General features: G+C 32.3%; 1 protein-coding gene and 2 long non-coding RNA genes across 13 annotated transcripts in view; 2 read left to right on the forward strand and 1 right to left on the reverse strand.

Annotated features, from left to right (window-relative positions):
• The first annotated feature begins 11,095 nt into the window (after positions 1-11,095).
• Positions 11,096-12,054, forward strand: LOC146993552 (uncharacterized). Its single transcript, XR_015044403.1, has 2 exons — positions 11,096-11,570; positions 11,710-12,054. It is a non-coding gene; the product is annotated as an uncharacterized LOC146993552 (long non-coding RNA).
• Positions 12,055-16,191: 4,137 nt separating this feature from the next.
• On the forward strand, positions 16,192-45,273 carry LOC118182298 (uncharacterized). 4 transcript variants are annotated; one of them, XR_004757045.2, is made up of 3 exons: positions 16,192-16,334; positions 30,493-30,683; positions 44,976-45,273. It is a non-coding gene; the product is annotated as an uncharacterized LOC118182298 (long non-coding RNA). The 4 variants fall into 4 exon arrangements; XR_015044404.1 differs by lacking the exon at positions 16,192-16,334 and adding an exon at positions 16,465-16,482; XR_015044405.1 differs by lacking the exon at positions 16,192-16,334 and adding an exon at positions 16,539-16,555.
• Positions 45,274-58,005: 12,732 nt separating this feature from the next.
• LOC118182299 (galactosylgalactosylxylosylprotein 3-beta-glucuronosyltransferase I-like) overlaps positions 58,006-72,089 on the reverse strand; it is a 68,355-nt gene continuing 54,271 nt past the window's right edge. For all 8 annotated transcript variants that reach the window (XM_035351633.2, XM_035351628.2, XM_035351635.2 and 5 more), the window contains 4 exons: positions 67,968-68,153; positions 65,788-66,069; positions 64,711-65,001; positions 58,006-58,277 (listed from right to left, as the gene is read on the reverse strand). In XM_035351633.2, coding sequence (XP_035207524.1) covers positions 58,188-58,277; positions 64,711-65,001; positions 65,788-66,069; positions 67,968-68,153 — 849 coding nt within the window. In that variant the 3' untranslated portion in view covers positions 58,006-58,187. The remainder of the gene's footprint in view (positions 58,278-64,710; positions 65,002-65,787; positions 66,070-67,967; positions 68,154-72,089) is intronic.

Genomic DNA, 72,089 nt, shown 5'->3' on the forward strand with positions numbered 1-72,089 from the left:
TGAAAATCGTGAATATTTTTTTATTGGCTTCACAAAACTGCATTCTTCTGAGGCTTTATATATTGGGATGCACTGATACGCACCGGAGGAAAAGTTTTCCAAATTATTTTCATATTTGTAATGTAGTATAGTTAGACAGCTGCTGATAATTTATTGAAATATTGGGGAAAACAGCCTTAATTCATCTGCAAAATCTGATACATTTTGGTGCTATGTTTTTGTTTTTTGTCTTTTATGACCAGGGTTTAGTTTCTAAAATGCCGAAGCCCTATGCAAGACCATCAGGAAAGAGGAACAAAAGTAAATAAATAAATAAAATGGCTATGAGAAACTTTAATAATTTAAAAACCTAAGTAGTTATAATAATAATATAAAATAGCCCGGATAAGCTGGACCCAACCAGAATTTTTGGTTATAAATTTCGATAGAAAAACTATAAATAGTTTTGTGGAAATAATCTACGCCTCTCACCTGCACATCCATGTCCATATTATTTGTCTATATCAAATTTGCGGCTCCGGGTGGTAAGAGTGGGATGACAACTATAATGAGTCTTACATCAGGAAGCAGGCAGATGAATTAGACTACAGACAGTACCTTACCAAATATGTAACACGACACAAACATTATAAATAAATAATGGAGTGTGGACTGCCAGAAAAACAAAACGATAGATTACTGTACTGGTTTGCAAGATAGCAGATAGTAGTGAATAAGGTAAATTATTAGTAGTAGTACTAGCAGAGCTACCCGTTCTGAGAATGGATTTTATAGTATTCATCTTTAAAAGTTTTTTTTAAGTATATATATTTCATAAAAGTATTGCTTCTTTTAATCTGGTTACAATAACTCCTTGTAAACTACATTTGTAATATGTTCTTTTGAATCTACGGGCAATGCGATTTTTAAATTGTATCTATTTCTTACTCTACTTAATGTGACAAAAGGTTCAGCTAAGTGTATACCTACACTTTTTTGAATGATTGTCCTTGTGCTTTATGTGTAGTCATAGCAAATGCTGGTATAATTATTTTTTTTTTTTTTTAAGAATACTGTTTATTTTTATATATATTTTTACAATAAAAATTAAAATTTTGTTTCATTTGTTATCGCTCCTCCTTGGATCTGCCAGTGCTAAGGGGCCCCCTAGATCCTCTGCGCACAGCGCCGGAAATGAGCTTAAACCAGCACTGAAATGTACAGAGATGAATTAAAATTTAATAAGCAATTTTTAATATAATTTTATTGCTAAAAATAAAATTTTCGAGACCATATTTCTACTGAAATTATTGTTCAGTTACATAGAAGTGCCGGAGCGTTCTTATTTAGGACTCCGGTGCGCTCCGTCTAGAATTATGATTCATCTCAAAAAACCAAGCTTATACAATTTTAGGTCTGTTTATGACTATATACTGTTGGTTAGTTGGTGGATATTTTGGCACATGACTATAATGGGTCAAAAGCATGATAATCTATTCTCTCCTTTAGAAATGGTATGAAATTATAAAAATCAGCTAACACATGTTGAAAATGCATTATGTAATGAGAAAAATGCAAAACAACATAAAAGCAACAAAATAATGAAACGCCTCGTAGTAAAACCGTGATGTGAAGGGATGCATAAAATTCACAAGATCAAATAAAATATAAAGCCAAGTAAAATCTCTAATTATTAAAGTACGTTAAAACGCTTTACAACCACTTCAGATTAAGGAATAAAACCCAGTCTCCCTTAAAAACTTAAATGGATTAATATCTGGTTAATGTTTTCATTAAAGTTAGAAACATGAAACATGAAACCAGTACCTTTAGTGCGGGCAGTAATCACTTCCCAAATCTATGATTTTCTGCCAAAGTTTTGGTAGTTTTTCGGCATAGAAACTTGTTGGCCAAGAATCCAAAAAACATCACCCTCATTTCAGACGTCCTGTGCCGAATGGAAGATAGCACCAGCAAGATGTAACTGCAGATGTGAAAAAAAGGTAGAAATCCGAAGCAGCAATGTCAGGGCTATATGGGGGGGGAGTGTGACAAAAGATTCCATTCGAGTCCTTACAGAGTCCAGTCAGTGAAAGCAAACACATGTGGTCTTGTATTATCTTGATGGAACATTACCTCTTTGCTCCGGAACTCAATTCAACGTTTGCCCTTAATAGCAGCGTCAACACAGACTAGCATCTCGCTCTTTATCTTTTTCCAGATACATATTGCAGATAATACCCCGGCAATCCCATCAGATACAAAACATTATCTTTTTGTTAGCCAAATTGGCCTTTGCGATGCTGCCGATGGGCTCGTCGGGTGCAGACCAACCCCTCTTTTTGGTTTGTGTTGTTGAAGTCCACTTTTCATGGCAAGTGATGATCCGGTACAGAATTTTATCCTTGCGTTGATATTCGAGCAGATTAGTGCAGGCCCAAACACGTCCGTCCTTATCTGCTTTAATCATCTCATGTATCACCCAGCGATTCAACTTTAACGTCAAGTGTATGAGATGCATACTGCGACCAATGGACATGGCACTAACTCATTAACAAGCTCTCAATTGGTTGCATACTGCACTTCTTCCACATACTCTCGCAGGCGGACCTCGTCAACATCAGTAGGCCGACTCGAATGCTCTGCCTCTTGAATGTCGTAATGCTTGTTTTTGAAATTTCGATACCAAACCTTCACCAGCACCAGATTTAGATTTGACGAGAGCCTAAGCTATTTGAAATATGGGGCCCTTTATGAGGGATATCAGTCAATTTTTTTTATATGGGATATGCTACAATATTTCGGAGGGCCCTAAGCTATGTTCACCTTATACATAAATCCGGCACTGACCTTAACAATGTCAAACATTAGTAGTACATAAAGCTATACGATGTTCGAATCCCGTGAATGGGCTGGCTGCATGGGTGTTTTCGTGGTTTTCCCCATGTGTAACATGTTTACGAGACAGTTTCCCTTAGAAAGTCCTCCACGAAGGCATTCCTCCCCTTAGGCAGATAGCCCTCGAGGCTTTGCCATAGTCACACACACACCTAAAGCTATACACACGATTTGGTGACATTCTGTAGCTGACTTTTTGCAATAAAGCTGGAAGTAAATGATAGTTTAAATCTCGTAGCGTGATAGTTCCATTTCAGACATCTTGTACATAATAATAATGATATTTTTTTTTTTTTACAAATTTCACAATATAGTGTTCTAAAGCAAGTCTCTTCCTTTCAAACGCCAAAAATTGTTTGACAAAATATGATTCAACACGTCAACGCGAACTATTTGCTCAAACGATAATTGCGGTGGCAGGAAATTTTCGTGAGACCCGATTGGTTTTCCAATTAAAAGTCGAGAGAAGTACCTGAAAAAGTGAAATAGTATTTCCTGAAGTCTATCAAAACGTGAGCATTTCTAACAAAATCTGTCATACAGAACATTAACTCCGATTCGGGCAACATTACCTGGCTGCTTCTAGAGCGCCTTAACATGATACAGAGGCCTTCCTCAGTTGACTGCGCTGGCGGGGCGCCAACCCACCGAACAGCCCGCAGGGACTTCTCATGTTCATCGCCATAATCCATCACACTGAGGGCTACGCGGGGAGCCGTCCCCCCCCCTCGGCACAGCACTCAAAATCTACATGAGAGCGCCCTCACAGCAAAGGCAACGGATACGACAGTACCAGTACGGTCCCTGACAAGCCCGCGCCTACCATAGGATGGACCTGTGGTTCTAGTCCTGTGAAGTCTGATTATTTACCCAACAAATCGAAGCTGGCAGGACACAAGTCCAGCCAGTGGTCTGGGAGAACCCCGGGTCTCCTCCCATAAATGGTCGGTTCCGGAAATTCCCACCAGTCGATCCCCTGTGATTGGTTGTTTAGCGTCATTAGCCTATACGAGCAAAGGCTTGGACCAAGGCACAGCATAGTTTCCAGCGGGACCACGAGGAGGCTGACGCTAAGCTGTGGGAGACGCAAGCAGGCAAGCCTAAAGCCATTCCCATAGTCCCCGCCCATTGATCAAACGCCAGGTCTCCTGCCTTCCGCCACTGCCTACGACGATCTCAAGCGCACGGTTCACACCGCCTACAGTGGTTTCCAGCCGGTTTTGGACATTTGTCCTCGGGAGGCCAATCGCCACCCGCCAGTCATATAGGACAGATTAATATTACAACTGGAATATACTGGTTCACTATCCGCTTTTAAGAGATAATTGTGCGTAATTTGGAAGTGACCGTTTGTCAGACAGGTTCAAATGACTTCCTCCTACTCTGATTCCCAATATTTAATTCTAGGCATTATGCTTCTAATTTTATTATTCACTTGCAGGTCCTTGCCATAGACTCAGGATTTTACCCTTGATAATCACTTTAATATTTCTCAAAGTAACAAGCTGATTTAAACAGTCCCACGGCAGATTTTGCTGTGATATCTGCCAGTTCGTTACCCGTTATCTGTATGTGTCCAAGAACCCAGCAGTAAAGGATCTCGTACTCACGGCTTATTAAGTTTTAAGGTAGTCAATAACACTTCTGTCACCATCGGTTTCTGGGTCTAGAGAAACTTTGAAAAGCTTTTTGTGCACTTAACAAATCGGTGTAAGTTGTACAGACATTAGGTTATTTCGAAGCAAGAGACAAGAAAAATGAGCAATGCTCTAGCCGGGACTCAAACCAAGGAATGATAGAAAGGCCAGAGAAATAACTTTATAAACTTTTTTTGGCTTAGATGAATATTTAACAGCGTCATACACCGAATTATTTAAGTTCGTAATACCGATACGTAAGTATCAAAGTAAATATACGAAGTAACTTGAATGTATTGTAATACCGATACATTCAAGTTACTTCAGCTTTAAATAGTCAGCAAGCACATTGCAGCCTTCTTTTCTCTACGTGACGTCGAAACGCAAATGATGCTTCCACATGACCTGCTGTTTTTGAGCCATTAATGTATATTGGAATGTAATTGCAGTGTTCGTTCCTTGTTCATAGAAAAGCTATTTGTAAGCTAACTCGTTCGTGTTTCTGTTATCATAATCGTAAAAGTTTCTATTAGCCGAATTTCTGGACCATCTCACGGTAGGATATCACGTCATTCTGCTCGGGGCACGGTTATTCACATCAAGCACTGAATATTTTTCTATCAAAGGCTCAGCTCTTGCAGGGAACGTAGGAATGCAGAGAGGCCGTGCTGCAAATAATAAGCTATAGCAGTCATCAAGAGTACTCAGACAAGGATGTTTAGGTTGCGACATTATACGAAATTAGTGATGAAGGGTCAATTGTTCACGTTTTAATTTAAACGATGATTCTAAGCAATAAATGTACTGTTTTTATACAGGAGATATTCTAAAGGCTCTAGGGCAAATCCGCAGAGCTCAATGAGGAATCGAATCAAGTTTCAATAATACAGAAGTCTCTACCGAATCATTAACTTCTGAGCCAGTCTAGACATCGCTGGTGGCTCTTGAGGCATCAACCACTAGGAGTTTTGACCTCTAGTTGGCGTTGTGCTCTGAGGCCTTTGGCTAGAAATAGAAGGATAAACGCTTTTGCGCGACTTAGATTAGTATCTAGATTAAGACACTGTATTCTAGCGATGAGGATTGAAAATTATATGCAAAGTATATAAATGCGCTAACACTAGAATAATAAAATGTGTTGAGAGTAATAATATGGGTTGAAGTAAGGTACAAACAAAGACCTAATCACGTTTTATCGGGAGTCCAGTCTAGAGCGGATGAATGGCCTATATATGCGGGACAATGATCCCATCCTCTGCACCCCAAAAGGTGTTCGCCAGGACCTTTGAGAAGGTAAAAGTTCTGAAACGTTTCTTCCTCAGGTACATCATTCGTGGAAGGAAAGTAAGTTTCCGATTGAACAATCACTCCTAGGAATTTCCCTTCGGGCGTAGTTGGAATTAATGACCCTTCAAGTTAAATCTCAGGATGAAGATTTCCCTTTCTGCAAAAGTGCTTGTGACAGCCTTCCGTTTTGAAGACGCAAATCCATTTTTCTTTGACTATATCTGGATCTTATTAATAGTGATCCGTAATTGCCTCTCCACATATCTCATATCTGCCCCTTGGTAACTTGAAGATTGTCAATGTACAATTATCCTGAAACAGTAAGAGGAAGTTCCTTTAAGATACGGTTTATTTTTAGCGTGATTAAGATAACACTCAAAACACACCCATGAGCAAACCTCGTCTTGTTCAAAGTTATACAAAAAAAAAAAAAAAAAAAAAAAAAAAAAAAAAAAAAAAACAGAGCCAATTCTAACTTGAAAACTTCTAGCCTTAAAAAAATTTTGAGTGAAAATTGGAATGTTTTCCACGTCACAGAGCATTTATTTAATTACGGATAAAAGTTAACAGACTAAATAGAGATATAACAGTTGTTTAGCGGTTCCTCGCGCTAGATAAACACAAGGAAATTTTTCATTTTTTTATACAGTCACTTCTTGCCCTCACGGAATCAGAACAAAATCGGAAGTCGATAGCCTCCACCTTCGCATAGTGTCTATCCTTGTCTGTCTCAGGTACGCAGGCGATGATCTGCCTATCAGGTTGTTGGCTGCAGAACTTAGCGTTCTTACACACACACACACACACATTAAAAACGGTGTCACTTTCTGAAGATTTCCTGATGGATTACTAATTATCAGAAACTGCAGTTTATTTTTTATTCTTGTCAGAATTTGCATTTGTCTTAACTTTTATAGAAATAGGACAATTTTCATTTTGTTCATTTGTTTGTGTATTAGAAGCCATATTTAGTGAAATAAAAGATTCAGCCCCGGCAGCAGCCCAGCCCACCACAGAGTCCAACATAGGGATGCAAATTCCTGCGACAGGGTGAACTGACTTTATACGCAATCTGAAGCCCCACAGTAAGCTTTCCAAAAAGCGGAAACACCCGAAACCACTGATACCAAGGACTAGTAACCAACCGACTGACACTACAGGGGACAGCTAAGAGCCTCCTGTTTTAATCTGAAGCAGAGGGCAAAGTAGTGTGTTGGGGACAGTACCCCACCCCTCAACTACCAGGATCCTCCTTTCCAGCTTTATGGGTGACAAGGCACGGCAAACGCGTAAGCGGTTTCATGTTCATGAGAAACTGGAAAGAAAGTAATGTAACAGAATCACACATTCAGTCCCAACAACCGAAAAGGAAACCCACTAAGGTGCAAGAAACGAAAATAGAACAGAAAAGCAGAGACGAAAAAGAAAGGAAGAAAGATCACTAGGGCTCCAGGATCGCGAATCCCATTTCACCAAGAGGGTGATCTTCTGAAGGATTAGGATACTTCGGGATTGCCAGACTCACAACAAGCTCTGAGGGTGCTGTTCAGCTGTTATCATTGTTAAATTTATAAGGTATTTCTCCCGCTTTCCTAGCGTGCCTTCGTGGTGTAGTGGTTCTGCACGCTGGGCTGGTATTCCAGAGGTCCGTGGTTCGATTCTAGGCGGAGACGGTTGCTAATTTTTCATCTCTCCGGCCTCCAGAAAATACCTAATGTCTCTACAAATTGATTAAGACAAAGCACAAGAGGCTATTTCTCCAAAAGATTTAACTTTGTAGAGGACTTTAAAAGGGATTCTGGTGAGACATGGGAAAACACGAAAATTATAAACATCCAAACCAGGTCAAACTACTGGTATTCAGTGGTCCTATCCATCCAGCCATTGGTGGGTGTCAACTGCTGTTCATAGCTCGTTCACTGTGAATTTCTTATTGTATCAAATGATTCCCAGCACAACACAGGATGACTTATATTGTTCAAGCTTCTATCTCCAAGATAAAAAAGGTAAAAACGTTTACTCATTGATGATTTTCTTGCCTAAAATAGGCATATCTCTGCTTTTCTCAAAGAAATGCCTTTAGAGAGTTCTACACGTCATATATGTAGAATCTCAAAATTAAGTTTCACTATAAGGTATTTCTCCCGCCGTCCTTGCTTCCTAGCAAGTCATATATGTAGAATCTCAAAATTAAGTTACACTATAAGGTATTTCTTCCGCCTTCCTAGCGTGCCTTCGTGGTGTAGTGTTTCTTCACGCTGGGCCGGTATTCCAGAGGTCCGCGGTTCGATTCCCGGCGAAGGCGGTTGCTACTTTTTCATTTCTCCAGCCTCCAAAAAAAATCCCAATGTCTGTCTTTACAGTGGTGCCCAAACTAAAAGGGTTGTGGATGATGACTCTCCATACCCAGGATTTGACGATTGTCCGCTAAAAACCCCAGTCGCCCTTTAAAAGGGGGGAGTATATAAGGTATTTCTCCCGCCTTCGTGGTTCTACACGCTGGCCCGGTATTCCAGAGGTCCGCGGTTCGATTCCCGGCTAAGGCGTTTGCTCATTTTTCATCTTGCCTGCTTCCAAACAAAATCCTAATGTCTCTACAACGCCTGCGAAAAGTGTTATCAATCATATGCTCTTTTTTTTGGGGGGGGGGAACTATTGATCTAGAAATTTTCAGTTCTATCTATCATCGTACAGTCTTAATGTAGAGTCATTAGGATATTTTCAAGCAGGAGACGTGAGAAATAAGCACTGCTCTCACTGGGGACTAGAATCTGGACTTTCCAATGCACCGACTGTGCTAACTGTTACACCACAAAGGCATGCTGGAAGGAGGGAGAAAATACAAATGGTTCATTAGGTTGTAAGATTCTGTAAGTAATCAAGAATATGTGATCGATGACTCATACATTCTTGATATTCAAGTAATGAAAAAAAGTCTTAAACTTCAAAATTTGTGCATGGAAACTTGCTTGTGATATGTAGCAAAAATATATGCTCTATTTTGAAAATGTGAAGTTACAGTAGAGAAAAGCTTTTGTTTTAGTAAAAGCAAAATAATTATAAATTTTTACTATGCAACACATATGTCAAAGACAAGCATGATTGATATACACTGATGTGCAAAAATTAAGGACAAGATGGTTTTTTCAATATAACTTTGTACAAAAGCTTTCCAAATCAACACATTTAATACCGTAAGATCCCCAATACGTAAGGACAGGAGTAATGTACACAACACTTACTAAAAGAGAAATCAGAGGGATAAAAAGAAGCTTTATTGAAAAAGTAGCATGGAGCGTAATGCAACTGAAGGCCGAAACATCCCTTTGATGGGTGTCCAGCAAGAAACATCCGGTCTTTAATAGGGGATATGATCTCCCCTGACTGCTAGGCAGGTTTCACAGCGTTTGCCCATGCTGAGAATGAGGGTGTCAATGAGTTGTTGAGGCATTGCTGCCCATTCGTCTTGCAGCGCCAATCAAAGCTCCGGAATCGTTACTGGTGGTAAGATACGAGCTGCCAAGCGTCTGCCTAGAAAATCCCATACATGCTTGATGGGATTGAGATCCGGTGATCGTGCCGGCCAATCCATACGTTCAATATCCTCACTCTCTAAGAGCTGTTTGGCAGCTACTGTGCGATGACATGGTGCATTGTTGTCCATGAAAAGGAACTGCGGTCCCATAGTGCCTCTAAACAGACGCACATATGGAAGAAGAATCTCGTTACAATAACGGGTCCCGTTGACTGAACCTGCATCGAAGATGTGAAGGTCTGTACGACTACCAAGCATGATGCCTCCCCAAACGAGAACACCACCACCTCCATACCTGTCCCCTTCAATGATGTTCGAGGGATGATTGCGGCTTCCCCGCTATCTCCAGATGAGTATGCGATGAGAATCGCTACTCAGACTGAATCTGCTCTCATCTGTAAATAGTACTCGTCCGCATTCATTGTCTTTCCAATTCCAGTGTTCCCGGCACCACAGAGAACACCTTCTCCGATGGGCAGGCATTAGAGGTACACACCGTACAGGGCGTCGTGCAAACAGACCACCACCGTGCAGTCTTCTGGCCATGGTAAAACGTGATATCGGTCGTCCAGTCACCTGTGTTGTGTGTCTAGCGATTTCTCCTGCTTGTTTCTTCTGGCCTGTAAGGCAATATACTGGTCATCTGCGGGTGTGGCTCCTCGTGGACGACCACTACTAAACCCCCGGATAGCTGTTCCTGTAGTTTGAAATTGTCTCCAAAGTCGTGAAACGATGCTGTGAGCAATTCCGAACTCTGCAGCCACACTTGTCACACTGCGGCCTTCCTCCAACTTCCCAATGATTCGACCTCGGGTAAAAGCATCCAGATGTCGTCTAACAGATTGATTATTCGCCATTTCTCGCTGAGGCAGCAACTCGGTGTGATTTTAACTGTTATACGGCGTGCAATCTCTTTGCCAGAAATACTGATCTTACACCGACAACATGCTGTATAATACTCAGACACTCCCCCATTACGTCTACTTGCATATCTGCGCATGTGCTACCATACATCACCTTACTTAATCTCCTGATTGGTCTTTCTGTCCGCTCTACCTCTTCGTTCAGCTGATATGCTAATTTTTCAACTTCATCCTTAATTTTTGCACACCAGTGTACACAAAGCATCCTATGACTCTAAGCCTGCAGAGTATCCTATGATGGTATTGACAGTTCAAGAACACTGGCTACTTATATAAAGGCAAGAACCCCAGATGGCCAGTCATTTCCAATGAAACAGTGCAAAAATTTAGTTTCACATATAAATTAGTAACTGAGCTATAGGAAACTTGCATTAGCCCCTTATTAAATTTATATCTAAGCTATAATAGATACAACTTATTCTTCTTGTTTAGACTCAGAAAATGCTGCTGCTGAATCTACACATGCATGTATAATGAATGGTTAACATTCATACCTATTTTTTTAAAACTATTTGAAGAAAGATTTAATTGCAGTTTGTTCACATACAGCTGGTGTGACATTAAGAAGGGAAAAAAAGTAGCTGTAATCAAACTTTTAGATATTTTTCTTAATATTGTAATTTATTACTGTATACTGCTTAGCTTCTTATTTACAGTAGTATCACAAGATTCAGTAAGCAAAACCATTAAAGAAATCATTTTGAAATATTTCTTGATACATTTTATCACCAATCAATGAGATTAACCCTCCAAAATCAATGAGATTAACCTGAGACTGGTAAAGGTAAACGTATTGAAATATTTAAAAATTGATATTTTGTGATTTATTGGTAAAAGATATTACGTTTTTCTCATTCATATACAATTATTAGTATTTTCTGTTTTTGTAAAAAATATAACAGTTCATTAGAATTGCATAAGTTGTTTATATAGAATAAAATGCAAACTCTTTGTCAAGTTTTTCATAGCTCATCACTGCATGTAATCCACAAACAGGATAGGTCTACAAATTACATTAGTAGCAAATATGTGTTCTATAACCAAACATAGGGAAGATTTTGCAATGTTGATTACAACTAAAACCATATTATTTACAGATGCTGCAATATAAATTTTGCAATCGTATGCATGGAAGACAATTCTTCCACTATCTAGTGGTGAAGCATTTGTTGGATAGGTACGTTTGTGTACTGGACATGGAAAATTGTCATGCTGTTACTGAATAGAAATTATATTTACTTGAACATTTTATATGCCATTTCACTGATAAAGGTACATGGGTCCTTTTTTTCTACAGAAACACTGTAAAAGGTATGTCAGATTTTAATACGTTATAGTTGTTATTTCTCTAAATGAAATATGATTCAGAAAAATACACATTTCCTCTCTGAAAACTGTTGTATTACCTAATAATAAATTTCTATCTTTTTTTTGGATTGATCAATATCAGAAGATGACTCAATGTTGTTCAGATGACCATGAGATCATTGACCATACACTCCGCAATCTTTTGCTTTTGGAATGTGCTTTAGACTATATTTATATGCTCCTATTGCTAATAATATCAAAACTCCAAGACTGCATTATAGCTCCTTTGATGACCATCAGCAGGGAAATTTTACTATGTTTGTGAATAGAATTGTGATACCCGGTCGATATGTGTCCTGTACCAACAGGAACACACAATGACCTTTATGGTATTATGTCAAATTTGATGAACTTTTATTTCATTTCATGTAGTAATAATTTTTTATCTGTAATATGTTACAGAATAAAACATTTTAAAACTTACAAATCATGTAATATCTGTATATTTATTAATTTCATTGTACTATAGCTCACTGTATGACTCCCTCTTGAATTTTTGTAGTAATTTAATTGATTTGATTAAAAAAACTGCACCAAATCACAAGGCAAAAATAAAATCCAAATATTGTAATCTGTTTTAGCAGAGTGAATGTACCAAGAAAACAGATAATTCACCCATTTAAATTTTTCATTCAACTCATTTAAGAAATGAAATACGTTCTTAAGTTTGTGTACGATAATTTTAATATTCAATCCTCATACCTTACCTGATTTCACAAAGTAGTTTCAATCTGAAGTATACATGACTAATCATAATTTATCAACAATTCATATAAAAGAAAATAAAAATAGCAAATTATGTATCATATTAAATACATTTAGTGCAACTTTTTGAGTGAATTTGACATCTCGTGTAATTACTCATCCGTTTCCAATTCATCAGATCTGTTTTACTTTTCGTTTTGGAACCAGACAGCAAATTTCATTTTGTGAAACCACCAAGTCATTTATCTGAACATGATCAACCATTGACTACTTTTTGAAAATAAATAAATAAATAAACTGAAAGCTTTCAGATTTTATATTATGCCCTGAGGTTTTTTTTTTTTTTTTTTTTTAACATTTTGTGTTATCTTTATTTATTAAATATCATGTTCTTCCCACTTAAATCATAAAATTCAATTCAACAGCAATATCACAAATATTTAAAAGAGCATGTCTTTCGAATTCCCAGTACACAGTCTCGCACATTGGAGATAAAAATGTTCCCTCCTCCCATACAGAGTTGCTATTGCTCACTTTGAAATCATTGAGTTTCTTAATCAAAGACTTATAAATGCGTTACAAGATATGAAATAGATAATAAAACAAATTCCAAATTAGGGCTTCCAGATGCCCATATTCTAATGGAGACATACATTATTCAAAATTTGATGGCCCTAAACACAGTTGTTTTATCACAACGTGAGAAACATACATACATTTATGCAGATTCTTCATTATTTAACTTCTTTAAATATAATACTCTAATATTTGGTGGCAACAATTGAAAAAGTGATTCACCATTTATAATGAATCAACGCAAAATGCCAAAACAAAATTAATAGCCTTTCTGGGCAAATTGCCCCTTTGAGCTAAAAAGATTATCTTCAAGAAAGCTGAAAATAAAAAAGCAGGGAAAAAAAAAGATTGGCCCACTTTGAGAACAGCACATGACACTTTAGGAGACATTAATTTTTCCTCCCACAGACCCATCCTTTAAGGAGTTGGGAAAAAAAAAAAAAAAAAAAAGAGGAGGAAAAATATTTAAAATAGAAAGCAGATGTCAAATTAAGCATAGCAATGCATATCATAAAGATGAGGTAAATAAAGGTACAGTGAGGACTATACATGCTCTTAATAGAAAAGAAAATAATTATTGATAAAATATTGTAAGCAAAAGCTACAATATCATTTCATCAGAAGTACAGGCAATTATATAAAGCATCGGTTAGAGTAGACTGAAGGGTACCCCTTGTATTATTGCGAAGATGTTGTTTCATTTATTGCCAAGTTGTTGTTTCATTTATGTTGATTGCTGAGTAGTTGAATGTTCTGTACATCCGTAAATATACTCAGTCAGTAAATAAAGTCAAGGGAGTGAACAATGCCAAGTTTCTGCAATTCTCTGGTGATTTTTTAAGTGAAAATAGGTCAACGTGTTCATGGATAAAGAAAGTCAAGGCAGTGCACAATGCCTAGTTTGTGCAATTCTGTGATGTTTTTTTCCATTAACAAATGTATTTGTTATACCAATGTTTTATTATAACTCTCTTGTTCTGATCATAATTTGTAATTTTTCGTGTCGCATTTATGTAGGTCAATGTGCACAAACGAGGTATACATGTGCCGCCAAAAATCACCAATGGGTACTCGTAAATATACTTTTACCAAAACATCACTGTGCAAGTAGTAATACCTTATTGATTATGCCAAAGCATTCAACTAGTTGATTTATACATGTATAATGGAGAGAAAATTTATGTGAAGAGGTCCTTTGCGAATGATTAGCATACTTGATATAAAATAAAATAATGGCTGATAATAGAACATCACTAATAGCACATTTCCTTAGATAACCACTCCCATAATACAAATCTATTTAAGTAAGAGGTTATTCTCTTTGGAAAGTTCGATTGCATTTTCTACAAAAAAAGCACACACTGTTTTGCATATCATTACATTCGTCCATATCTGTGTTGATAGCAAAAACTGAATCATAATATTAAATGATGAGAAATATGCCCAAGGAAATTGCAATACAGTTTAACTAAATAAATGGTTGTATAATAGAAATATAAAATTGCATGTTTCCACAGGACTTTTATTAAGAAATAAGAGCTAAAAAGTCAATAATAGTGGAGAGCATGCAGTTGTCATGAAAAATTTCATTCATACACAGTTTATGAGCACTGGGTGAGACAGTTTTGAGAAATAATAAGTAAGAAAGTTTTCTCATCATCATATTCAAAGACATTTTTTTTCATATTTTGTACTTGGATCTGTTTGGGAAAGTGACTGATTTTGCCATCAGTAAAAGTTATCCTGCTTAAAACAGTTTATTATTGTGTTTTCTGAAACATGGTTTCAAAATATGTATTTAGAAGATGCAGAAAATACACCAAGGAGGTTAGTCCTTATTAATTCATTTGCACTTTCATCCAAATTTTCCACATTATGAAGAATACAGCTCACCTCACGAAGATCATATTCTTTCATCGCTCTATAAAAATTCCTTAATCGCAAACTGGAATAACAGATATCATGTTTTCTGCAAGGAATAAAATTCCAAATTTTCCTCATTATGAAGAATACAGCTCCCCTCACGAAGATCATATTCTTTCATTGCTCTATAATAATTCTCTGATCACAAACTTGAATAACAGATATCATGTTTTTTGCAAGGAATAAAACTTCGGCATACTTTATGAAGTATGTTTTGTGACATGCAGTTGTGAATCAGATCAAAGGTAAAATTCTTTTCATCTTACAGTTTCTAAATTCATTCATTAAAAATTTCTGTCATCATCTACACCATACGTTATTTTTTCATAATTTCAAATTCATCAAGAAAAAAATCAAATACATTTGCTCACATTAAATGACATAATAATTACAACAAACGATGAGTCAATTTCCCATGTTTCTGCACAAGCGCCGATGGAACATTGACATTTTGATACACTTAAAAACTCGCAAAACATTAGAATAAATTTTTATTTCAGAGGCAGAAACAATTTAAAAAATCATCACATCTGAAATTTAGTGTCATTCACTTCACAAATGATGTTAAATTATGCGAAAGCACAGTCATTTTACGATTAACTAAATTATCAACAGAAAAAATGCGTTCAAAATTCAGTATTAAAATAGTATTTTTATAATTAAACAGTTTCAGTGCTTTCGTAAGAGGAAAAAAAACTCAGTTTTGTATCCCTGATGGTAATAGTTTTAAATCAATATGCACAAAATTTATTCATACCACTAAAAAAATTATATGAAGTGCTAACAGAGATATTAAAAATTGAAATTGTTTTGTTCTTTTATTTATAATACGTTTAGCAGGAAATAAATGTTAATTCAAAGAACACTGCAATGGAAGTTCTCACATGTCCTATCAAACTTTTGTCAGTGATTTTAACTGAATTATCACCAGAAGAAATTTATTAATAAGCGAACACTACAACAACGAATATCTAAGATATTCTTTGACTACAACAACGTTTGCACCCTAACAAGAAATCTTCGATGTTTGTTTACATCGCACGATAAATTGTTAATCTTTGCCATAATTCACCGCGAAACATGATAAAAAGCCAAATATTGTAACCCATCCAGAAGCCAGTGACGTCATGGTAAACTTTTCCGTACACCTTTGGCGTGTGTCTGTACATAATTGTGACGGACTACTTGCGTTTATTATATGGGCAAGGTCCAGTAACGCGTAGCGGCGCCAAGGCTCACATAACTCGTGTAGGTCCCATGCAGCCTGTGAATGTTTGATTTATTTATAGAATAAAATTTATTATTAATTATTTATAGAATAAAATAACCGTTTACATAAATCACTCTTTAAAAAATTCTTCATGTCGTTACATTAGTAAAGTAGGTTGTAATACTAAAAAAGAAAAAGAAATGTTTTTCAATCATAAGGAGAAAATTTACAACTCAACTTAAATTGTTTTTTGTGTTATTGATGTTACATAAGGTTAAAGCGTTAAATGATAGGTATGTATAGTCTTTAATGTAGTTTAATAATATAATATTGAACTCCTCTTCTTCAGAAACCAAAATTTTTGCTTTTGAAAAACAGAAACCTGCGTCATATCCTCCTTGAAATTAGTAGAATATTATTCAAAAGCTCCCTGAAATGAAGGTTCCTTTTTTACCTAATTTTACTTAGTGAAAAGTAGTTTAAAAGTAGCATCTTATGTACTGGAAGCTTGATGGTTTGTCATGCACAAAATAATGTGTCTTTCCTATTATCTACATAATCTAGTGTAATTATAAATTTGTTTGATGTAATGTGGATATTTTTTATTTGTTATTAAAAAGTAAGTTTTTAAGGGAAAATGTCAGCGTAGGTTATCAAGTTTGAAAGTTGAACCAGTGATGATCACTAAAATATTTAGCAGAATATGTTATATGTACATATATCATGTGCCACTCGGCATAGGTTAAAATGCAAGATTAAAGAAACACGTTTGTGATTGTAGTATTTGCAGAAAAAGGGGCGCTAACACGTTTGTGATTGTAGTATTTGCAGAATAAGGGGCGCTTCCAGTTTCTCAATCTGTAAACTTTCTTAAATTGTCAGGATTAGTTGCAAAGAAATAAATGACCCTCCATATTCTATTCTCCAAAATGTTTTTGAGGAAAATTAAGTGTAAACAGTCGTGCTTGAGAAGTATAGCAGTGACAGGTGTACTCAAGAATTACACATGATTTATGATGAAGCAGGCCATTGTTTGGACATAGAATCAGGGTTAATCTTTGGATTATGATAACTTGGCGACTTTTTGGCAAATATTTGGCAACCAACCCTGCTACAGCAACCTGCTAGTTTTGTTTGTTTTCATGAAGTAAAGGCATGTTTTTTTTTACTCAACATTTTTTCCAACGATCTGCTAGCCGAATTACGCTTATACTAGAACTTTTACTACTTACTACATTCGGCCATTCTACCGTCTAAAGAATCCAACCAACACACACCACAAAAACGTTTACAAAACATCCCATGATTCAAAATTTCCCAGAATCATGCACCCGATTATGTCACAATAGGGTTTCCATAGCATTCAACTACTCAGGCTACCATAAATGAAACAACTTCTTGGCGATAAATCAAACAACAATTTCGCCATAATACAGGTGTACCTTAAAGTCTACTCTACCCTAATACCATGTACACAGCATTCTGTTTAAACTTCAAAAAAAATCTACGAATTGCACAATCTAGGCATTGTGCACAAATCAACAAACTAAACTAAAATTAATTACAAACAATTAAAAAAACAACAATAACAACAGAAGTTCATAGTAAAAAAGCAATGAACATAACATTCTATAAAATAAAATGCACATACCATAATACATTCATGAATAAAATTTCACCAGTCACACAATGTCTGTGAACAAAAGTGCCATGATTTTTCTACATCGCACGTCTTTCTGCGATTCAAATTTTCGAAAGTAACGATAAAAACTTCCTCCAAAGTTAACTTACCATACGAAAACCACGATCCAAATCTTAAACTCTGCTGACAGCCACATACTTTACCAGCAACCATTTGACTGCAAACACGCACAAGTCTATCAGAAACACCGGAACTACTCTGATATGCGCCCTCAAGTCGCCAAACATTTTCGGCGAGAAACTTCACGCTGCCATATTACTATCTAAATTTTTTGTCTACATTTCGAACTTTAAACCTAAAATGTCTCCAAAAATGCAGTTTTCGCACATGCAAAAACTACGTTTTGAACACACGATTTAAACTAAAAATCCGAAACAAAAACTTTAGATAGCAAAAACGTAAAATTTCTAACCAAAATTGGTATAAGTTTCTAACCAATATAAATTGACAAGAATCCATGTACACAGCAGTATGTTTTAACTTAAAAAAACATCTACGAATGGCACAATGTAGGCAACGAACGAATCTACGAACTACGCACACCTCGCTTTAATAAATTAACATAAGAACAATACGTTTCAAAGAATGCCATGTACACAGCATCCTGTTTAAACTTAAAAAAACATCTACGAATTGCACAATTTAGGCAAGGAACGAGTCTACGATCTACGCACACCTCGCTTTAATAAAATAACATAACAACAATAAATTTCAAATAATACCATGTACACAGCATTCTGTTTCAAAAACAACAATAATGACAGAAATTCATACTAAAGAACCAATGAACATAACATTCTACAAAATAAGAACAAGAATAAAACAAAATCCACTCACCATGAATTAATGCTTTTCCGAACAGCAAAAATACCAATTTCATACCGCCTTTAACATGCCGCCACGTAATCACTATCGTATTTACATGACAGCTAGACACACTCCAGAAAATTCATACTGTGGTTCACAAATAAATAAAGTCACAAATACCTACTTCTATCATGCACAGCCATTAAAAATAATCTCCCAGACCCTCTTTCCACACCTCCAAATACCCACTGCCCCTCAACAGGATGGCCACGACGATATTTTTTGCCGAACTTCAATTAAACAACTTCCACCATTTTATCTTTCCCCCCTAGTTTCTCAGACACAAAGCATGATGAGAACCAACGAACTCCAGCGAAAGATTTTTCGACGTCAACAGGGTTGCCATACAACACGCAATCGCGCCGAAAACCAGCGCAGAACACATATCGCCACATTTGGTGAAATTAGGGCGTATATCAGAGTTGTACCGAAACACCATTCTTCGTCGAAGTTCTCATATCAGCTCCGCATTTCAGACACGCCAGACTCCATTTTATAAGTCCTGACTCCCATAGAAATTCCAAAAATGCACTCTGATCCGCATAAACACACATGTGAACAAAAGACTCGCTAACAGCTCCAACATCGTACGTTTTAATACTAAATTTACTTTGCACACAACCTAAAATATGTGACTGAAATCCTGCCACCACGTCTCATTGCAACACAGGCTATTTCAAAACACGCATGACACGAACCAACAAGCAATTAAACCACTGCAGCAAAAGAGTTAAGTTTCAACGTCAAAAGCGTTGCCATACTAACAACAACGTCCCCAAAACCATCGCACAGCACACAATCGTGCCAAAAACCAGTGCAGAACACATATTGCCACATTTGGCGATCTTAGGGCGTATATAAGAGTAGAGCCAATTTTTGTCATATATTCTTATTCTTCATAAAAAATTCATATATAATTCTGAAGTTAAAATGAAATAATAATTGGTTAATCCACTAAAAACTACATTTAAACATTAATAAAGCGAGAACTTTCGTAGGTGATATATCTTCTTTGTCATTTGAAATCAGTGTCCATATCTGCCTTTTGATTCTTCACCACATAATTCTGATTTATTTGCTACATAATATCAGTTATACTATATTATCAGCCCATGCAGATTTGTCATGTGGGCAGTTATCACAGTAGGGTTTTTTTTACGGGCTTTCTTACATGCACTTTCATCCACTAGGGCTTTTGTCTACTATAATAACAAAGAATGTTTTCTCCAATATTATGTCTCCGTGACTCGAATGTTAATTCTAAATGTTAGGTGTATATATTTTTTAAGTGTTTCTGTGTTCCATTAATAAATTCTTTTAGAGCTAGCTGGTGTTCTGCATTTATAGAACAACAGTTACAATCATAGGAACGTCATTTTTATTTGCAATCTACATAACTTTTTCAAAACTGTAATCTCATTATATCTACATCACTGCCACTATATTCAGTGATTTAAAGACACACACACAAAAAAAAAGTTCTGCTGAACCTGACTTCTAAATACATTGTATATGATTCCAAATGTAGAAAACATTTTTTCAATTCCTGCTGACAAAGATTTTGCTGTTCTTAACATTTAGATAATATCCAGATCTTTTTCAACCCATGTATCTTTCTCAAGAGCTATTAATCTCTGTTACTCATGTGCAGTCTGGGATTTCACAGCCTCATTTTCAAAATGATTTCTGCATAAAAGTTCTGTAAAAATATAAAATGAGCTCTGCAGAAAGAATGCTAACTACAGTCAAAAGTCGTTAATCCGGACTCGTCGGGACTTCGGCGATTCCGGATTATAGATCATCAGTTTAAATCTCGTAAGATGGCATGCAGAAATTCTCAAATTAAAAATATGAAACAAAGAACAATTGTGGGTTGATCTTTGGATTATGGTAACTTGGCGATTTTTTGGCGAAAATTTGGCGACCAACTCTGCTACAGCAACTCTCTATTTTTTTTTTTTTTCCGCCGCCATTTTGTCTTCACGAAGTAAAGACATGTTTCGGTTGATCTTTACATTATGGTAACTTGGCGTTTTTTTTGGCGACCAACTCTCCTACAGCAATCCTCTATTTTTTTTTCCCGCCGCCATTTTGTCTTCACGAAGTAAAGACATGTTTCTTTTCTTTTTATCTACTGAACACTTCTTCCAACAATCTACTAGCCGAATTACACTTATGCTAGAAATTTTATCTAACAAAACTGCTTAATCATGACAAATATTCACTGCAAAATTGGGAAAAAGTGCACAATACCATAGTCCTTACGCGTTTTTCAAAATAACACATACACATAAACCATGTACACGCCGACTTATTTTTACTTAAAAAAACATCCCAGAATTGCACAAAAATGGCATTGCACACACTCTTCACTATATCCATGTACACTGCTTTTTTCTCATAAATTAGAAAAATTTCACGAAAATACATGACAATTTTCTCAATCTTTAAACCCGGTAAAAAGAACATATATGAAATTACCTGATCGTGAAAAAGTATTTACCCTTTTCAAATATGAACATTTCCACATATAAAATAAATAAAATATCCAAAAACTTTTACCTCTAAATCATTTATTACATTATACACGTCACCAACGAATTCATACCGCAACCATTACAAATACTTATTGTCAGATATTTAAATTATTTCCATGCACGTTTACTTCAACTAAAACGTATACCAAATTCTTACAAACATAAAATTCACAAAATAACTATCATTTAATTAAAATATGATTAAATTCAGAAACACTACTTAAAATATAAATGAGCACATACATTAAATTAATACATACATAAATACCCATTTCGAATTCACTTAAGTTACGGCCATGGGATCCAAAAATTCATGAACACTGTTTCACGCAACACAGAATAAAGCCAAATACAAAATTTCCAGATTTTTTCCCGATTTCCCCCTTTTCCGATTAAAGAACCGTAATTCGTCCATTAATATCACATGACATATCCCATGATCTCTCATTTCCCTCACACAAAATAATCCGTAATCGGAACTGAGTACTGCTCACATTATTACCAAAGTCCCAGGTAGTAACCTTTATCGTCGCCAAACTACCAGTTACCATATTGTAAAGATCAACCAGAAGAACATATATGAAATTACCTGATTGCGAAAATGTTTATACCCTTTCCAAATATGAACATTTCCACATATAAAATAAATAAAATATCCAAAAACTTTTACCTCTAAATCATCTATTATATTATACACGTCACCAACGAATTCATACCGCAAGCATTACAAATACTTAGTATCAAATATTTAAATTATTTCCATGCACGTTTACTTCAACTTAAACGTATACCAAATTCCTACAAACATAAAATTCGCAAAATAACTATCATTTAATTAAAATATCACTAAACCATGTACACGTCGATTTATTTTTACTTAAAAAAACATCCCAGAATTGCACAAAAATGGCATTGCGCACACTCTTCACTATATCCATGTACACTGCTTTTTTCTCATAAATTAGAAAAATTTCATGAAAATGCATAACAATTTTCTGAATCTTTAAACCCGGTAAAAAGAACATATATGAAATTACCTGATCGCGAAAAAGTATATACTCTTTCCAAATATGAACATTTCCCCGTATAAAATAAATAAAATATCCAAAAACTTTTACCTCTACATTATCTATTATATTACAAACGTCACTAATTCATACCGCAAACATTACAAATGGTTACAAATACTTAGTGTCAAATATTTAAATTATTTCTATGCACGTTTACGCAAATTACTTTACTTCCACCTTACATTTAGAACAATGCATAAAAATAATATCCTCAAATAATTAAAAATACTAACTTACCTATTCTTCTTCAGAATCTTGATCACGTGTCCGATAAACTTTTCTTATTTCTGTTTCAGGATCTTTAAAATCATACTTATAGTTCACACCAAGGTACCAGGTAAAATAAATAACTTAATAAAACATCTTTACTTCTATCTTGCACAACCTTAAAGAAACACTTATTACTACACCTTTCAATCCCACTAAATACCCATTTCGAATTCACTTTAGTTAGGGCCATGGGATCCAAAAATTAACGAACACTGTTTCACACAACACAGAATAAAGCCAAATACAAAATTTCCAGATTTTTTCCCGATTTCCCCCCTTTTCCGATTAAAGAACCGTAATTCGTCCATTAATATCACATGACATATCCCATGATCTCTCATTTCCCTCACACAAAATAATGTGTAATCGAAACTGAGTACTGCTCACATTATTACCAAAGTCCCAGGTAGTAACCTTTATCGCCTCCAAAATGTCGCCAAACTACCAGTTACCATATTCTAAAGATCAGCCCATGTTTCTTTTCTTTTTATTTACTGAAAACTTTTTCCAACAATCTACTAGACAAATTACACTTTTACTAGAAATTTTATCTAACAAAACTGCTTAATCATGACAAATATTCACTGCAAAATTGAGAAAAAGTGCACAATCCCAAACTCCTTGTGCGTTTTTCACAATAACACATACACATAAACCATGTACACGTCGACTTATTTTTACTTAAAAAAACATCCCAGAATTGCACAAAAATGGCATTGCGCACACTCTTCACTATATCCATGTACACTGCTTTTTTCTCATAAATTAGAAAAATTTCACGAAAATGCATGACAATTTTCTGAATCTTTAAACCCGGTAAAAAGAACATATATGAAATTACCTTATCGGGAAAAAGTATATACCCTTTCCAAATATGAACATTTCCACGTATAAAATAAATAAAATATCTAAAAACTTTTATCTCTAAATTATCTATTATATTATAAACGTCACCCACGAATTCATACCGCAAACATTACAGATACTTAGTGTCAAATATTTAAATTATTTCCATGCATGTTTACTTCAACTAAAACGTATACCAAATTCCTACAAACATAAAATTCACAAAATAACTATCATTTAATTAAAATATCACTAAACCATGTACACATCGACTTATTTTTACATCCCAGAATTGCACAAAAATGGCATTGCACACACTATTCACTATATCTATGTACACTGCTTTTTTCTCATAAATTAGAAAAATTTCACGAAAATGCATGACAATTTTCTGAATCTTTAAACCCTATAAAAAGAACATATATGAAATTACCTTATCGCGAAAAAGTATATACCCTTTCCAAATAAGAACATTTCCACGTATAAAATAAATAAAATATCCAAAAACTTTTACCTCTAAATTATCTATTATATTATAAACGTCACCAACGAATTCATACCACAAACATTACAAATACTTAGTGTCAAATATTTAAATTATTTCCATGCACGTTTACTTCAACTAAAACGTATACCAAATTCCTACAAACATAAAATTCACAAAATAACTATCATTTAATTAAAATATCACTAAACCATATCACTAACGTCGACTTATTTTTACTTAAAAAAACATCCCAGAATTGCACAAAAATGGCATTGCGCACACTCTTCACTATATCCATGTACACTGCTTTTTTCTCATAAATTAGAAAAATTTCACGAAAATGCATGAAAATACTCAACGTATACTACTCAAACACATTCCAAAATACTACAAACATATAACTCACAAAATCACAATCATTAAATTAAAATATAATTAAATTAAAAAACACTACTTAAAATATAAATAAGCACATACATTAAATTAATAAAAATTAGATTACAACCCTAATTACTTTAAACTAAATCATTGCTAATAACAATTTTCAAATAATACCATTTTAATTTATTTACTCCTTACATTTAGAACAATGCATAAAAATAATATCCTCAAATGATTAAAAATACTAACTTACCTAATCTTCTTCAGAATCTTCATTACGTTGCTGCAGTACTACTGCTAATTTCTAAATCCTAAATCCAGTAGTCAACTGGAAGTCTATTCACCAAGTAATAAGAAATTAATAAAATTTCACCTATACTCAAACTACTTTCAGCAAACCACGTACCCTTCCTTACACTCCTTTTCACAAAATGTCCATTTTCACCATATTTCTTGCACCACCATTTAAACTTGTAATATCCTTCCTTTCACACAATCTCAACTTATTATTATTATTATCAGATAAACACAATTCAACACAATCTCAACTTATTATTATATCAGATTATATTATTATCAGATTAAAAATTTAGAATTCACTTTACATAGTGCCATGCAATCCGAAAATTAATCAACACTGTTTCACACAACACACAATGAAGCTTTTCCAAATTAACCCCCTTTTCCGATTAAAGAACTGTAATTCGTCCATTAATGTCACGTTTCACACAACACAGAATATAGCTAAATATGAAATTTCCAGATTTCCACCCTTTTCCGATTAAACAACTGTAATTCGTCCATTAATGTCACATGACATATCTCATGATCTCTCATTTCCTTCACACAAAATAATCCGTAATCGGAACTGAGTACTGCTCACATTATTGCCAAAGTGCCAGGTAGTAACCTTTATCGCCTCCAAAATATCGCCAAAATACCAGTTACCATATTCCAAAGATCAGCCCAATTATGATCTAAAGGGTATCAAAATTTACAAAAAAAAAAAAAAAAAAAAAAAGCGCTTAATATTTATTTGTTTACTTTATTAAACATTTCTTTCAATGTAAGTTGTTTAAGTTGCTTTGTTTTATGTGATAATACTTTCTCTTTAATTCTATAAACAGACATAATTTCTTGGTCAGTTACAAAGTTCCGCTGTTCAAGTCCCGTGATTGCTGTTCCGAGAATACCGACTAACTTGTCAATCGAAATTTTTTCATTTTCACTAACCTCTTTGTCACCTTCTTCATGTATTTATCCATTTTTTGCAACAATTCCACTTTTTGTTTGATGGACATCGAAACATACTTTCGTTTTGTAGATCCTTTGGGAGCTCCAGCATCAGAAATTCTATTTGACATAATCGAAAGTTCAAGTTTACTTTTATAAAATTGCTCTTACAGTCTGCAAAAAATAATAAGCCGGATCCAATTCGAAGATTAAGGAACAACGCAATCATCAACATTAACTGAAATAGATAATTAGATAATTTTAGCTTATACCGTCCGTTATACATTAAATGCGCACGCGAAAACGCCTATACGCATGTGTCAGCACGGCGCATGCGCAGAAAGTTTTCAGCTTTGAGGTCCGGATTATGGGTGTCCAAATTAACGACTTTTGACTGTATAAATTTCAATATACTGCTGAATAAAACATTTTCTGTATACTTTTCTTTTTTACTAATTCCTATGCCTGTTCCTTTTTCAGATGCTAATACTGTTTCATAATCTGGTGATAAAAAACAAGCTAAAAATGTGCTGAGAACGATGCTGTCATATCATGCTTTAAACAATTTAAACATGCTTTATCAAAATACTTTAAACTGTTTTCAAGATCTTTCAAAGCTTTAACAGCTTCAGCATTATTGCAATTATCCTTCTAGATTTTACTCTAAGTGACTGAAATTGACATCAAATAAAAAAAGTGATTTTCCAAAGAACTTGTGACTAAATATTGTTGAGCCATCACACCTGAATTTGCTTCCACAATTTGCAAGAAAACTAGTCAGATCTTTCTATCGAGTTCGAACATATTTTAGATCACATATTTAAATCAGCTCACTAAATCTGGGTTGGACAAGCTGATGACTTCGAAAATATTTCAGACTTCAATAACATGCTGAATAATATTTGACATATTTTAATCTATGCCTAATAAATAATGCACAGGAGCTGAATAATCATAAGATACTTAATGAATTTTTCCTTTTTCTCATTTCTTCTAAATTTGCTGCATTATTGATTACAAAACAATCAATTTCACACTTATATTGGTTTCTAACTTTTTTAATGGCATCAAGACGAAAAGAATATGGAGATTTCCACATCAATGTGAAATTAAAGATTCAACAGTAATTTCTACTAAATGCAGAGCTCCTAATCTATTGTACAAACGCATACAAATGGTTTGTTATGAATATTAGACCAATCATCTGGTATATTATATACTATTTGATTAATTAAAACATTAATGTACTTATCTATTTGTTCTGCATATGTATCATTTACCACAAAAGTCACTATCTGATAGACTTGGTACACAGTATTTCTATAAATTTTATAGAATAAGGTTTTCCTATACTATAATATGATGCACTTGTAACAACAACAACAAAAAAAAAAAAAAAAAAAAAAAAAAAAAAAAAAAAATTATTTTCATCATCTCTTTTATAAATTTGAGATGCTGTTTTTACAACATCAATTTTAGAATTTTGAGAAGATGCTGCTTCATTTATTTAGACTGTGCATCAAACAGGTGCTTTAGCATTTGTCATCAGATTTATGCACAAGCCTAGATGGGACTGGAAATGACATATATTCTTGCACTGTACTAACATGGCTTGAGTAAAATATTTTACACCATTTTACTTTCTTAACTCAAAGCAACCAAGGATTTGGCCCATAGACTCCTCTAAATGACATGAATAAATGGTATTGTGTTGATTATAATTCAGAAATGACCCTCCCATTTTGTAACCTGATTGATTTTCATATATATATATACACTAGCTTAACTGTCTGGTCATATTTCAAGTTGCACGTTTGTGTTTGACTACTAATGTGACATATATGTCCCACAAAAGAGTTAAAAAATTACTGCTGGGTTTTAAAGCACTTAGAATATCCTGAATATTGCGGATCATCTTCCAATAGTTAAAAAATCAAGACGCGGCTATGCTCATTGTACACAAATGAACATTGACAAAAGAACAAATATGAGTTGCCCAATGTGTAATGTTGGGTTATGCAAAGAATACGTTACCATGTACCATACGATATAAAATCTATTTTATAAAGTTTTCCAGAATAATAGGTGTGCTTATCTACCATAAGAACACCTAAGTCGATCACTATCTGTGGGACATATGTATCCCACCATTAACTACATCTGGGACATATGTGTGTCCCAGCCTTTGGCTTGAAAACTGTTTGTCAAAAATATTCCTGCTGCAATAGAAAGAGAGCAAGGAATATACCATCCAAACAGCACAGAAGTTTAAGCTAAAAGTGGCACACTTATCCAATATGGAAGGCTGTTAAGGGTGCTATCACACGTCGCCTTGTTTCGAAAGAACAACTGTTTGGAACAATTTTTCTGCTTTGTCACAACAGCCAATCACCACATATCGCTTTGGGGTTAACACAGGGGAAACTGGTTCTCCATTACAAACAAGCTAACAGTATTCGACGCTGATAGCTGATTGGTTGAAAACGAACAACTTGCAACTTTTTTCGAAAGGAAGGAAAAAGTTGCATGTCTTTCTTTCAATAGTAAACCAGGCAGAAAAATTGTCTGAAACAGTTGTTTGTGTGAAGCAAATGCCGTGTGATATGGGCTTAAGAGAACTGTTTGCTGTTTTTGGTTTAGGTTCTCAAAGTTTAGTTTCCCAATTAGCTATGTCATCCACGTTATGCAAGCCAAGCAACATAGACTGATCTAAAAATGATGCGTCCTCCAACCGGTATAGTGGTTTGCGTTGCTGACTGCCATGCCGAAGGGCCCGGGTTCGGACCCCAGAGGAGGCATGGATGTTTGTAAATGTATAGTGTCGGTGCGGCATGGTGGCATTCTAAATATGCGGCGAGCTTGAACGTCCTCTCATGTGGTTTGGTGGAAGGGGAAAGAGGTGGGAGACCCTTGGATCCGCTTCCCCGGGGTGCTCTCCATCAAAATTGGGGGCGGAATTGAGCTAAATCGCACAGTCACCTGATTGGTGCTCAAGTCTGTTGCCAACGGCAAGCATAATCTAGAGCTTCTTGCTAGGAGGAATTTCGTGGGCTTGGGCTGACTACATCAGACACGTGAGCATAAGTAACAGAAATGATGCAATCCAGAGAAGTTATTATGTTAGTTAGAACAGAGAGGGAGAATGAAGGGGTTACTGTTGATTTCAGTTATAATTTTAATTTATATATTTTTTTTATCTCACACACATATAAAGAAAAAAGAATAAATAATTTTGAAAACCCATTCAAAGATTTGAAAGAAAACAAATAAATTTAAAATTAATACTATTTTGTGGTTAAAAAAAAAGTAATTTTTTTTTCTTTTTTAAACTTTTTTTTTCAACACTTTATTCAAATGACTTCCCTGATTATACAAAAATTTATTTCTTCACTTCAGATCTAAATAAATCCTTCTCAGTTACCATTACCATCACACTTACCATATCTGAATATTAGGAGGCCAAATTGATATAAGCCCACGCTGATAAAAACCTGCACCGATGTACATGCTACATTGAAGTTAATATTTATCCCATTTTTTATTTCAGTTACATGAAGCAGATCCATGTAAAAAGATAAATTAAAAAATAAATTAATAACAAATTATTGAACAATAAATTAAAGTAATAGAACGCATTTCATTTTGCTTGCCGGCTGAAATAAAACCCTACGTGTATATATAGAAAAGAGAATGAAATAAATAAATTAAAAACATATATCTATATGTAACGTTGTTATTATATTTATGTGACAAAAAGAAGTACCACTGGTATGAGTCCGACGAAGGGAGGTGAAAGGGAATGCTGACCACGCTGCTTCTGTTAATTGTATAAAATTATAAGGACTATAAAATGCAAGTAAATTTTCATCATGTACAGAGAATAATTTATAAATTATTTAAGTGTTCAGAAAATTTTGCATATACAGTAGAACCTTGAGATACAAGCACCTCTATATACGAGAAATTCTAAATACGAAGAAAGTATGAGCGAAAAATTCGTCTGTAAATATGAGTATAGACTTGAGTAATGAGCAAAGAGCCATGCTGTTGGTATGTGTAGCACTATTTCCCGATTTGGCTCGACTGGCTGGAATTTCCTCGTCAGATCACTCAGTGTTCTCTGATCTACGTGTTTGTGCACTTGTGAGTTAATTGGTTTTTTACATTTAATGTGAAAATAATTATTTCACGATGCCTCCCAAGTAGGTTGTTGCCTCAGATAGTGCTGCAAGAAAAAAGAAGGAAACCATGGCTATTGAAATTAAGAAGAAATCAAGATGAACAAACATAAGCGTAGTGTAAGAGTGACGGAATTGGCGAATTCTTACGGCCCTTCGATATTGACGATCTGCAATATTCTGAAGAAGAAGTAAGAAATTAAGAAGCTTTATGTAGCTAAAGGAGTTACTGTTACTTCCAAGCACCGTCCAAAACTCTTAGAATATGTTGAGAAGCTGTTGTTGGTGTGGATTAACGAGAAGCAGTTAAAAGGAGATTCAGAGTCGGAAGCTATAATTTATTGGAAACTATCATAAAGCTAAGCTATGGTTATATTATTTACCAGTGTTATTAGAAAAAATTGATTTTTGTGTTTATATTTTTGAGGGTGTGATGTATTATAAAGACATCATAAAGAAATCAAAAATCATCACTGACAGTTTTCATTTATTTGATAATGCCTATAATGCTCTGAACACTTGCTAAAATCAGCATGATACTGTTAATATTTGATCACTTATGTATAAATGAGTAACTAAATTTTACATTGGCTGCGGACTGCTGTGAAAATTTGGTATATTTGAAAAGCATCAGTATTGTTGTAGCTTTAATATTAATTCTAAAATATGTTTTTAATTTATTATAATTCTATGATGTAACATGCTGTAAATGCAGATGTTAAAAAAAATTATTAAAAAATTACTTACAATCTGCTGTATCAGGTTTTTCATTCCTGCAATTGAAGTTTCATATTTTATTTTTTTTTTTTTAATTTCTTGTTAGTATATAAAAATCTCATATTTTAATATTAAAAATGACATACATATATTTGACTTACAGGTTCACAATTTGATGGACGTATCTACTTCTGAAAAGGGATTCATAGGGTACTGGAGCCTCTTAAAACGCTACAAGTGGGTTATAATCTTTCCAACACTCACCTCTTTCTTGATTTATAAGGATTATACACGCACTTTGAAATATAAAGCTGAAAAGGCTAAACTGAAGTCTTGGATTACATAAATTTTGAAGTATGTATATTCTTTATTTAATACATTAATCTGTTTTTAAGATATGCGTGTGCTATTCTTGAAAACTTAGAAGTTTTAAAATAGGAGCAAATGTAGCATTTCTAGATGTTGCTTTTCTCTTAAGGTAGGAGACTAGTGTATATTATCGTTTGTTTAATTCTTAGTGGATGATAACTTTATGAATGGTGCCTTAAACTAGATTATAAGCAGTATAAATAAGTATTCTTCCAAATTTTCCTATCTCTCTTATATCTCTGTTTCCTTTACTTATAAATAATTAAAGTATACTTTTCTGTCAAAAAGTATAGTTCCTATTATGTACTTCTAAATTTTATTTACTGCCAGATACTACATATCTTTTAAAATATAATAGCAAAGTTTATCGCTTTTGTTTTCTGTGCCTGCCTATTTTCCTTAAAGAGTATAAAAGTTTTTATTTGTTCTTGATTTTTTTTTTAATTTAAGAATCCATTGCAATCCATATTGATATTGCCGAAATATCGTTAAAATTTCGTGATGTTTCCAGCTCTTGATGCATATGCCCGAAGGAGGCTTGACATGGAAGTCTCCAAACCTATGAAGGAGAGGTCTAAGATGGTAAATGAAGGGGGGGTGACCAATTGTCATAAAAACCAAATCCAAACGAGAGCTGCGGACCAGGAGAGGCAAGTGTTGGTGTGAAGCACATCATGACTCTTTATGAGGTGAAAAAGTAATCAAATAAAATACGAAAATGCACAGTACAGTTTAATACATAAATACAAAGGAAAATTCAATGAAAATCATATATACATTATATACAAACTGCATCGACTACATAGGGAAGTTGGAGTCACAAATGTGGGCTGCAAATTGTCTAATATATCGCTCTTCAGTCAGAATAATGTAATTGAAGACCTCCAAGAAATTTTCCATATGTGGCCAGTTTAATGCCTTATTAAAGAAGTTTTCATTAACTTTATAAAAGAAGGTCTTGTTGTTGTTGTTGTGTTCACATTACATGGAACAGTGGTTGCCAGAGCCTACTGCAAAGAGAGACTGGTATTCTATTTTCCACCCCCAATTTTGAGGAGAGCACCCTGGGAGTGATCTGAGGGTCTCCCACCAATGCACACGAGAGAACTTTCGGCTTGCTGCATATCTAGAGTGCAGCCATGCCACACTGACTCTATACATTTGCAAACCTCCATGTCTTCTCCAGGATTCGAACACAGGCTTTTCGGTACCGTAGTAGGCTTCCGTAACCACTATACTGTCCGAGCGACAAAGAAGGTCTTGAAGACTCTTTCGATTTTAAGGTCACGGTGAAGCGTGTCATTTGAAACATAAAAGTGGGCATTCAAGTCTAAAAAAAACTTATTTTGTATTATTTAAAGTTTATTCAAATCCTTATTAGAAATAGCTGCCCAAGCAGGGAAGACATAAATAAATATTGGACAGGCTATTGCTATATAAAGATGTCTCTTGCACAGTAAACCAAATTTGAAGAATTTTCCTAACAGAGGCATGAGACTTTATAACTGCAAGAGATTTTTCTCCCAACATTTTTAATGTGCTCCATCCTAGTGAATTTATGGCTTAATATAACGTCAAGATAATTTGCTTTCTTCACAATTGGGACCTCAGTGTTAAAAAGAATGAGCTGGACATCGGTTGGTGTTTTGGGAGTTCTTTTACTGATGATAAGAAGATTCGACTTTGAAGCATTAATGGCAATCCTCCACTTCGTACACCAGTGCTCAGTATGCGGAATCATTTCTTGTAATCTGTTAACTGGGCTCAGTGACCTCACGGCAATAGCGCATCGTCGGCGTAACAACCAATATAAATATTGATACTTGTCAGAGGCTTTGGAAAAACTGCGACATAAAAGATACAGAGTATAGGCCCAAGGATCAAACCATGGGGCTATTTCCGCATTCAACCTTTTACCTTTTTTGATCTAAGGTATCTTGACCAATAATCATGAAAACTTTTCAATTTTTAATAAATGAATAAATCAGGAGGGTCATTTCTCTGCTGAAATTTTTGTAAGTGAGTTTGAAAATAAGCCCTTCATGCCAGACATGGTCGAATGCCTTCGTCATGTCTAGCATGAGTAAGGCAACTTTCTCATTATTGTGAATTGCAGATCCAATAAATTTTGTCAGTCAAACTAATTGCTTTATAGTCGAGAAACCCTTCCTGAAACCAAACTGCTCTGGCAGTAATCTTTCAAGATATGGTTCCATTCTTTTGAGTACTATTCTCTCGTAAATTTTCCCTAGTCAGGGGAGTAAACTGATTGGCTAATATCATTCAGGTGTAGTGATGTCTTTGCCTGGCTTTGGGATAACAATAATTTTTGCTGTTTTCCATTTTTTGGGAAAATAATAATTCTGTAAACAGGCCTTTAAGATACTTGTATACTTAGTAAAGCTATTGATGGGTAAATTCTTGATAGTGATGCTAGTAATATCATCGTAGCCAGGGGCCTTTCTGTTTTTCAACCTTTTAATTATCTCTCATACTTCTCTGGGTGAAAAATCAGTTTTGTATCTTGCAATAGAGCCACTTAGATAGTCCTGTACACAATACTGACATCATAAGTGTAATCTCACAAGTTATCAGTCGGCATAAATTGTTTTTCAAAATGTTCAGCTAAAAACATAGCCTTATCTTTATTCATAAGTGTGACGATAATACCATTGCTGATTGGCTTATTGCATTGCACTTTTCTTTTTAAATTTCTAGCAAAAGTCCCGAACTTATTATTTGGCTCATTAAAACTGAGAATTTTATCATTCCATCTTTCAGACCTATGCTGTTAATATTCTGTCTGATACTCCTATTGTGTTTATTCACTTCTGTTTTAATCTTTGAATGCCAGGTGAGATTCCAGAATTTCCTAAGCCGGCTTCTGTCTATTATTTACTCCCTGATAAACTAGGGGAGAATGTCGGGGTTATTCTCAGTTTGAATTTTCTTAGTGGCATTTGATTCTGTTAGTGAGTGCATTTGTAAGCATTAGTTTTGAGACCCTTAAACGTAGGCAGATTATCTGTGAGGAAATCATTAAATAGATTCCAGTTAGTGACCTTTTTAAATTTAGTATCATCACATTTTGCGTACCTAGCGTAGCGACTGGCACGTTATCTGATAAGAGATCCATTTTAACGTCTAAATAAATTGGTATAGAAACAATAGAAATTAAAATGCATCCTCTACTGACGTGATTTGGTAAATAAATTAAATCTGCAGGTGCATAAAAATAAACTGGGTGATTGTTAATAAAATTTAAAAGAATTTCATCATTCTTTTTGGTCTTTCTACAACTCCATGCATTGTTCTTGACATTTAAGTCACTGGTCAGTATAATTTGGTTTATCTGTGGGGAGCAAATCAGCTAATACATTCTCATCTAAAATATTCTGTGGAGGAGGGGGAGGTGTACATAGAATTGAAATGGACAATTCGATACATAGGTAGAATAACTGGAACTGTAATAATTTCATAACCATTCCTTCAGTCTTCATTAATGTAGCAGGATTGCAGCGTATATTGGACCAAAAACTGCAGTCCCTCCCCTTTGTAACTTAACCTATTGCATTGATAGCAGCGATAATTAGCAATTTTCATACTAATGCCAGGATTAGCATGAGTCTGATACAAGCGCAATATCAATCTGATTCGTAATGAGAAAATTTGGTTAATCTTCGGATTATGGTAACTTGGCGATTTTTTGGTGAAAATTTGGCGACCTACCCTGCTACAGCAACCTGCTAGTTTTTTTTTTTTTTTTTTTTTTTGACGCCATTTTGTTTTTACAAAATAAAGGCCTCTTTTTTTTTTTTTTTTTTACTCAACATTTTTTTCCAACAATCTGCTAGCCGAATTATGCTTATGCTAGAACTTTTATGGAACAAAAATGCTTAATCACAACGAAGATTAGGTGCAAAATTGGGAGAAAGTGCAGAATCGCCCACTGCTTGCCGCATTTTTAAGAATTGCACATACACGGTATCCATGTACACATCGACCTATTTTCACTTAAAAAAACATCCCAGAATTGCACAAAAAATGGCATTGCGCACACTCTTGACTTTATCCATGTACACTGCTAAAGTCCTAGCTAGTAACCTTTATCGCCTTACCAAAATGTCGCCAAACTAACTGTTACAATATTCCAAAGAGTAGCCGAAAATTTTGAAGCTCCTGAATTTTGTGTTGAATGCTTCTAGCATTCCAGATCATCACTTGCATGGGTGCTCTCGGAGTTGTGACCTATTATCGGCAGTATTAGTAGAAGGTTTTTTCCTGATTGTTACTGATTAATTCTCTCATTTGTTGGTTGATTTGTACAAAGCCTGTGCTTTTTATAACTGAAACCAATTTGGCTGTCAGCAAATATCTTTTTGGCCTCACTGATAGTTTCCATGTAAATAAATACCTGAAGATAAGGATGTGCAAACGATTTGCTTCTATAACTCTGCTATCAAAATGTTTCGGCTTGTCCTCTTTTTTTTCTTGGGAAATTTGCTACAACCTTTAAAACTTGCAGTGTGTTATTCACTGAAATTAAATCAGCAAAGTGGCTTTTCCTTATTATTTTTGTCTGGACATTTGTTAGAGTTGTGATTCTGGGCACAACACACACATTTAGTAGGGTAATTACAACCAGCCTGGGTGTGTTTGAAGCCCTGACATCTAAAGCATTGTAAAGGGCCTTGGCGACCCTTATATTCAACAGCACTCATCTTGAAATTGCATTAGTATTTGATATTGTATGTATTCTTTGAAGCTTCCATTTTAGGAAGTGTAATAAGAAAGAGAGGAAGTTTCGTTACTTCTCCATTACTGCATCTGGTCATTTGCTTTATGTCGATGATGGTTATAGTTTAAGTTTTCTAGGTCTTCCCTTATTTCCTCTATTTCAGTCGTATGCAATAAACCCTTTAAAACAACTTTTAGATTTTTATCCTGGAATAGAACATACAAATGATGCTCAACTTCTAAATCTTTGAGCAGCGTAACTATGCCTCAATAGCTATCTGCATTATCTGTAATAACTTTAACGCTATCCTGAATATTTTGTCCAGTGAATTCAAATTTATGCTGACGAAACAATTTTTTAAGTTTACTATAACTAAATGTATTTTCCTGTAAAATTATGGGTGGTAATTTAGTGGATTTGGGTGGTTCGCTATTATTTTTTGTCTGGGATGTTATTTGTTCATCATCATTATTACTTGTATCCATTTACGGATTGCCCGCTTGTATACTGGGAGTTTGTGAAGTTGTATTAATTGCATTAGTATCTGATGCTATAATAGGCTTGGGTGTTGTAATGACTGGTGATATAACCTGAGTTTTCGTGCTAAGTTTAATTTTCTTAGCAATGGATCTCTGCGTTTTGGTTCTCACAATCTGATCTCCTCTTCGCCTATTGGGGTTATCATTATCTTAGCTAAAGTCTGTATCAAGAGTTAGCTCCTCATCTGAAGCTGTGCGCTCCTCATCTGTAACTAGGTGTGTGTAAAAATCCAAAAACCCATCAAAAAATCAAAATCGATTAATATTTAAATAATAAAATTAATCCACTCTTAAAAATATTACTTGCCACATGATAAGATAGCACTTATATCCATATGAACCAGCAGTCAGGTTAGGCATATGGCAAGTCAATATGCAAAAAATGATAATTAAATAGATTGTATAATGTCATGAAATAATGCATAAGATTGCTAAATGCAATTGACAAAATCATACAAATCGAAATAGCATTAAAAATACTGTTCTGACTGAGTATGCAGAGCTCGTGATCACATTCACCGAAGTGTGAAATCGTAACTCATTAGAAACTGGATTTGGTGGCAGGCGCAGTCTCTCACGATCACGACCTTCTTCCTCCGAGTCTCCCATCCGAGATATGAATTTAAGAATATTTGCACTGTATGCTTTTATGGAGAGTTTCTATACAGAAGTTTTTGCTGCTAGTCAAGATCTTGAAGTTCTATCAGATTGAAGGGAGTTAAGTTTATAGGATGGACCTTTAGAGAGATAACTCGTGGGAAATTATTAAATTATAACAGTGACTAAATTCAGTAGATATCTTTTTTTGTATGTGTGTATATGTGTATGATTTGGAAAAGAGACAAGTGCATGTGCACGACACAAAATTAAGTACTTTACTATTTTATAGCAGCCTTTGTGACAGAAAACAGTGTTGGTGCAATATGGAGTTATGAAAGTTCAATATGTTGCCAAATGTTGTAAATATTCACAAAAACAAAATTGTCTATAGTAATAATAAATCAGCAATTTATTCAATTTCTATATAACACAAGTTTATTTACATATATACATACAGAAAGAATTTAATATGCAGTTGTATTTAGTATAGCATTTAATACAATTTTGTGGGCAATTTATGTAAAATAATTGTATAATTTAACAGAACTTATTTAATATATATATTTATTATTGTATTTAATGAAGTTATATCAGTAGTTTATTTAAAAAAACATCATACATAAACACATTAGAAAATTCTATTTATTATTTTACATAATACAGTTTCCTTAGCAGTTAATTAAAAAACATCATATGTAAAAATATTGGAAAATTAATTTTTTTGTAAAAGTTTGTAGACTGTTTCAAGAGTTACTGCTAATAATAGCAGTTCAGCAGTTACTGGTATTAATGTGTCAAACATCGGCTGTAGGTTCGTTTTTCCATTGAAGGTTGAAAATAGCAAGCATAATAAGTATTTTATAAAGAAAAACCATTATATTGATACAGCACAACCAGTTAGATAGTTCACCGTTCATTTCTTCACACACACACACAAATAGGTAACTGTTGTTGTTTTTTTCCCGTCAGGAGAGAGCATAAATTTTTTTTATAGAAATAAAAAAGGGAGAAATGTCTATAAAACAATTGATGTCTATTTCACTCTTAAAACAGACTAGGGTGCAACAGCAACTTTTTACATAAAAACTTGCAAAAAGAAAGAAAATGAGTGTGAAGTTAACTGACTCCATGATTTATATAATCTTTGACATCCCTTCTTTCCTCATGTAAAGTCACAACTTATAAAGATAGACTTACAAAATTACACATTTCAGTTCTATAGCATGGATGCAATACTTATTCTTTATGAATATTGAAACACTTAACATTTTTTTTTTCAAATCCATAGCAGTTATTGCATTCATAAATAAGTCTTCATTTTTTAATTTGCTGGAGATAAGTTGAGGTCAAACACCCCATCACTTACCAGTCTTCGAATTAAATAGTATTGTATGCTAGTGTGCTTAATCCATTTTTTATTACTAATATAGAAAAATCAGTAGCAGATTTTACTATCGCAAAATAGTTTACACTTTTTCAAATCAAATTTTTAAACTTCATCTTTTTTAAAAAAAATTTTTGAATACATCAGTTCCTTTATTGCTTCTGATGAGGCAATATGCTTCACTTCCATGGTGGATAACTTGCACTTTTTTGTTTATAAATTATATTTAAAGTACCAGTACTTTAAATATAATATTGATCCACTCATGGATGCGTGTGAATTCTACTGCTTGCACAATCAGAGTCTGAATAGCAGTATACAATTAGATGTTTAATGCTAAATAAATTTAATTTGTATGATTTAGTACTATTGTGATAACTGAGCAATTTTAGCAATGCTTCCCAATGTCCAATTCCAGGATTCTCCTGAAACTGTGATAACATATGTACCATATGCGTGATATCAAGCCTAAGCCTATTAGGTACAAAAACTAAATATCCCAGTAGATTTCTAAAAGTAGTAGATTTCTAATTTACTCATTTCATCAATTTTTGCACTTGTAAACAGACAGTACAATCTTCCCTTTTTTTCTACCAGAATCCCTGTTTGATAACACAAGCTTTATATCTAACCACTTCATTCTTTTGTTTCTTTTTAGAATATAGACCCATTTCTTTCCTTTATTTTCCTTTCTGGCCTATCAAATAACTCACAAACTTTTCTTTTCTTCATTCAGTTTCTTCCCTCATTGTCTAATCCCATTTTTCAGCATTTGCATATTTCCATCCAACTTTAAAATTTCTACAGAATTTCCCTCCTGAAGTATGGAACTATTCTCCTTTTCTACAAAATTAACTTTTCTAGAGTCTTTGTTTTTGCCACTTAAGTCAAACATCTCTTTCTCAAATTTAATGGTTCTAGGTCAGTATTTTTTCAGTGTGTCTGTGAGATATAAAACAAGTGTTTGTGCCTTTAACATAGTCATATATATCTATTCATGTCACTTCTGACCTCTTAACTGCTTTTCTTTGCCAGTTTAAGGCTAAACCGTCTTCCAATGTGAATCTTCTGATGGGTCTTTTCATTATCTAGGAGTTTCTTGTTTTTTATTTGACTCTGATGACATTTGTGATTCTGAGTGTTTTAAGTTTTTGGCCAAGGATGTTATATACTGTGTTCGTTCCTTCATTGAACTTAACATCACAGGTTTCTAACAGCCTCCATTCTTCTGGGAGCTGTATTTTATATCCCCTAGTTTCGTTGGCATATCCTACCATGATTCCTTCTTTGCATCTCAAAGAAGGAAACATGCTGGGATAGAAAGAATGAAGGAATCATGCAAAGAAGGAATCTCATTTGCAATTTATCTCTAGTTTCTTTTGGTACACCAACATGTGCTTTACATCCAAGTACTTTAAAATGAATAACACTGGGTTTTCTATTGAAAAACATTTAATGAAAGGTTTGATTATTCGTATGACATACTCTTTTCCAATACATATGAAACATCCAAGAGTGTTTGCCTATAAATCATTTTGTACTTTACTATCATTAAACATAGCCTTAACTGCATCTAATATTGTTTAGTTAAAATGTTCACATGCACTGTTTGCTTCTGCAGTGTAAGTATTTGTACTTATAAAGTTTTTGGTGAAGTACTTTTCAAATTGCTTGTTACAGAATTCACCACTGTTATTGGTGCATATACTTATTAATTTTCTAAATTTTCCATGAGCCTGTGATATATTTAAAGTTACTGAAGGATTCATTTTTATTTTTCATTCAATATACAGCTACTAATCTACTATAGTCATCTGTGATTGCAAGGAAATTTTGCTTCCACCTTTAAAGTGGGCCACTAACATCTAAATAAAGTGGTTATTAGACAGTGGTTTATTAGATATCTTCAGAATGGATTTAAATGATATTCTGCTAGATTTGGCAATAATACAAGATTCAAACTTCAGAATGGATTTAAGTGATATTCTGCTAGATTTAGCAATAATACAAGATTTACACTTCTTTGGTGTTTCAGTTTCAGGCAACCCTTGAATGCTTTGATTTTTACTAGTGTTCTGAATGTAATCAAAATTTATGTGGCAAAAATCATCAATGCCATAGCTTTACATCATGTGCTTTATTTGACATTCATGTTTCTGTTCTATGACCCGTTTCCTTTTCGTCTGGTCCTTTAAGTGGTTTTACATGATAGAACCCATCATACCATTTTGCTTAACAGAATCTATTCCAAATACTGAAATATATCCATGTTTTACCATTTAAATCTGCAAAATGGATATCTACTTTTTCTAACCTTGCTCTTGATAGTAAATTTCTTAGATTTGGATTACACAATATATTTTCTTATTTAATCCAATTTTTTCAGTTGCCTACTTTTACTGCAAATTACTGTAATCTTTCTTTATATTTTATTTTTAGAATTTCCTACAGCTAGGGACATACATATATCGTTTATTTCTTCAAAATTTATCATTAAATTTCTGTTATTGCAGAAATGAATTGTAGTGGCTGTATCTCTGACCTAATTAAATTTATCCACATTACCTCCTTTATCTGTAGTTGGCACATAATTTTTCTACTAAAATTAATGCTTTATCTTTAAACTTTTAATCTTTTTGATCATACATTCTTAACTTCTGGTTTTTATTTAAAGTTCCCTTTACACTGTGCAAATTAAATGTTCAAATTTATGATATTTGTTACAAGGTCCTGTCTTCGTATTTCATGTTTTTTTCTTAGATTTAGTGTTATTCTCAGTTCTGTTTTCCCCTGTATTTGTGTAAATAATATTAATTATGCTTACCTTGCTCTTGCTCTTTTCTAAATTAGTATGTACCTGAAGAAGTTGACTTTCTTTATTGGATCTTCAGTGATTTTCTTTTTCCCCTACATAAAATCCTCATCCTTCCACCTATAAATTAGCTGTACTATCCTAAGGTAAACATCAGATTGCCTAAAATCCTTTAAAAAGATCCCTAAATTGTGTCCAGCTTCAGCCAGCTTGTGTTTGCAGTCATTTTTATCCTGGTGATGAATAATCCCATTTCTTCATCTGGTGAATACCTACTACTAAAAGATTTATCCTGTACCTGGATTTCTCTTGCTCTTGTTTTTGGTTTAAATTACTCACGTTTCTTTACTGTTTGAAGACTCTTGTATCGATGGACCTGAATTCCTATTTAATTAAACTAATAACAGTATTTGTAACAGAAAAAACTGAAGGAAGATCATAAAATGCTATTGTGTGAGAATCGAAGTAACAAATTATTCCCCCCCCTTCAACAAAATATTTCCTGGAAGAAACTAAATTTGCAAACTGCCTTTGGGAGTTCAAAATATGGATAATTTCCCCCTACCTATTGGCAAGATCCAAGAAAAGAGTGCATTGTCCAGGGTGTCTTCAAGCCTCAAGCACTAGAATTCCTATCCCTGCAACCAACAAGAAACTGTTCCAAGCCACCAGTTGCTGTACATATATACTATAACTTGGGACATGTATGTCAAAATTCCCTGGGGAAGGTTACCGCCCAATTGTTTTACTTTTAAATATTAATGTGTATTCTGATGATGTTCTCTAATGTAGTCCAATTTCATCTACATTACAAATTTCATGTGGCTTGTATTCATTTTCAGCCCAAGTAAAACGTCTTTTATCCAGTTATCAGCTGCATAATGATCCACTTATTCCTTCTCACCATGCAATTTCTGATGTACAGTGTTGGGTTTCCCTTTTTTGGACATATGTTTCAAAGAGCCGAAGATTAGTTGATGTAAAATTAGGAAACTGTTAGGAAAGCCTAACAGTTAGCAAATTAGTGAAAAAAGCTCTGGAAATAGAAACATTTTCACCTTTATAGCTTGAAACCATTTTAGAAAAGCAGTTTCAATGTCTGGCGATTTTCTTTGAGACATTGTCATTTTTATTAGTTCTTTATTAATTATAAATCTTTATTTAAGTAAATTATGCAAAGCTTTTTGGAAAATTTGTAGTATAAATGTAGTTTTTCTCTGGCTGTGATTACCATAAACATTAAAATTGATTAACAGTTTATCTTTTTCTTTCAGGCTTAATTATTTTTGCTTGAAATTTCAACATTAACAAAGAATGTTAAGCAAAGAACAAATTTTAAAATATTTTCTAGTGATTTATTCTAATTTCAGAATTTATGTTTGTAGCCAGCAGAGAGACCCCTTCATGATTACAAGCATTATCAGTGCTTTCCTTACATTTTCTTCATAACTTCTTTTCCATTCACACTCCAAATTTAAAATGCATGGCAATGCTTTGAAGCATTTCATGAGTTTTTTTATAACTCACTGGGAACATAATGTGTCTATCCCAGAGGGATTTTTAATACGGAAAATTTTAGAGATAGGATACCGAAGTTGTATTTTCACTTCTAATCAGCTGGTATTCGAAAAGGAGTTCTCACTCATTTGCATATTGGCTCTAGAGCAGTGGCTCTCAAACTTTTTTGCCCCATTCACTCCTTGCACCACTGCTAGACAATCATTCCTCACCTTCCTTTCCAAAACATAAAAAATACGTATTCATTTATTTAGATTATCTTTTAGTATGTTTTATAAATGAAATAAGAAAAAATATAAAAGCCCTTATTAAGTAACAAAACTTGAATAAAGGTATTTTTTTATACATGTAAATTAAAAACTTAACAGGTAAATAAAAGGCTAATTGTGTTCTCCCAGAAATTTTGAACTTCCCAGAGGAATTCTTCCCTGGTTGGGAATCCCGGCTTAAGGGAATTGTTTTACGTTAACCTTATGATAAGGAAGTTCTGCCTCTCTACATTGCAGAGAAAGAACATTCAAAGTAGTATCTCACATGTACAGGGACTGGACATTGGAAATTGTTGGTCAAAACGATTATATTGGAGCACTACATACCTGAATGACAAACTCACAGTCCACAATATGTTAAATGGGTGAACTACAAAAAGCTTTCGTAGGTACAAGTAAAATATTCTGGCTCTGAAATATCAGTCTTTTGCCAATCTGAGTTTAGTAACTAGTAGAGATGAGTTCAATAAATGGCAGTTTTTCTGTTTATTAGTATGCATTTGTTTTGGTTTCTAGAACTTTGAATTAATAAGCATCTGAGTGTATTAACCAATAAGTTTAATAGTAGCTGGTACTGAAATGCAGCAGGGGTTCTCAACCAGGGAGAATTTTATAGTTTCAATAGGGAATGCAGTCAACCCGTTATTTCACTGTTCAATATTTAGTTTTACTTTATCAATATAAAAAAATTGGTATTTATCAGCATTTTCTATACTTTTTGTCTATTAATTAATATAAAACTTTGAAAATAATCTAAATAAATATATGTATTTTTCAATTTTGAGAAAGGGTGATAATGAACTTCTGGCAGTGGTAAAAAAGCTGCATGGAGTAAAAAAGGTTGAGAACTCTTGGTAAACCTTAAATGTTTTGCTTAGGTTATGCGATCATTGATAAGATAACAAAAACAGCAATAAAAAAACATATTCTGTTTGCAAATTCTGTGATTTTGATATCGCTGTTGTCTGACTGAATGACAGTAATTCCAACCTATAGATAAACCAATTTGGTACTAAATATTACACACTTTTTATTATGGAAATGTTATGTATTTTCTACTTCATTGATATGTTCACCTAAGAGATTTCTTAAAGGTGTTATGTAAAAATTTAATTTTTCTCCTGCGAAACAATAGTGTTAATATTTGATGCTTTTACAGTACAAGAATAATGTTTTTAATCCTTTGATTTTTTTTTTTTACTTTAATATTTATAGCTTTTGAAAGAATGCATGATCTGCCTGATATATGTCTCAATTATTATTAAATGAACTAGAAAAATTTAAGAACGAAAAGTAAGCTTGCTGTGAGGGGTTTTCAGGTATATTAGTAAATTTTAGAAAATTATTTCATGGTATCTATCAGGTATGGAAACAAAAGTTGGTATAGTTCGAACGTATCAAGCGCAACCCTGGTTGGCATTCACCCCAAACACATAGACTCGCCCAAAGGGAGCATATTACTTGTTGCGACATGAAAGGTCTTCTCTTCTCCGGAAAGAGCTGGAGGAAAAGAAAGTCCCCATCCTTCCACCCTATTTTGAGAATAATTCGGTCTGAATGGCGCATGCATGTTTGCGCTCGTAGTCGTGGATGAGGCGGTCAAACTATACTTTTGATTATCGACATCCTTTTGAAAAGTATTCATCAGGCAACTCGCTGTGTCATTAAAATGTATTTATGTGGTAACAGATGAATGTTTATGCATGCAGCAGATGAAGGGAATTCTCCTTCAATGAAGATTGATTTTTGTTTTTGTTATACTGAATGAACTTTATTTTTCCTCTAAGGAACCATAATAAGACTGTGGAGTTTGCTGGCTGATTGGGGGGGGGAAGCATTGGATTTCTTTAGTTTTGCCTAACAGTAACCAACAAAAAATTTCAAATTCCGTGAAGTTGTATTTTGTAGACTAAAAATTTGTTATCTGATTTTTTTCGAAGTGTAAACAGATGGCTGCACACATGGAAAACAACAGAGGGTACAACACCTAATTTGTGCAATTCTCTGACTTTTTTGTTTTAAGTGAAAACAACTTGCTATATACAAAGAATGACAGTGTACCCATGGCAAAGTTATATATGATGTTGAGATTCTACAATTTTTTGACTTTTTTAAATTGTATACAGAGAGAGAACAGCACCCCCTCAAAAAGTTAATTTATAATGGGTATTTCTTGCATTTTTAATTTTGCAAGTTGGTTGCTGTTTTATGTTATTTTTAGTGTGCTGCTATTTTTTAAAATGTTTTCATGCCTTAGTTTATTGAAAATAAGTTGCCAACAGTTGACAACTTTTCAGGAGGGAGGGGTGTGAATAGCAAGAAAGTACCGGATTTTTTCATTAAACTTTTTTAAAATAATAGTTTCCAGAGATTTTCTTTTTGAAACATATTTATTTATTTCTTTATTTATTTTACAGGACATAAAAACTACAAATGCTGAAATATATTCAAAGGTTTTGGAAATTGGCAATTGCGTTTCCTGCTGCATTTTATGCTGGGAAATTAATAGATGATTCTGAAAAACGACGAATGTCAGATATTAGTAATAGAAGCAAGTTATATGGTCGTGAACTTGAACCTGGAGAATATTCTCCTTGGGATGAATATTTAAAAAAATAATTTGTAAATGCACTCTTATTATGTAATTTCTTATTAAGATTTAGATTTAACTGTAGGTTTGAAAATATAAATAAAAGAAATTTAAGATGTTTTGAATTATGTGTCATTTTGGTGATATGATTTGAATCATTGTAAAATTGTTTTTATGATTATTAAAGTTATTAGGGTTCATGTCAGTTATAGTAGCCTTGGTGAAAATTGGGAATCGATGTGATTTAGCTTGTCAGCAAACAGACTTGCTTATGTGCTGTAGTTTGTCTTTCACATATGCTTATAGTTCGTTTCTTCAGCTAGTAAAATTCTCTGTGTTTTTCATTGCCAAACATTTAATATGCTTACTATTTTGAATATTCCGTTATGCGACTAAATGTTGTAAAAGACTCTATCTTGCAGTCACCAGAAAGTTGCATTTCAAATTTATTTCTCTCTCTCTCTCTCTATATATATATGTAGTACATATTCTGTACAATGTGAGTTCTATGTATTAATTTTCATTATGTGTTGTATGTAAATAGTAGTTTCAATTATGTTGTTCATTTTAAATAAATTGCTTACAAAATTGTATTAAATAAAATAAACTATATTGCTTTTTTATATGTATGGGAAATAAGTATGTACTGTAGACCTTAAATAAATTGGGGCCTATCAGCGACTGAGCAGTAAAGTCGCTGAACACTGGTAGTTTGGTCCAAGGTTCAAATCCTGCGAACGGGCTGACTTTATGGGCATTTCCGTGGTTTTCCCCATGTGAAGTGTGTATGCAAGCCAGTTTCCCTTAGAAATTCATCCACAAAGGCATCCCTCTCCTTAGGCAGATAGCCCTCAAGGCTTTGCCATAATTACACAAATAAATTGGTTCATTAACCATCTGTTCTTCTCAAGGCTAAAATCCATCCATTCCCGCTTCTTATCAAGGCTGTTATAACTAAAGAGTAATTATTAGTCACATGCACAATTGTTTTTGATTATATTATTAACATACTGTATTAGAAAAAACTTGATGTGGTAAAAGGTCTGAAATATGCACATACAATGCATGATCTTCCAATGAGCATGTTTTCAAAAATACACCTATATTTTTGAATAGACAAACAAATTATGTTCCTCTTCCCAATAACATATGTATAGTATAAATAGGTGATGATTTATGAGTCTTGATTTATTGGCTTTAGTAATAGCATATCTTTATACATTTAGAAGCGGAATTGATTTGTAATATTTTCTAGATTTTTATTTATTATTTTTATATGTCCATTTATTTAGTAACGTATGCAAGGGTTTATCTGCCTAAAAAGAAAGAGGCTCTTTCCCCTCTTTTATTTTAAGCACATAATTTTGTGAAAATACAATGATATAAGCAGATAAAATTGAATATACTTACTTTTTCCTCTGTCAGAAGTACGTGCTGATTTCAGCAATAATTATTTTGTTATTAATACCTATATTAAAATGCTATTTTTATATATTTAAACTATTAAATTTATAAGTATTATTAATTAATGAAACATTTTAAATACTTTTAGTAGTCTCTGCTAGTTTTAACCAGCTTCTGTCATTGGTAGAGCAAAACCCATTTGCTACTAGCAGAAAGCCAATTCTACCTGGAATATACATGGGAATTGTTCAGACCTGATCTGGAGTTATTAAACATTTTAATGGATTGATTTGGATGATGGCTGACTATATTGCATGATAGGTATTCTGATGTAGGACAACCTAATATTACACTTGGTGGAGGATGATTTTTTATACCACTGGACCCTGGTTCAAATCGGAAACAGCACATATGTCTCCGACTGTGGTATTTTCTTGCAAAGAAGGTACACTGCTCAAAAAAAAAAAAAAAAAAAAAAAAAAAAAAAAAAAAAAAAAAAAGGGACAGTCCTATATCTCCCGATCTACTGGGCCAATTGACAAAATTCAAATTGCGTTCTTCATGTTTCGAAAGCGCAACTTAGGATATATATTAGATTTATATATAGCACTATTCTAACAGGTATTTTGACACAAAATAGGACTTTTTCTGAAATAACATACCAATATTTTTACATATTTCGATTCTACGACTCAAATTACGCCTAAATATGAAATTTTGTAAAATTTGGAGAGAAATTTACGGAGAAATTCACAAATTTGTGTTGGCACTTAACGCCCATGCCACCAGCCCGTTCACGGGATTCGAACCTCGGACCGAACTACCAGCGTTCAGCGACTTTACCGCTCGGCCGCTGTTTCACCAGGAGGAAAAAAAAAACCTCTTTAGGTGACACCCACATACATCACTGGATAAACTCCTGAATCTTCAAATAATTCGAATGAGAAAATCATGGGATTCTCCATTTATGATACGATATGATGTTCTATAACATAATTTAAATTTATACAACAATATAGTCTAAAACCAGTCGCTCTTCACTTTAATCTGCAATGATATCGTTTTTATCTTTTCTGTTAACACAAACTCAATTGATGGTATTTTCTAGTGTACACGTCCAAGTGTTTTCTCTTTGAGCACCTAAATTCTTTGAAGTATACTGAAAGTATATTCAAAAGCGTCCAACTTTTTGAAGCATCTTGGTATGTCTGACAGCTAAATTTCCCTGCAAATTCTTGCTTACTTTTCTCCCTAATTTTCTTCTTTCCTTCTACAGTTATTTTCAGTGCTCACACAAGGAAATTGAGATTTTTCGATTGCTAGACTCCCATAAATTTTGCATTCTTCTCAATTTTTTAAAATATGAATTACATGAATTGCGTTTCAGCTGAAGACAGCTTTTCATTTTCTAGTCATTTTAACTATAAATAAAGTTTAAAGCGAAGTCGAAAGGATAAATATTTTAATTAAAAGATTTTTGCTAAATGACAAAGAAATAAAACAGTCCAGCAGGGTTTATTCTGTACCACCGAGTAACTCGATTCTTATATCGGCTGAAACAATCAAAATCATATTAAAGATCATGTTTTTTATACAATCTATAACGCGAGAAAAAAAATTAAGAGGATTAATATAAAAGATTATATTTATATATATATTTTTAAAGCTGGGACATGAACCAAACTGTCAAACTTTTAAATTTACATGGTGGTTATAATTAAAATTCCAATTTGAAATGGTCATAAAAGGAAAACTACCGGACCAAATGTTATCAAACTTGGGAATCGTGTAAAGGAGGTCATGGGAATTTATTTTCCGCGAAAAAAGAAAGTTCGAAACCTCACCACCAGGGCGAAAATGGCGCTGTATAGAATATTGTTAAATGAAATAAGACATGAAAACATCTGTTTAAAATGTGTTTAATAGTTTCCGAAACGTGTTACAAAGCATGTTCAATGTAGCGTCCAGCATTTTCCGAAAGTAAGTTAAATCCTGTTACTGCATTCTCAACAGCAGCTTTTAGCATATCAGGAGGAATGTTACGGACATGTCGATGTATCACATTTTTCATTTCTGCCAAATTGTTTAGATTATCACCATAAACAGTGCTTTTGAGATAACCCCATAGCCAAAAGTCACAGAGGTTGAGGTCTGGTGGGAAGAGGGGAAGTGTTGGCCTATAAGACGTTCATTCGTGAAATGTTGCCTAAGTAACTGTGCGACACACGTGGGGTTAGGCCCAGCTCTGCATAAAAATCGTATCTAAAATGCCACGTTACTGCAGTTCATGTATCACGAAACATTTTAACATTGACTCTAAGTGAGTTGCAATCACAGTGGTCCAGCTGTCGACTGCTCTTCAGAGAAAAATGGTTCAATTATAAAACTAGCTGTCATTCAACACTAAACGGTGTGGAATGACTGCTATGCAATCGAATGCAGTAGGAGAATGCAATGGAACTAGGTAGATAGCATAAGGGACTTCTTTCGCCCAAATCGATTAAAAGCGTTTTGAATCAGTGTCTTCACGTTTTAGGGCCGAATTCAGGGTTCAAAAATGACAATTTAGCGATCTGTCAGAAAACGATTTCCAGATTGTACGCACTTGTGCGAGTGATTTGCGATCTCACATTTTCTAATCGCTAATTCGTGGTTTTCACGGACGAATTTCTCACTTACACGGATGGCGCACTCGATGTTTATCGAATTTAATGCCTTTAAATGATATATTGCTTAATTCAAAGTTTCTTAAGGGTATACAACATATTAAACTCGTGTAACAAAAGGTTAAGTTAGATTCCGACCCATATTTCGTTTAACAATATTGTATACAGCGCCATTTTGCCCTAGTGGTGAGGTTTCGAACTTTCTTTTTTCACGGAAAATAAATTCCCATGACCTCCTTTACACGATTACCAAATTTGATAACATTTGATCCAGTAGTTTTCCTTTTATGACAGTTTCAATGGGGAACTTTAATTATAACTACGCTGTTTATTATTAAATTTTAATTTGAAGCTATGCGTTATATGTATACCATGCGTAAATTTTTTGCTTTTATGGAAAAATAAAGAATCGAAGCAAATACACTTAGGGTAATGGACCAAAACTGAAAAAATTTCCCCTCCCTCCGAAAATCAAATATTGAAACTTCAACCTTGAATTTATTGGGTTATCGAAATATTTAATTTGAGTTATTTCTAAGTCCTAGTTCTGACAACAATGCCGTCAAGAATTCTGAATTACTTCAGCTGAAGTAAAAGATTTAGTATATATTCACTGTATGTTAATAATGTAATCAGAGTGTAATAAAAATAGATTATAGAATTTGCGCTGATGCAACTTTTTGTCTGACTGCACAACATGTAATGGAAGAGAAGGCTTGTAGAGATCTGTTTTTGATATGCCTCTAAAATTAGATGTCATACTCCTTTTGTCTCTTCAATGTCAAAAAACTTTCCTTTAAGAGGCAACTTTAGTTTTTGGGAAAGAAAAAAAAAATCACAAGAAGAGAAATTTGAAGAACATGCAGGACGATTGAGTACACATACTTATTTTAGGAACACAAGCGGTTCTCCGATTGGTTATTGAATAATGAAAAGATGCATTGTCATGCAATACAAAACATTTGGAATACGTTTTCTGACTGAATAATGTAAGATTAAAAGTCATCTGCTTAATTCAGAGCCATTTACAAGTCAACTACTCGGCAATTGCAGAATCGTTTTGATCCTGAGCTTGTAAGACAAACCTAATATCACTGGATTTAAACACTTCTTTAATCTTGCGAGAACATTCCTTCTTTAGCTCATATTCCAAGAATATTAAGTGAATACAATTATTGCAAAAGAAATTGAATATTCATTTGCACTACGGCTTGGTAGTTAACTAACGAATTAACAAAACTTAAATTCTGCTTTTTGTGTCTAAGAATACAACAATATTTACAAATAAAATATTAAATTGGAGATTTACTTGGAGCCTCATCAGTTGCCTAGCATTTGAAGATTGTTAAATACTAATTGTTTGTTGCAACGTCTAACCCAGGCTTGCATGGTTGGTTTTCATAGTTTTCTATGTTCTCCTTACAAAGGTTCTCTATGAAAGCATCTTAATCAAATAGCTCCCATGTTCTTTCTATCTTCAAATAACCAACTAACTTAGTTTAAGCGCGATTTCCAAGAAAAGTTACTAGCAAAACCTGAATACTCATTAAAAATCATGTAGCTTGCCAATTGGGAGTAACATGAAAGATACGGCGCCAATAATTGAATTGCAGTTACGGTACGCTGTTTCTAAACTTAGATGGTCATTCCTTAATTAAATAGCCCACCATCGGCTGAGCGGTAAAGACGCTGAGCACTGGTAGTTCGGTCTGAGGTTTGAATCCCGCTAACGGGCTGGCCGCATGGGCGTTTTCGTGGATTTCCCTGTGTGTAACGTGTATACCAGCCAGTTTCCCTTAGAAAGTCCTCCACGAAAGCATCCCTCCCTTTAGGCAGATAGCCCTCGTGTGCTTTGCCATAATTAAATAATCCATCCAATCCAATTCAATCCTTAATTAAATATTATTGATTTGTAACTTCTACTAGAGTTGACGGTAAAAATTGAAGTGTAAATAAATAATATCATGTGCAATCTTGATTAATATAAAATTAAAAATATTTGCATTCAGACAGAAAGTATTTTGAAATATTTGCAGTTACTTTATAAGAAGGATTTATTAATAACCGTAATTATTACTTACTACTGATGATCAGGATTCAGTTCTTGACAATTACATTCTAAATTAGAATTTTAAGGATTGTCCACAGAACCTGCTGACTTATCCAGCCATTAAGTAGCTGCAGATCATTTCTACATAACCAATGAACTTCCATTATTTCAGTCTCTAGAGAGTTGTATGTTTATATCATAATTTGACTATTATAAAAATGATTATTCTAAATCTTATATTTCTATAAAAATACACTGTGATTTAAAAATATGGATGATAGTATCAGCCGCTCTTTCAGCCACTTCATAAGCAACAGTTTGTTTAGAAATAAATTATGCAGTTAATGTCATAAAATTCAAATAAACATCAAACGAAAATTCTCAGTTTTGGACAATTCGAATTAAGTGAAGTTAAAGTAAAGTAGCAGACGATAAAATGCTGAAGGTAAAAATTTACTCTTACAAAAATTTACTTTTATTTTTTCTAAAAAAGGAAGAAAGAGAAATTTAAAAAATAGTTAAAAATTTGAATAATATCATCTATAATTTAAAAAAATAGCTTTTCATATAGTATTAAAAAATATTTATTACGCATCTTTGAGAGAAACAATATCATATTATTAATTCTCCGTAAAATTTTACTTGAAATTTAAGGTTAAAAATAGCTGTGGCAATTCACTGTAACAAAAAATCCATAAACCACATTTGGCGTTATTATCGCTCAAAAAAAAGATGCCAAATTTCAAAACGCGAAAATGTGTAAATTCGTGTATATCTTAGAAAATTTTGAATAAAAAGGTCTAATTTTTTGCAGATATGCTTAAAAATACACCTACTTTAAGATGATGGTAAAAATTTTATAGGTTATAATTCAAAATTTTTTTCGTAAAATTTATAAAAATTATTTAAAAATAGAAATTTAAAAAATAAAACTCAAAAAATGGGTAAATTTTATTTGGAATGAACCTAAATTTTGAAATGTGAAAGGAAAAATAAAAGTTTAATAAAAAAAAGAGATATTAATAAATATTTGCCAAATTCAATTAACATTGAGGAGCTAAAATTTTAAAAACTACTCGTACGATTTTTACAAAACTTGGTATTCTGGCATAATTTGAGTCGGAGAATCGAAATATGGAAAAAAATTGGTATGTTATTTCAGAAAAAGTCCGATTTTGTGTCAAAATACCTATGTTAGAATAGTGCTATATATAAATCTAATATATATCCTAAGTCACGCTTTCGAGACACGAAAAACGCAGTTTGAATTTTATCAATCGGCCCAGTAGAACGGGAGATATAGCACTGTCCGATTTTTTTTTTTGAGCAGTGTACTTCTAAAAATGGTTTAGAAGAAGGGATGAAAGAACTTCAAAATTCATTGCATTGAGATACTTTTAGTCAAAACTGGGTTGGAGCTTAGGTGATCTCTTGTTGTGGATCATTGTGCTTTGTGCAAGCATCATCATTCAGCCTAAAATATGTATTGTTGAAGGTAAAATAATGATGTAAAATTCAATTTGTGAAATAATCAACTAGCAGAAAAGGCCTGTTCTTAAGTGCCAGCAAAATTCTGTCCGTAATATTATATTAAAAGTGTACAACAACATTAAGATTGGGGGGTGGAATCACATATGAACATTCTGGATGGTTAGTGCAAATGATTGCTGAAAATATTGACATGCAACCAGAAGCTAAGATTTTGTTTTATACTTTAAATTTACATAAGAGATGATAGTGAATGCTTGTGCTGAATAATGACTGATTGTCATAGAAGGATGCATATGTATTTTCTTGCTTAATCAAACCATGCTGTTGCAAGATATTAATAATGTTAACGAACAATAAAAAAGTTGCAGCAGTTAAGCAATGAACTTCTTCCAACCATTTTTCTAGTTGACATGTTCTTATAAAAAGGGCAGGCAAATCATATTAAGGTTCTGAGTATTTTATTGTAAATAAAAGAGAGTTATAAAGAGTAATTGCATATTATGATATAAAAAAATTAATTTTTCCCAAAGAATTAAAAAAAAAGAAAAGAAAAATTCTTGGAATTAAAAAATAAAACAAATATGCAAGATTCTAAGAAAATGGGATACATGATCTTTGAGAAAAGAAACAATAGTAATAAAGACTGGAAATATAGGAACAGGAGAAAGTAATATAGTCTGTACTTTTTTTAATTGAAATACATGATGAATATCTGAAAGTGCTAATTTGTAAAATGGAAGGTAACAACAAGAAAATTATCTTATTCATTAATAACTGCATTGTGCATTTTAAAAACAGGACATTTTTTGCCAACACTGAGTTCTTCCAGAAACTTCTATTGCAATTTTGAAGCCTAAGGATCAGAGTGTTAGTAATGTTTTGGAAAAGGCTTGCCTATAGACTTCTTCTGCATGTTAATCTAATATAGTTGTCCATGTTGTAACATAGGCGGCCATATTGTTAAGAGCCACAATACTATATTTACAGTGGCTCAAATAATTGAGAATACACCTTACTTTTACATGATAAATTTAACTTTCAGTATAAATAACACACTATCAAGAAGCAGAAACATGTTTTTATTTTTACGTATAATGATTGGTTTAATTTAAAGTAAGAATAAAGAACAATTCACACACACACACACAAAAAAAAAAAAAAATCGTAAAATGAAAATTTTCAAAAACATTTTAAATAAACTTATGCAAATTTTTGCCTAAAAAAATTGAGAATACACCAATGAAAAATAGGTTTTAGCTACCACTACATTTTCCCCACGTGGCTTCTATTTTAATCTAATGTTGCATAATTTTATCTTAAGCCTTTTCACTTCTGTGATGAAATTTGTTATATGAACTTTTAACTAGAAAATGGCACACTTTTAACTAGAAAATGGCTCTTCGAAAAGAAACTGGTATTGACATAAGGAAATGTGTACTAAGATTATATAAAAGAGAAAAATCTTTTCATGAAACAGCTAAAACTTTTAGTAGAAATCACTCATGTGCCCAGAAAATCGGTGGAAAATTTAAAAGTAATGGATTGATTGAAAATAAAAGTGGAAGAGGAAGGAAAGGTATTCTGAGTGATGTCGTCAAAAGGAAAATTTTGTAAGACATCAAGATTGATCCTAAAGTAAGTGCAGTCAAACTTGCTCAGAAACTTCTCAAATCATTGGTAGAAGTGCTGAAAATGTGTGAAATACGAGGCGTATTCGGAAACTAATAACCCTTTTTGAAAAAAAAAAATAGTAAAACAATTTTTTCGAATCCAATTTTATTTTTACATGAAAATACATGTCTTAAACTATTTTTCAACATAGTTTCCGCCAATGATCAAACACTTGTCATAGCGGGTGACCAGTTTTTGTATGCCATCGTCAAAGAAACTTCCCACCAGTTTCGAAACCATGACTCCACAGCATTTTTCGTGTCATCGTCAGATCCAAAGCGCTTGCCACCAAGCTCGTGCTTCATGTGCAGGAACAAGTGATAGTCGGACGGCAGCAAGTCCGGGCTGTATGGCGGGTGTTCGAACTGCTCCCAATGAAACTGTCGAATTAACGATTGAGTGACACCAGCAGTATGGGGCCGAGCATTGTCATGGAGCAACACAATTCCTTTACTGAGCATTCCTCTTCGTTTGTTTTGAATGGCACGCCTTAGTTTTGTTAAAGTCTCACGATGTCATGCCGCATTAATGGTTTCACCTCTAGGAAGAAATTCAGTAAGCAAAACGCCTTTCCTATCCCAGAAGACAGTGCACGATTTTTTGTAATGACATTGTCACTTTGAACTTTTGTTTTTTCAGAGAATGCGTGTGTCTCCACTCCATCGATTGTTGTTTCGATTCTGGTGTGAAATGACACACCCAAGTTTCATCACCTGTCACAATTTGGTTTAAAAAGTTTTCTCCCTCATCACTGTACCGCGTGAGAAGTGTCAGGGCACTACCAAGTCGCTTTGTTTTGTGAACATCAGTGAGCATTTTTGGAACCCATCGGGAACACAGTTTGCGATAATTCAAGCGGTCAGACACAATTTCGAACAAAACAGTATGTGAAATTTGTGGAAATGCCTCTAAAAGAGTTGTCATTGTGAAGCATCTGTTCTCATGAAATGCTTCATCAACTTTCCTTACCAAATCATTGGCGACAACAGAAAGCCGACCACTCCGAGCCTCGGCGTGACATTTGTTCGACCTGCATTAAACATTCTTACCCACTTTCTCACCATTCCATCACTTATCGCTTATTCACCGTAAACTTCTGTCTCTTGACGATAAATTTCGGCCGGTTTAACATTCCTCGGGTTAAAAAATTCAATCACGGCATGAATCTCACAGTCAGCGGGAGAACTAATTGTCTTAAACATTTTGAATATGCACAACAAACTGAAAACACAACATAGAGCAACCAAAATGGCGACAATTGAAAGTCAGTAAACAAGAAAGACTAGTGTGCATGCACGGGACACCTACCACAGCGCTGCGACGGCGCTAGGATGAAACGGTACTTAGTTTCCAAATATGCACGTATAATTAGACAAGCCGGATATAAAACTAGACTTGCGAGAAAGTAACCATTTATCAGCTTTCAGAATCAAAAAAAAAAAATGTTTGGAGTTTGCAAAAACTCATCAATTGAAGACTAATAACTTTTGGAAGAAAGTTATATTCACTGATGAAAGTAAATTCAACATTTTCTGCAGTGACAGCTATCGAATCACATGGAAAAAGCCCAACACCTCTTTGGATCCAAAACATTTACATCCTACAGTTAAACATGGTGGGGTTTCCGTCATGGTTTAGGGCTGTATGGCTTCAACTGGGGTAGGAAATTTAGTTTTTATAGATGGCATTATGAATCATATGGTTTGCTTGGATATAATCCACAGTAATCTTAAAGAAAGTGCTAAAAAGTTTAGATGAAAATTTCATATTCCAGCAGCACAATGACCCCAAACACATGGTACATAACTCAAAATGTGGTGCCTTTTTCATCATAAACATCAGTTACACATGCCACCACAGTCCCCAGACATCAGTATTATAGAAAATCTGTGGGCCACACCCGAAACAGCAGTCCCAAAACATATAAAAAATAAAGTATATTTAAAACAAGTGTTGAAAGAAGAATGGGATAAAATATCTTCAAATAGGACTAAAATGTTGGTCAAATTGGTACCCTGACATTTGGAAGAGATTATAAAAGCCAAAGGACATGCAAAAAAATATTAACACTTTCTTTTTATGTGAGATATCACAAAAATTTCATTGGTGTATTCTTAATTTTTTTGAGGCAAAAACTTCCATATGTTTATCTAAAATGCTTCTGAATTTTTTCATTTTAGAAATTTTTGGTTGACTGTTCTTTATTTTTGCTTTAAATATCTGAGGCAAATCATCTCTACAGTATTTGTATATGTAAAAACAAGAAAAATTAACTAAATACAATTTTTTTTATCAGATTCACAAACTAAACTAGAAGATGAAAATATAATGAAAATCCTTCTTAAGTTTTGCATGTTTGCTATATCAAAACTGATACAACTTGTAAAATTTTTATCAAAATAGTGAGAAGTAGGCCACACATTATGTTCAATAATAGAGTTATAAGAAAAGGTAACACTTTGAGAAAGAGAATAGATATTATTAAAATTGTGCAAGATATATACTTTAGAGAAATAGACAGCTGTAAGTTCAGTGTCTTTTGTCTTATCAAAATCTGTCAGATGAATAGGGTTTGAGAGGTGATTGGTTTAGGTGAAGGTGACAAAGCAAGAGGTGTTAAAGCAACAAGAATCAGTATAATATTCATAAATTTGCAGAATTAATTTCAAAGATTTAAATATAAAAAGTTCTTCATCTGCAAAAGTGCAAATGATGAAAAGAGCCAGCGATAAGAATGAAGGAAATTAAGCTTCTGACGTCATCTATTGATAAAAAATTAAAACTATGAAATAATTTCCTTAAAAGCTGAAGGTAGAGATGGATTGGAATTATTAACTAGAACTGAAAGTTTTTTATGAGTGAAAAGCCTCTAGAAAATCATGTTCGCCTACGGAAGATGTTTTTTGAATAATTTCGGCTGCAGAAAAATGTAAAATGTGATTTTCTGAGCTACGGTATTGGACAACAATGGATATTTGTGTTTCTTTTTCCCTAATATATGCCTGCAAAATTTTAAGGCTACTAAAACTATTTAAAACTAGTCCTGAAAATTTATGAATATCATATTGATTCTTGTTGTTTTAATTCCAATATTGTTATTCAACATGTTATTTTAACTCAAATAGCAAATAGAGTGTACCCTTGAATAATGATGATAAAAATGGAGCAAGTTATATGCATGAATTTAGATATTTGGGAACTAGCAAAAGGTGAAATCTAAAAACAAATTAACCATGTTTTATTTTAATAAAATAGCTGTAATTCTTTTTTTAAATATGGCAAAAATATTTTAATAGAAATATGATGCAATAAAGAAATAATTTCTGGCCTGACTTTGTCTTTGACATGTACTCCATCCAGGTATTTTATCTTCTTATAAAACCACACATTTAGCATGTTCACTAGTTAAAGACTAAGTATTCTGTATACCAGTTCTCTCTTCCCCCCCAAATGAAATTGCTATTGAATATTTTAAATGTAAGCAAACATATAAATTTGATTTTATTAAAATGATTTATATACACAACCCTCCCACTAAAAATTTCATAGTTTCTTACATAAAATAAATACATAAATATTTTACTGAAATGATTTATTTAAATATTAGTGGAAAAAACATATATAAATAAATAATAAAATAATTGTAACAAAATCATAACAATTTGTTATGTACAGATGAACAAAATAGCATTGGCACATTTCTGGGACATCAGGATATGTAAGTAATTTTTTAAACAATGGATACATTTTAAACTCTTCAAACTTCTATATCCTGATTAGAGGGTACTGGTAGTTTCAATTCTTGCTTTAACTTTGGATATTCAGTTCTGGTATGCCATACCAAAACCTATGCATGGGAAAAAAATATTTAAAAGACTTTGCATGTAAAGATATATAAAAGTGCTAAAAATACTCTATATACAAAATATTTGTGTAAAAAAAAAGTAAAAAATATGCTATACACAAAATATTTGATTGAAAGGTTATTAATTTTAGTAAATAAACAACAATAAATATTTTCAAATAGATAAGTAAAATAATTGCCTTAATAACTTAAATGTGATACTTATGACTACTTTAATTCTAGTTTTTTTTTTTTTTTTAAATTAGTATTTCAAATATATGCCTTAACTCACTCCCGTGTTCACCTGAGGTACTTTGGGATGAAAAAACAGAGTTCGTACACATTTCTGCACATACAAATGAAGTACTTTTAAGGACCACTAATGAAAAAAATTAAGAACCTATAATTACTTTTGTAATACCATCCCAAGAATAAAATAGATCCGTAAGTAAGATGTATCATTATTAAATATAATTATGAAACAACTTTATAGAATTTATCAAGTAGAATTAAATATAATAGATAATAATAGTTGAGACATATTTAAGTAAAGATTAGTGACATTTTATTAATGTTTTACAAATAGCTAGCTTTATGCTGACTTTTCTTTTATGTCTCATTTTAATACTAATTTGCTCAAGTTAGAGGTTTAATAAATAGCAGCAGATTTTATGTGAAACGGCATAGGTTAAAATCAGAAGTCATAATCATAATCGACATGATCCATCACAGAAGATTTGCTGTTGCCGCCACTTCTGCTTACCTAGAGAGAGACCTGCTGGTCAGAACAGACCTGAATGCCTAATGTAGGTCTGGTTGGCAAGTTTTAAAAGTTAGTTATGCTCTGTCTGTCGCACGCAGTTAGTGTGTAAAGTTTCTGGGGTTGTAACCCAGTTGATATACTTAATGATTATAATAAGCCACTAAAACACCAGAGGTGATGAGTTGTTTTGTATTATTTTCAGTTTCACTGGTTGCGAAAAATAAGTTTTACATTAATTTTTACATTTTTATGTTATATCTTGTGATCACGATAAGAATTGACGAAAGACAACTCGTTTTAACATACAGAGATAACTTTTAAGATGAGTAGTTATTAATTAAATTAGGTAGTTAGATAACTTTAATAATTATAGATTTACATGGCCACTACAGTCAAAAGTCGTTAATTCGGACACCCATAATCCGGAATGATCTATAATCCGGACCTCAAAGCTACAAACTTTCTGCGCATGCGTCGCGTTGACGCATGCGCATAGGCGTTTACGCGTGCGCATAAGACCTTTACAGCTTCCAATATGCGTGTGCATAATACGTCTATGTATGCGCGTTTAATCTATAACGGACGGTATAAGCTAAGCTAAAATTATCTAATTCAGTTAATGTTGCAGATTGCATTGTTCCTTAATCTTCGAATTGGATCCACCTTATTTATTTTTTGCAGACTGTTAGAGCAATTTTATAAAAGTAAGCTTGAACTTTCGATTATGTCAAATAGAATTTCTGATATATATTTACTAATATGTAAAGGATCTACAAAGCGAAAGTATGTTTTGAAATTCGAAATCTGTTTATCAATTTCACGCTGCTCTGCGGGGGGAGGGAAACAACGCGGCACGCAATGAATTGGAAGTTGATCTGTCAGCACTATCATTATCTTCAGGGCAGATGTTTTTATTTTATTTGGCTTATAATTCCTTACTAAATGTAGTATTTCATCTCGATCTACTCTCTTTGATATGATTTAAATCAAGTTCCTTGTCATTATAACTCGCTTCCAATAGTGAAGAAAGTGACAGAGTTTGTAACTAAACAAGAAATTATGTCTGTTTAATAGAATTAAAGAGAAAGTATTATCACATGATACGAAGCAACTTAAACAGCTTACATTGAAAGAAAGGTTTAATTAAGTAAACAAATAAAGCTATTTCTTTTTGTAAATTTTGATACCCTTTAGATCATAATTGTTCTTTATTTCATAAATTACGGTTTCATATTTTTAATTTTATAATCTCTGCATGCCATCTTACCAGATTTAAAGTGATGATCTATAATCCGGAAAAATCGGTAATCCGGAATCGCCGAAGTCCTGACGAGTCCGGATTAACGACTTTTGACTGTATTAAATTTTATTTATTTTTGAAAAATATTTGTCAAAAAGCACTATTAAAATTATTATCTAATAACATTTCACATTTTAGAACACTTGTAGTTTATGACTATCTTAAACAATACTAGGATAATTACATATTTAAAACTAAAAAAAATTATGTTTTGTACAACAAAGTATTTATGCAATTTGTAGCCGTCCCAGATATTTTGGCAAATTTATGTCAATTTCCTTCTCTCTAAGCATCTTTTCTAACAACAAAAAATTTGTTTCAATATGCAAACCAATGTTCCCACTAGTTTCTGCTTTATTTCCTACCTTGTCAATCTATTAACAATGCACCTATGAGGTTTTTCTTGATTTAGCAAAAGTTAAACAGTCCAAAACTTCTGACAGGTATGCAGCAAATTTCTGCATGTTCCATGTCTGAAAGTAACTACAAAGTCAGATAAAGGTTTAAATAAACGTCTTTTATTGAAATGTGAATTAGTAGTTAAAGACTTCACAATTTAATTTTAATCTAAGCTGGCTAAGTAACTCTATCATCATAGCAAATTCAAATGTGGGCAGCAATAATGCAAAGAAAAATAATTACAAATTATCATAGCTGATAGCAATTAATGCAGCATGCAAGTGGAGGTAAGAAACACACTGTTTTACAATCCCTAAACCTCAGTTAAATACTATCTAGCAATTTACATTCTGGTGAGGAAACAGAAAAGAGAAGTTTTAGTAAAAGTTGAAATTATTAACAACTGGTTAATTTACATAATTGTAACTGTATATATCTTTGAAGAATAATTTTCTTTCTCTTTATGTATTCAGTTTCTTTCTTCCATATGTTTCCTCTTCATTTTAGAATTTTCGTATTTAATTAAAGATATCTATTATTCTAAAAAGCTACATGCATTTAGAATGCATAGCTGTTAATTTTTTTAGTAATATGAACATTGAGAATAAATATGAAATGATATATGGTCAGTTCTGGTTACAGAGCCGGTATAGCAGAATTTTTAGAATTTAATGATGCACTGAATATTAAATTCTAGAAATGTTGAAATTACTGGAATTTAGGGTAAGCACTGGGAGCAGAATTTAGGATCCACAGAAATTGCATCAGGTGCGAAAATATCTAGAGAATTGAGGGATAAGGTTAGTCTTTTAAATTGTCAGTTTTCAATTTCTTTCTGTACATGCCTGTTTTATGATAAAATTATTTTTGATATTTTCCATGCTTGTGCCTAGTGAAAATAAGGGAAGATAAATGAACCATAAAAAACCATCATGCAGGGTTCATCTGATTATATTCAGTGTTTTCAAATGCTTAACATATGATTAGCCCAAACATAGAGAGCAAGCAGCTCCAGTTTCCATTTCAAAGCATGCTTCCTTCTCCCTCCCCACAATTAGTAACCATTACCAATCAACATTTCAAAAAAATACTTTCAAATATTATCTGAGGTGGAAATCTAATGCTTTAGAGTCTGAAAATGATTTTAAAACACTCAGATTGCCCTCTTTTGTTCGAGCTGCTAATGAGTAGGGCTGTTTACTAAAATTTAATATATTTTTGCAAAGGTGTTTTCCAAGAACCTTTTGTAAAGGAAAAGGAATAATGAGTTATTTTCACCTTGTATATTGATTTTCTTAATGTTTTTTGCCTTAATACTAAAACTGGTATTTTGTTTTTTATTCCAGTTGGCACATTACCCACTTGCATATTAAAATCTTATTTGGAGACATTACATATTGCAAATAATAATAATGGGAACATGGGTTTGCATGAAAAATCTGTAAATTGAATTATGGCTCAGAAACTGCTATGAAAATAGTCATGAATAATTCATTACTCATTTAATATGTATAACTTTCATTTAAATTTGCATTATTCAAATTCAGAAATGTAGAAATTCTTTTGCAAAATCTTTGAAAAAAATTCTTTGGTTAGTTGTTAAAATCTTGACAACAAAAATTAATTCTTTATTATTATCAGAAAGTTAAACCAGCAATTATGAGCTAAATATTAAATAATTAAAAGCTAATTATTATAATTAAATTGAACTGAATTGGAAAGCACTGATTTCACCAAACAGATTCTAATGAACCATCTTATTTCATTAATTGCTTTCAGACTCACATGTAATTGTGCTCTGTAAATTACTTACTGAAATAAATAAAAAAACTAAGCATGCATAAGAAATTGGCTTAACAATGAAGTATTTAAAAAATTACTTCCAAAAGCTCAGCTTCCAATATTTTTTAAAGTAAGAAAATATATAAAAATGCTTAATTTTCTTGTAACTGCATCTAATTTAATCATTTTTAATCATATATAAATTTTTGCTAATTTCATTGCTTCAGTTTTTCTCATTCTAATACTTAATATATGTGGTAAATGTAATTTTATTTCTAAGTGGCACATACTTCAAAAATGCTGTTTACATCTAATGAAAAATTTGGATTTCTTTGTTATGTACTAAATAAAAAAAGCATAATTGTAAATGTTTAGAATTATGTTTTGAGTGGCTTATTTTATGGATCTTTTTAATGATTAAATTTTGACACAGATACTTAACAAATGAAACATGAAGTTATACTACTGTAATTAATGTAAAGGATTTTATACTGCATAATGAGTGGGAATGAAGTTAAAATATATTAATAAATTCAAATATTTTTATATAACATGATACCTGTATTAATTAATTTCATAAAGTCTGCACAAGAATTATATTTTGAAGAGAGTTAATGACAGAAAAGAAAATAATAAACTGGCAATTTGAAAATTTCAGATTACAGTTTAATGCTTTAAGAGGAATTCTAGCATTTTAAAATACTAAAAATATAATACATTATAAAAAAGGACTGCACAAATTATTTCATATTATGATGTGGCATAAGATCTTAATTTTCCTGATATTTTCATACCTTTATTTTTATTACCATTTTATATAAAAAATTCAGAAACATTTTTAAAGTGGGACAAATATTTCACTTCTTTTTTAATATTATCTCTTATTGCTACATTTAATAAAATTAAAACTGTATTATAAAAAAAATAATTTTGAAAAGCTTTGTTGCTTATTTATAATTTTTATTTAGTAAAAACAGGAAAGTAAGAAAATGTTAAAAAATTAAATACCTTATTCTGCATATAAAAGCAGCACTCTAAGAACCCCCCCTCCCCAAAGCTGAGTGAAAGATAAAAAAGATCTCAGATGTAAAAAAAAAAAAAAAAAAAAAAAAAAAAAAAAAAAAAAAAAAAAAACTTCTTTGATGTAATTAAAAATAGAAACTTTAAAATAACACTTAAATTAACTGAAGTGTATTTAAAGAGCTCCTCAAAATAGAATAATAACACTAATAAAATTTTTCAAAAAATTATACATTCCTTAAGAAAGGGGAATGAATGTTTCACATCACTGTATTTATAATAAATTTCAGTGTAGTCTCATATCACTTTATTTTACTTTTGCTTTGTTTATTTTTCAATAAATGACCTAGATTCACATTTTACATTTGATTACTTTAATTATAAGACAAAACATTTGCTTTTGTGCAAAATGTTCTAATAAAAGTAAGAATTATTATTAAAAAAAAAGAAATGGTAAGCAGTATTTGCATGAAAACTGCTGTAATGAAAACAATTAGAATGTTTTCACAAATCTAATGCTTGAAGTTTTGTATACAGGGTTGAGGACAAAATTGATGGTTTGCATAATATGGATGTAAGGATAATAGAGATATATGGGTTTACTTAGCTGTGTACTTCAAAATTTTATTAAAAAATCATTAAAATTTTGTTAACCCAATGTCTTAAAAAATCCCCCCCCAAAGAAATTATCTAGGAATATTAGACCCTACGACTTAGTCAGCTAACTAGGATTTTTAATTCTAACTTATCAATTTTAGGCCCTTTTTAAAGTAAGTTTTATTAATCAATTTAAAATTTTTAAAAGGTCAAGCCTAATATAATTAAAGCTTAAATAGTTAACTGAATATTTCTTCTGAATACAAACTTTTTTTTTTTTTTTACTAAATTTGTTATTTTTGAAATAATCAAAACTCTAATCTTTTTTCCCTTCATAAGCTCCAATCTAGATTAAAAAATAATAATAAAAAATCCACACCCATAAGTTTAGTAATAACTAAAAAAGGAAAGTAATAAAAATATGGCTTTTAAGATTCTTTAAGAATTTTATTGAAACGGAGTTTAGTATTTATTACCTTAACAACTATGCACCATTATTACAGTACAGCTTATAAATTTAAAAGAAATATCCTAACAATATTTAAACAACCAGTAGTTAATATTTTAGTTGTTACCTTTGTACAGTTGTTTGCTTTTGGTTCAAGTTGATCAAGAGTGACTAGACTTTTCAAGAGTTTGCTTTCCTGATAACCTCGAGGAACAGAAAGACTAAATCCTGCTTCTGGATGGTTAAGTATTAAAGTGAGATTCACAGCAAATCCAGCCATGTCAATGGGAAAAGGTCGGGTAGGTTTCCACACTGTATTCCAACCAATAACTTTACCATCTTTCACTAATGGTCTTTCCACCATCAGACCACCTACTAATCCAACTGGCCAAACAGATACCATTTTTGTATATCTCATCTGAAGATTAAATATGGAGAATAAATATAAAATTTTACATTTTTAATACTCAAAAGACATAAATATTAAAAGTATTGAAAATTTACAACAAAATATTGGAAACTGATTCTGAAATACTTGAGATGCATTTCAGCATGAATTATATATATATACAGAATTATGAAAACGCATTTCATATTCTCAACTAAAACTTGAGTTATAACAAAGTGCTAAGGATGTAAAAAATGAAAATTCAAATTTATTTTATTAAATTATTACAAAAGCATTACATAATAATTAATGTTTTAACAATCATTAATATGGATGCCTCTAAATAAATATAAATGTAGATGTAAAGAATGTCCTAAATTTACATTGGTTGTGTCACATATCAAAGGCTGTGTGACATGTTCTGTTAAACAGCATTCAAGATTCTTCTAGATATCGCAGAAAATAAATCTTGAATAAGCTTTTTGAGAGGGTGAAAGCAAGAATATTTGCAAAGCAGCTTAATATTAGTTTTAATAACACACATGAGTTATAAGTAATACTAATGAGTATGTTAAAAATTACTGTGTCATTGACAATTCTTATATTGATGTAAGGAGAAATACTATAATACATATTTCTTTATACCTAATTTATTGGGTTTCTTACACCGATTTTTAAGTGAAACACATATGGTTAAGGTTTATGTTCACATTAATCTAAAAATATCGGTACTTTACAAAATTCTTGTTTTATTCACAGAAGGATTACATAAAAACATACTTTTAAAATCTAACTTTTAGAACAATTTTTTCTTACTTCTTCAAAAAGCTCTAAATCATATGTATTATCATCATCTGCAAAATAAACCACGCCTTTTGCTTCAGGAGGCATGTGTCTTCGCAGCCAATTCAAAGCCAAATTACGTTGAAGCACACCCTTGGGTTTCAGCCAGTTTGGATCTTCTTTTTTCATTTTCATTGCTTCAGGGGTAGGTATGTTCAAATGAGTAAAAGATATTCTTGTCTTTGCCAAAAAATTTGTTACCAATGCTGTTTTATTCACAGAATCTTCAACAATTATCCAATGAATATTGGATACCTACATCAAAATATAAAATACTATATTGTGCAAGATTAAAAAGTTAACTATATTACATACATAAATATGAAGTGCATTCATAGACCACAAGAATTTCTTACATGTAATTTCTTAAATTAAAAGTTTTCATTTAAAAATAAGTTATGTAACTAATATTAATTAACAGATACATGATTACACCAATAAAATTTTTAATTAGATTAAAAATCATATTTATATTTTAATTTTAAGATACATAATACCATGATAGTTTGTTTAATATTTTTTAAATGCAGAACAACAGAAAATCAAGATAAATACCATGTTCCAAACAACTAAATGGTTAACACTTTAGTGTATGTTACACCAAAAATAAGTTTGCTAAATTTATTTTAACTTTAAAGACTGAAATTTCAATTTAAATTGTAAACCCATTGAATGGAAGACAAATCAATGTATATGAGTACACACACTCACATATATATAGAGAGAAGAATAATAATATAGAATATACAAATATACATGCATGTGTATACTTCACATTTCCTAAATTAAACTTTTACTGTCTCCAAATAAAAATATCTTTATTACATTAAATGAATCACTGTGATTACCTCAGAAATGTAGTCCTGTATTCTTGCTGCCATAAATATTTGTCTTAAGATATTTTACCAGCTGAAATACTAAAATGGTTTCAGATAATTTTGCTCTTATTTGAAATTCAACTTTGTAGGAAATAAAAAGTTTCACAAACTTTTCATCAAAATTTTAAAATGTTTTAATTTATACTTTTTCTTATAATATTACTAAAAATTAAATTCAGATTTTTCATTTACATTATGTTAGAGTGGTCCTATTTACCTGCATTGAAAAATTTGATATCAAATTTTATCAGATAAACCATAATATAAAATGGGTGATGATACTAAATTATTGTGCCATACAAAGATATATTAATTTAAAAAAAAAAAAAAAAAAGATAGCAGCTACTGTAACAAAAAACGATAAGTAGAACCAGTGTTATAATTTAATGCCCACTATTTCATAATTATCAATAATTACAATGCTTCTTATAATATTTAATGAAACAAATATAAATGCAGAAACTATATATACTTATAAAAATTACATAATTATAAATGTGCATTTGTTTAAAATACATATTTAATGAAACCACCTTGGTGCAATCTGGTCCCCCCCTTTTTTTTTCCATTGAAAAAGTAAAACTTAATTATCGGGTACCAGCTGGTGTTTTTCATGCCACTTTTTTAAAAGGTTCCCAAAATATCATTATTTATTGTAAGTCAGCAAACATCATCAACGTATCAAAATAAAACAAACTTTAAAAACACAAGATAAAAATTTCAGGTATTAAATAAAAATTACATGATACATTAAAATATGTATATGGAGAGAACAGAATGAAATAATTACAAAACGATTTCTCAAAAAAGTTTTTTTTAAATTTGTTTAATGAATGTAAACAAATATTTTGTTTACATTGTTGAAATAGACATAAAGGTAGCCAAATAAAATGTTTCTCTCCAAAATGAGTTTGAAAACACTCTCCAAAGTCAACAACAATGGTACTTTTTTGTAGGGGTATGAATTCAGAAAGTACCTGCCTTTCCTTCAGCCATTGTATGCTTTGCAAGTAAAAAACAATCAATTTGCTTCCCCTACCCCAATTTTTTGTAAAAATTCAATTCTCTTATGATTTTTTTCTTTAATTAAAAAAAGCTATTATTGTAATCTTATATAATAGTGAAGAAATTCAAAATAAACTTTCATAAAAGGAAATATCAGTATTCTATTTTGTGAGCTGAATTTGTAATACATTGTATCTTAATATGTCACAAATTTCTAAAAGATACAAATAATTAAAAAACTTGCAACTCTAATTCACAAAATAGTCATACCAATAAAAGTGTATGAGACATCTTTGTTAGTTCAGCTTTCTGTACAGGTCTTGCATATGTAGGAGTGATAATATATATTACTGGTCTGCTTTCATATCCATTAACAGTTTTCTGTAAAATTCTTAATAATTTGGTACATTGAGGTTCATTTTTTACTAGATCAAAGATGCGCAGAAGAAGGAAATTCTAAAAGAAATAATTCAGTGTTATTAAAATTATTGCCATTGTATATAAATAATATATGGAATACAAATAATTTTTAAAAGGAAAATTTCTAACCCTTCCAAGAAGTTTCATATATTACGCTGCTGAAAATTTATCAGTAAATATATAAAGAAAGAAATATAGAATCAATTTTTCACAAAGACAAAAAATTGAAATTCATAAGTTATAAATTTCAAAAAATCCTATAAATGTACAAAAGAAGAATTTAAAAAATGTTAAAACTAAAATTCTTCAAACAAGTAAAACCCACATTAAAAAATTAATGAACAAAAAAGAAAATGAAAGAAGAGTAATTTAATCAAGTTAAATGCCATGTCATCACAAGGAAGAAACATTGAAACCAATGAAAATCTTTCTTCAATAAAAATCCTTTATTTTCTGTATCCAGAATTAGCTAATGAACCATTCCAATGTATTTTAATTATAATAGTTCACCCAAAAATTCTGACCCCTCCCCAAAGCGAAAGAAAATGGCAAAAATACGAAGTAAAAACATACAAAAAAAAAACAACTTCTAATTTAGAAAGAATCTTAATTAATTGAATAAAATACATCGGAATTATACATTGGAATACTTTGATTAAAATACATTGGAATGGTTCATCAGCTAATTCTGGATACAGAAAATCAAGGATTTTTTATGGAAGAAAGATTTTAATTAGTTTTAATTTGAAATTTCAATGTTTCCTCCTCCTGATGATGTGGCACTGAAATTGAATTCCTCTTCTTTCATTATTTGTTCATTTTTTTAATTTGGGTTTTACTTGTTTGAAGAATTTTAGTTTTAACATTTGTTAAATTCTTCTTTTGTACATTTATAGGATTTTTTTTAATTTATTGCTTATGAATTCCAGTTTTTGGGCTTTGTGAAAAATTGGGTCTAAATTTATTTCTTTATATACTTACTGATCAATAATACATGAAATATATAATAAATAAAATAAACGTAAATCAGTATAATAACAATAAATTAATTTAATTATGAATACAAGGAAAATTGATTTTAGATGACTGAGATATTTTGACACTTTTTCCTCATTTAGTTTTCATTCCATGTATTTAACATTTGATTTTAAAATTAATGAAAATGTAAACTGTCAAACAAATTTCTGTGACAGAAGCAAATAGGGGAACAAAATGATGTAAAAAATTATTGCATTATTTATTAAATAAAGTTTAAAAATTCTAGAAAGGAAGTACACATCTGCTACAAACGGAGTTCAAAAAGCAAGGCTTGCTTTTATTTTCTTAAATGCATACTTCCATTTACAAAGTTTCACAAATTTAGATAAAGAATTTTGTGCGAAGTTTTAGTGCTATAATGAGTTTGAAAGGGGGACCTCTATATGGTTTCCCCTGAGCAAGATGCCTAATTAACATAACATTCATCATGCTTTAATTTGTTAAATGCAAAATATTTTATATCCTTATTTGAAATTTCATGAAAATATTACAAAACAAAGATGCTGATTTCTTACTTTACAGATCACTTTTTAAGTCATATTTTTTAGTAAAATAAAATATTCCCTTAAAATTCTCTAAATTCTTTTAAATTAAGGTAATGTAACCTTCCCTCCCCTCCCCCCGAAAAAAAGAGAAAAAGCTTCTTGTTTTCAGAATTAGTTTAATACTTTACAAAACTGCACTTATTGTTACTTTGTTACCAACTTAAGCCAGTTGTCAGAAGATATTAATTACTTACATCTTATTGAATTTTGCCCATTAGATACAGATTTTTTTTAATTTAATTATTACAACGTAACAAACATTTTTCTGCAAGAAGATTATATAACAGGTTAAATTTTGTACTTACAAAAGTACTCTATATCCAGAGACTTCAGCTAATCTCATAGACCTCTCAATCTTATTTTAGAAACTTTGCAAACAAAAGTGCATATCTGGGATCAATATTTAAGGCAATATAGACTGTTAACCACCTCTTTCAAAAACTTATTCATTTACTATTTAAAACATATATGTCTATAATGTAAACACCGTTAGTATATAATTTACAAATATATATTAAAAAAGATATTTCTTGTCATGGAAAACATTTCAGAATCCGTGGAAAAGCAAATATGTTATTGGATAACTTTTATGAATTTTATTTTTTAATTCAACTAAAAAACTGAATTACAGCAAAACATAATTCATTTAATCCTTTCCTCGTAAAAAATATATTTATACAAATACCCACACATTTATATATATATATATATATATATATATATAAATGAATACACTTTTAAATCAATGGAAAATAAATAAACAAAAACTGAAAAATATTGCATGCATTATGTTTTAATACCATAATCAATTATTAGTTGATGTATCAGAAATAATTAATATCATTCCTTGTCTGAAAATTTATCACACAGAACAAAAACAGAAATTGGCATTTTTTAGAATACAGTATATTCAGATAATTAAAGTATAATTAAAAGATTAGTTATTATTAAACTATTTAACAATAACCGAAGATTATTTAAGATAATTTTATATACAGTCAAAAGTCGTTAATTCGGACACCCATAATCCAGAATGATCTATGATCCGGACCTCAAAGCCACAAACTTCCTACACATGCGCATAGGCTTATACGCGCGCGCGTAAGACCTTTACGGCTGCGAATATGCATGTGCATAATACGTTTACGCATGCGCATTTAATATATAATGGTCGGTATAAGCAAAGCTAAAATTATTTAATTCAGTTAATGTTGCAGATTGTGTTGTTCCTTAAACTTCGAATTGGATCCGGCTTATTATTTTTTGCAGACTGTTAGAGCAATTTTATAAAAGTAAGCTTGAACTTTTGATTATGTCAAATAGAATTTCCGATATATATTTACTAATATGTAAAGGATCTACAAAGCGAAAGTATGTTACGAAGTTATTAAACAGAAAGTGGAATTGCTGCAAAAAATGGATAAAGGCATATCCTTTGATTATCTAATCATTCCAAAAAATGTTTATCAATTTCATGCTGCTCTGCGGGTGTAGGGAAATGACGTGGCGTGCAATGAATTGGAAGTTGATCTGTCAGCACTATCCTTATCTTCAGGGCATATGTTTTTATTTTATTTGGCTTATAATTCCTTACTAAATATAGTATTTCATCTCGATGTACTCCATCTTTGATATGATTTAAATCAAGTTCCTCGTCATGATAATTCGCTTCCGATGGTGAAGAAAGTGACAGAGGTTATTGAAAACGAAAAAATTTCGTTTGACAAATTAGTCGGTATTCTCGACACAGTAATTATAGGACTTGAACAGCGTAACTTTGTAACTAAACAAGAAATTATCTCTGTTTAATAGAATTAAAGAGAAAGTATTATCACATGAAACGAAGCAACTTAAACAACTTGCATTGAAAGAAATGTTTAATAAAGTAAACAAATAAATATTAAGCTTTTTCTTTTTATAAATTTTGATACCCTTTAGATCATAATTGTTCATTATTTCATAAATTATGGTTTCATACTTTTAATTTTATAATCTCTGCATGCCATCTTACCAGATTTAAACTGATGATCTTTAATCCGGAAAAATCGATAATCCGGAATCGCCGAAGTCCCGACGAGTCTGGATTAACGACTTTTGACTGTATATCAAAGAAATTCTAAAATGGCATTACTAATTCTTGGTTTAGAACAAATATGAATAATTTAAAGGTTTAAAATTTTATTAATTATTTTTCTGAAGAAGTTAAAAATTTTTAATGTGCAATATAATATATGACTTAAAATATTAAATTATCTCTTACTTACATTTTGTTATTTATCATCAAACACCTATATTGTTAATTTTGAACAAAGAGGAGATAATAAAGCTACAAAAATAATCAAAAGAGACTACAACCGAAAAATGTTAGTTCCAAATGCCTTTAATAAGA

Source organism: Stegodyphus dumicola, chromosome 12 (assembly GCF_044657685.1).
Source record: "Stegodyphus dumicola isolate Sdum_Otavi_A_Nest chromosome 12, ASM4465768v1".
NCBI classification, from domain to species: Eukaryota; Metazoa; Arthropoda; class Arachnida; order Araneae; family Eresidae; genus Stegodyphus; species Stegodyphus dumicola.